Source organism: Neomonachus schauinslandi, chromosome 1, assembly GCF_002201575.2.
Source record: "Neomonachus schauinslandi chromosome 1, ASM220157v2, whole genome shotgun sequence".
NCBI classification, from domain to species: Eukaryota; Metazoa; Chordata; class Mammalia; order Carnivora; family Phocidae; genus Neomonachus; species Neomonachus schauinslandi.
The window spans coordinates 90,993,890-91,053,016 of record NC_058403.1 but is presented as its reverse complement, the minus strand read 5'-3'; the positions used below and the strand labels follow the sequence as shown (position 1 = coordinate 91,053,016).

At 39.5% G+C, this 59,127-nt stretch overlaps 1 protein-coding gene across 2 annotated transcripts; it reads right to left on the bottom strand.

Moving 5' to 3' along the window:
- Positions 1 to 27,648: 27,648 nt before the first annotated feature.
- Positions 27,649 to 46,450, bottom strand: TNFSF10 (TNF superfamily member 10). Of its 2 annotated transcripts, none has more exons than XM_021702580.2 (5): positions 46,271 to 46,450; positions 39,932 to 40,069; positions 37,095 to 37,137; positions 31,505 to 31,609; positions 27,649 to 29,910 (listed from the first exon to the last, which is right to left on the bottom strand). In XM_021702580.2, the coding sequence occupies exons 1-5, from the start codon at positions 46,391 to 46,393 to the stop codon at positions 29,459 to 29,461; spliced, it is 861 nt and encodes a 286-aa protein (XP_021558255.1). In that variant the 5' UTR covers positions 46,394 to 46,450; the 3' UTR covers positions 27,649 to 29,458. The 2 variants fall into 2 exon arrangements, with proteins under 2 accessions (XP_021558255.1, XP_044770748.1); XM_044914813.1 differs by having other exon boundaries at positions 29,261 to 29,910; positions 37,092 to 37,137; positions 46,271 to 46,416.
- Positions 46,451 to 59,127: the final 12,677 nt, after the last annotated feature.

Genomic DNA, 59,127 nt, shown 5'->3' with positions numbered 1-59,127 from the left:
AAAGAAAGAAAGAAAGAAAGAAAGAAAGAAAGAAAGAAAGAAAGAAAATGTTTCAGACTAAAGGAGACCAAAGAGCTGTAACCTCTGACTGTAATTCCTGATTCTAGACTGGATCCTAAGCTGGAGGGAAAAAACTGCAATGAAGGACAATATTGGGTCAATTGACCAACTTAAGAGTATGGCACATAGATTAAATAGAAGTATTGAAACTGTGTTAAGTTTACTGAAGTTGGTAATTGTGTGAAAGCAAATATCCTTATTCTTAAAAATATACACTCAGCCATGATTTATGTACATGCTTCTGAAAAATAATTATATGTGTGTGTAGATAAATAGAGCAAATGATAAAGCAAATGGAGTGAAATATTAATAATAAATGAATTGAGGAAATGGGTTAAAAGATTTTCTTTGTACTATTCTTACAACTTTAATTTTGAAATTATTTCCATATAAAAATTAAGAAGTCATGTTTATATAGATACTTAAATTTCCAATTATTTACTCAATCTGTTTGATTTTATATTTACACTGACCATCGTGGTTTCTAACAACATAAGCATAATTATTTATTATAATATTCATTAAATGATTTCAAGCTGATAACATCAGCATTACCACTAACAGTTAACTTGACAAAGTTTGAGATTTTCTTGCAGTTCTCTTTTGTCCTTGGAATATATCCCACTAAGTGTATATAGCTACTATGTTCTAAAACTACTTGAAATAGTGCTTTTCTATGTGTGGTTATGTTATTAATTTGACATATGGTTAGATTTATTTGTTTCATTTACTCTCAAATTTAGTATTATTATGTTGTTTGAGGATTTTATTCATTTATTAGAGAGAGAGAGAGGGAGAGAGATAATGAGCAGGGGGAGGGACAGAGGGAGAGGGAGAAGCAGACTCTTGTGCTGAGCAGGGAGCCCGATGCAGGGCTGGATCCCAGGACCCCGGGATCATGACCTGAGCCGAAGGCAGACACTTAACCATCTGAGCCACCCAGGCATCCAATTTTAATATTATTTTAAAATTTAAATTTATTTTTTAAAAATAAATCCTACACCCAACGTGGGGCTCGGAACTCAGAGCCAGCCAGGTGCCCTAAATTTTATTTTTCAATATGTAAAACATTTATATGATTTGACAGTTAAAACGTTAAAACAAAGCATGGTCTTTTTTTTTTTTTTTTTTTTTTTTTTTAAAGATTTTTATTTATTTATTTGAGAGAGAGAGAATGAGAGAGAGCAAGCACATGAGAGGGGGGAGGGTCAGAGGGAGAAGCAGACTCCCCGCCGAGCAGGGAGCCCGATGCGGGACTCGATCCAGGGACTCCAGGATCACGACCTGAGCCGAAGGCAGTCGCCCAACCAACTGAGCCACCCAGGCGCCCACAAAGCATGGTCTTAAATTTAAAACTTCAAACCAAAGAATAGTCAGGAAAATGTTACTTATTTTTCATACTCCCCAATAGACACCATTTCAAAAATGTCTTGTGTGTATTTCTGTAAGAGAGAGAGAGAGTGTGTGTGTGTGTATAGCTTGCATAAAAGTTATTATACTATGTATACTGTTTACTATCTTGATTTTTAAAAATATTTTATTTATTCATTTGAGAGAGAGAGAGACAGGGACAGCACAAGCAGGGGGAGAGGCAGAGGGAGAAGCAGACTCCCCACTGAGCTGGGAGCCCAACATGGGGCTCGATCCCAGGACCTGGAGATCATGACCTAAGCTGAAGGCAGACGCTTAACCATCTGTGGCACCCAGGTGCCCCATACTATCTTGATTTTTTATCATAACATTACATCCTAGAGTTCTCTCATATCAATACTTTTAAAAATGGTTTTATAGTACTCCATCTTGAGAAAGTTACATAGTTTTTATTATGGAGATGTACTTTACTTTCATTCTTCCAGTGTTTTACTGTTTTTATTTGTTTGTATGTTTTAGTAATCTTTTTACTGTTATAAAGTAATGTTGCCTATGTCATTTTTATGTCTACAGGTATATTACAGAATAATATAAAATAAAATTACATTTTAATAAAAGAAGAAATGGCACATGTAACTCATTGAGTAGCACAAATAAAGAAAGCATGGAAAGGCAGTATGTATGTAGTGCCTGAGTGTTGATTCTGAGCTCTGAAAACACGTACGGAAATTTAGTATAAAATAACAAGTGTAACATGACATTTTTAGAAGTGGGATTGTTGAATCAAAGAATAAAAGCATCTGTAGTTTTGTTATACAGTAGTCCTCCAGTATACATTCCAAGACCCCCAGTGGATACCTGAAACTAGGGATAGTACTGAGCTCTCTATATATTATGTTTTATCTTATACATACATACCTATGATAAAGTTGAGTTCATAAATTAGGCACAGTAAGAGATTAACAATCACTACTAATAAAATGAGACAATTTTTACAATATACTATAATAAAAATTACACGAATGTGGTCTCTTTCAAAATATCTTAAATAATTTCAAATTATCTTATCTTACACTTTTCACTCTTCTTGCAATGATGTCAGATGATAAAATGCCTATGTGATAAGAAGAAGCAAGGTGGATGAGGTGGGCATTGTGACACAGCATTGTAACCTTCTGCCAACATCCAAAAGAAGAAGGATCACCTGCTATGGACTGCAGTTCATTATGAACTGAAGCCACAGGAAGTGACAATGTGGATAATGGGGGAATACTGTATATTGCCACATTTTTCTCCATGAGGTTGTACTAAATTGTATCTCCATTAACAATGAATAAGACTCCTTGGTTTCTCCCAGCCTCTACAGCAGTTTTAGCAACTCCTCAGATTTTTGCCAATTTGTTAGATAAGAAATGGTTTCTCAGTGTGTTTTTAATTTATATTCTTTTATAAGGAGCGAGGTAAAACATCTTTTAATATGTTTAAGGGCTATTTGCCTTTCTTTTTGTATGAGCTTCTAGGCTATGACTTTTGCTCACTTTTCTATTGGGTTGCTGTTTTATTTGGGGCCTCTGGGTGGCTCAGTCTGTTGAGTGTGGGACTCTGATTTCCGCTCAGGTCATGATCTCAGGGTTGTGAGACTGAGCCTCCAGTAGGACTCCTCACTGGGTGTGGAGCCACTTAAGATTCTCTCTCTCTCTCTCTCTCTCTCTCCCACTCTGCCCCTGCCCTGCCCCCTCCCTCTCTAAAAAAATTAAATTAAATTAAATTAAATTAAATTAAAATTGATTTTTAGGGGCTCTTTTTGTGTTAGGGAGACATCTCTTTGAAATAACAAAAATTGAAAATATTTTCTCCAGTCATTCATTTGTCTTTTAATATTGCTTATGGGGTTTTTATTTTGACATTCAAAAGTTTAAAATTTTGGTGTCATCAAGTGTGTCAGTCTTTTTTGTTATTGCTTCTGGATTTTGAATTGTATTTATAAAAGCTCTATTCGTTGCCAAGTTGTGAAGGAATTCATCCATGTTTTGTTCTATTATTTTGTGCTTTTGTTTTTTAACACTTGTATTTCTGATCCACTTGCACTTTATCCTGGTGCACAAAGCAATATACGGATCCAATTTTATCTTTTCCAAATGATTATCCAGTTGTTTCAACATCGTTTATTAAAAATTCTTCTTTTCTCTAGTAATTCGAGTGGCTCTTTTATCTCATATAAAATCTCTCTATGTATTTTCAGGGTCCAGATTCAACACTTGGATACTGTATACTGCCTCTCCATGCTTTATTTGTGCTTTTCAATAAATTGTGTATGGCCGTGTGTCATTTCTTCTTTTAGTAAACTGTAATTGTATATTATTCTTGAACATTTTGCTTGATTATATCTTATTTCCTGTACTAATTAGAACTAGAACTGGTTACGTCAGGAAATTAAAAAGAGAGAGACCGAACCATGATTCAAGTTCATGGATTTATTTTTTTCCTAAAAGAAATCAGAATATAGAATGTGCAGGGCTGGTATGATGTGATGAGGAATAGTGTTCCTTCTGTCTTTCTGCTCTATCATATTTTGTGAGTGGCTTTCAATATCAAAATTGCTTCATGGTCCAAGATTGCTGTTGGAACTATAGTCATTCAAATGATTTCTAGGCAATAAGAAGTGGAAGAGGAGAGGAAAAGGGCTTTCTTAGGAGCCCAACTCAAAAACTCCCACTTATATCACATGGGCCAAATCCTCTTCAGGGGAGCCTGGGAAATATACGTTTATAATAGGACACGTTATCACTCCCAAGATTCTAGATTTGGGTAAACAATCTGCATGTAATCTCTGCCATATTTCCCAGCCAGATTGTAATTTGAGAACAAAAATAGTTCTTTCCTTAAATGACTCATAAAACTTAGTATAGAGAACCTATAGGTAGAAGATCATTTAAAATAAACAGTTACTGATTTGATTAAATTTGTATTTCATTTGAAATCATATATATAAACACAAGACACATAAGAAGGCTCATATGGAAATTTAAGTGTTATATTGTATCTTTAATAAAATACATAATTTTTTCACATTTCATTCAAGCTTTGTATATAATGTTCTTATATATTTGGCTTCATCACTTTACTTGTTCTATCACATCATGTAGCCTCATTTAAAGAATATCATGCACATATTTCAAACTAAGAAATACACTCTTTTCAGATGGGCAAACTGTAAGAATCGAGATGTAATATCAAGTACATCAATAGAGGAGAAAAATTATATTTCTACAAAAAATTTAATCTTGGAATTCAGGCACATAAAAAGCATTTTCTAGCTAGTAAATGAGATATGTTATCATGAATGATCACTATGAATAATTAAATAATTGTGCATTTTAGAAATTCATTTAAAAATATTTATGCTTTTCTGATTATAGAAGTAACATATATTGCTTAATAAAGTTAGAGAAGCTTACCAAAATTTAAAAAGACAACTTAGAAAAGGAGTTGGATATACTAGTTTGGAGTTCAGGGCTAGAGTTGAAATCTGGGAATAGTCAGCAATAGGTAGCATTTAAAGTCAGGATGCCAGCTGAGATAAGCTAGGGAATGATTAGCTAGAAAAGAGAAGAGGTTTAAGGACCTTGAGATTTGGACCCTTCAACTTTTAGAGATAGGAGATCATGAGAAAAACATACTCATAAATAGTCAGTAGAATAGAATTACAAATTTGGAGGATGTGATGTTCTAGAAGACAAGTGAAGAAAGCATATCCAGGAAGAAGGCGTGATGAATTGTATCTGATACTTCCCTGGGTCAAGTAAGATGATAACTGATCATTGTATTTAGCAATATGGAGGTAATTGTTAATTGATAATCCTGGTGCCATGTTGAGGATGAACCTATTTGGTTCAAGTAAGCATAGGAGAAAATACTTTGGAGACAGTGAATATAGTTTCCAAAGAGTTTTATTATAAAGGGAAGGAAACCAGTGAAGTGGTAGGTAAAGGAGGGTGTGGGTCCAGGGAATTTCTTTTTAAAGCAGTGATAAATACCAGTAGTTTGTGTGCTGTTGTGAATAATATGCTCCAAAGGGGAAACTTGAAAGTGTGATAAAAAATGAAGGAAAAAAAGAAGAATGGCTGGAGTGGTATTTCTAAGAGGGGTTGGACCTAGTAAGGACCAAGCAAAAGGGATGGCTTTAGTGGCAGTGTGGCTAGTTCATTCCCAGGGACAGAAGAGAATGCAGAATATGTGAGCACAGATGTAGGAGGGTAGGTAGTATGCAAGGTGAGGCTCGTGGGAATTCTTTGACAACTTCCATTTCCTCAGCAATATAGAAAGCAAGGGAAACAGTGGACAGTGGGTCGGGAAGGAGGTAGTGGAGGATGGAGGAAAGAGACGCAAATATGAAATAGTGGTCTAGAGAAGTGGGAAAGTGAACACATGAGGGTAATATCATCTGATTGCTGGGCAGCAGGAAGGGCCCACTTGAGGTTAATGATGATGAATTTAAAATGACACCCATCAACATGACTGTTTGTTTTCCCATCTTTACGTTCAGTTGTGCTGGTGCAAAAATGGAGTGGATGGAAATTTTCTTTTAACCAGGGTTATGATTTTGTTCAGGACAGATGAGAAAGCATAAGAAGGACAAAGATGTGGAGGTTCTATCTAAGGAACTGATTATAATTATTGACCACTGAGCTTAAGCTAAAAGAAGAAAGTACAGGAGGAGAGTAAGAAACTGAGAAAAGATAATTAGATCAGTGAATTATCTCTTTGTTTCCAAGCTATCAAAATTTCCCAAGATGTGTCTTAGTGTAGGTCTTTCTCCATTCATTACGCTTCATGATCTTTTGGCTTTTCAGTTTATGTCCTTCAGTTCCGGAAAATGTTATTGAATTATTTTTTGTTATTTACCTCCCCCTCCACTTTCTTTAGCCGGTTATTCATATATTGGACCTCCGAAAGACTCTGTTGTTCTTTTTATTTCTCATTCTTTTTACATGAATGCAATATAATCTCATAGTGCCCTGGAAATACTAATTATATTTTTGAAAGTTTTCTTTTGCTCTGGTGCTTTGTTTTTTCAAAGTTCTTATATTCCAATATAATGAAATCCTGTGCACCCATCTTCCACCTTCAAATTTTGCCAATTTTGCTTCATTTCTTCCATCTACTTTTGCATATATATATCCTTTAATACAAAATGAAACAAAAGTCCCAAATCAAATAACAATATGGGAAGTATTAAATAAACTGTGGTTCAACCATACAAAGAAATATTAAGAGAGAGAGAGAGAACCAGTAGAGGAAGGGAGCCCTGGGAGAAGTGGATTATATGAGACCACTTCTGAGAGGTGTGAATAGAGATCTCTTGGACACAAAGTATATTTGTGAGTTTTTAGAAGTAATATTTTATTCTTTTAGATAATTGACTGTAATGCCCATTATTGTAGACAGTAGGGAATAATGACAAATCTACATTTAACATTATTTATGTATATATGTATGTATATATATACATATATGTATACATATAACACTATGTATATATATGTGTGTATATATATATATATATATATCATGACGATATGAAAGAGTGAGATCCTAATATTTTAAATTTGCTTCATGTTAATGATATGACATAGTACTCTACAATTATAATTCATTTAATGTTTGAGCTTCAAAATCCCCAACAATGTATCAAAAGCATGAAGGAAAACCCCCAACACCCCACAGTACCTCTGTGTGGTAGGATTACAGGTTATTTTTCCTTTGTTCTACTCCTCTGAATTTTCAAATTTCTACAGTGGAAAAGTATTACATTGATAATAACAGCATATGTAACACGTACTTAAATTCCTTTGTCTATTTTCTTTTTTTTTTTTAAAGATTTTATTTATTTATTTGAGAGAGAGAGAATGAGAGAGAGCACATGAGAGGGGGGAGGGTCAGAGGGAGAAGCAGACTCCCTGCCGAGCAGGGAGCCCGATGCGGGACTCGATCCCGGGACTCCAGGATCATGACCTGAGCCGAAGGCAGTCGCTTAACCAACTGAGCCACCCCGGTGCCCCTTTGTCTATTTTCTTAAAGAGGAAAAAGTTTAACCATGAAATATGTGTTCTAAGGATAAAATTGGGTTGATGGGGTTTCCCTCGGTGCAGTCGCCATTTTGAAGGCTCCCTTAGCTGCTTTTCCAGATGATTTTTTGGCCCTGTCTGGGAGAAAAATGAGGGATCATTCTTGGGAAGACATTCCTATAGCCCTGTTCCTCAAGGCTCCCCTGGATGATTCCCCCCTTCTTCCGTGCTTCCAGCCTTTTGCACCATGAGGCCCATCAGTAGTGACACTGCGGTGTGGTAAACACTGGAGGCCCAGTCTCTGAAGAAGTGGATGTGCAGAATGATGCATAATTCAACTGATTGACTCAACTTCAAGCCATTTCTTAGGTTAGTTCAGTCATTAGAATTCTCCTCTGGGTCCCTTTGTCTCTTATTGTGCTAAAATACACTCTATGTGTGTGTGTGTATTTTTCTAACCATTTTTGAGTGTCCAGTTCAGTGGCATTAAGTATATTGTCATTGTCGTGCAACTGTCACCACCATCCATCTCTGGAACTTTTTTCATCTTCCTGAACTGAAACTCTATGCCCATTAAATAACCCCCCATTCCCTCCTCTCCCCAGCTCCTGATGGCCTCCATTTACATTCTATCTCGATGGATTTGACTACCCTAGCAACTCATATCATTGTAATCAAACAGTCTTTGTTCTTTTAGGATTAAGTTATCTCATTTAGCATAGTGTCCTTGAATTCATTTATGTTGTAGCATGTGCCAGAATTTCCTTCCTTTTCAAGGCTGAGTAATACTCTATTGTATGTATATACCACATTTTGTTTATTTGATCATCTGTCAATGGACATTTGAGTTGCTTCCACCTTTAAACTATTGTAAATAATTCTGCTATGAGTACTGGTGTACAAATACCTGTTTGAGTCCTTGCTTTTAATTCTTTTAGGTATATACCCAGAAGTGGAATTCCTGGATCATATGGCTGTTGTTATTGGTTTGAGGAAATGCCATATGGTTTTCCGTAGCAGCCGCACCATTTTACTTTCCCACCAGCAGTGAATTTGGTTCCAACATCTTCATGGCCCTGCCAGCACTTAGTCTCTGTTTTTTGGTTTGTTTGTTTGTTTTCCCATTTTGTAATAGCCACCCTAATGGGTGTGAAGTGGTATTTCATTGTGGTTTTGATTTGCATTCCCCTAATGATTAGTGATCCTGAGCATCTTTTCATGTGCTTATTGGCCACTTATATGTCTTTGGAAAAATTTCTATTCAAGTCCTTTGTCCATTTTTTAATCAGGTTGTTTGTTCTTTTATTGTTGAGTTGCCCCTTTGACTCTTGAAATTGTGTTTTTTCTTACTAATTTATCTTCTAATGATTCTAATAGCATTGGAAAATAAAGGGAAAGATGAAAAGTTAGTAAAAAGCAGTATTCTATTTTAACGGCTATGATTGTTACATCCGGTTCTACAGAAGCAAGGCAATTTCCAAATGGCAACAGACGGTGCACAGCAATTTTACTTTACTGATGGAATTATAACAAATTCCATTAAATTAAAAATCCCACTTAGCAGATGTCTTCAACAGTTGTTATCCACTCTGAAGCTAATTTCTGTAGTAAAGACATTGTTCTTTTGGAGTTTCTAATTTGTAGTGTTTGGATCTTTGAAATTTGAGACTTTCCACAAAAGATTCTATTAGTATTTTGGTGCTAGTTCATTTCAGGACAGTTGAGGGACAGGAGGACAGAGGGATAAAGATTACTTTCATCTCTGACAAAAAGGCACAATGGAGGTGGGGTATTAATAAAGTAGAGAAGAGGGCGCCTGGGTGGCTCAGTCGTTAAGCGTCTGCCTTCGGCTCAGGTCATGATCCTGGGGTCCTGGGATCGAGTCCCGCATTGGGCTCCCTGCTCGGCAGGAAGCCTGCCTCTCCCTCTCCCACTCCCCCTGCTTGTGTTCCTGCTCTAGCTATCTCTCTCTCTGTCAAATAAATAAATAAAATCTTTAAAAAAATAAAAAAATTAAAAAATAAAGTAGAGAAGATTAGTAAATAAGATATGATTGTATGAGTATCTCAATAAAAATCAACAATACATCCTGAAGCTGTTTTGCTATACATTGTAATATACATTAATTTTAATGGAAGTCAATACTATAAGTTATTTTTTATCTCCCCAAGCTCACTAAAATAGGATTCTATTTATAGTTCAAATTTTCTAAAACTCAGTAATTACTTATCAAAACTGGTAAAGAATACAAACAAGTCTATGACAATTTGGGTAATTCAACTTTATTATGTCAAAATATTATTTAATATGAAATTAAAATGATATATTAAAATATTTTATTCTGTAAAGCCTTTCCAAGTGCTTTAGAAGGCAGAAATTTGAGCAAATTATGGAACATTCCTTTTGGGAACACTAATGAGGAAAGACAACATGGAAGGTAAACAGTGCAGAAGAATACAAAGAAAATCACCCAGTCTATATTGCCTACTGGACATTTATTACTGGAACACTCATCATCTTTTTTTTTTTAAGATTTTATTTATTTATTTGAGAGAGAGAGAGCCCAAGAAAGGAGGGAGGGGCAGAGGGGGAGGGGTAGAGGGAGAGGGATAAGCAGACTCCCCACTGAGGGGGGATTCCCCATGAGGGGGATTGATCCCAGGACCCTAGGATCATGAACTGAGCCAAAGGCAACCGCTTAACTGACTGAGCCACCCAGGTGCCCCCCACTTATCATCATTTCAAGCTCATTGTGTGTCTAAAGCAAATTCATCATCTCCAAACTGTTGGATGTCTCCAATATCCATCCCTCATCTCCATACCTAATTACCACCACCTAAGTCCAGTCCACCATTCAACAACCATATGGGCAGCAAGTTTTTCTCCATCTAATTAACCACAAGAGTTTGGTTAAACTAAACTTTTTTAAATGTTGGTTTCATCTTGTACTCTTCCTATGTAAACCATTTGTAATAGCTCATTCTTTAATCTCACGTTAAGTCTTTCAAACTCTGGCCTCTTCAAGTTCTCATAATTTGGCCTTTCCCTGCATATCCAACAAGATTTGTTCTTCTCCACAATGGGCCATAGGCCTCTCCCCTCCCTGTCCTACCTCTTGCTGCCTTTTGCCTCTGGGTTCTCTCTCTAAATCCTAACCATTGGAGTGCTGACCCATTTTTCACTCTCAGTTCCTATGTCCCTAAAAGCTTGAACTTCTCAGTTTACTTCCTAATTATACAGTGTTTCTGTGATTTCATACCTGTGAGTCATCTCTTCAGTTACATTATAAACTCCTTGAAGTGTTTCATGGGAACCCCAGTTAGTTCAGATAATTCTCACTATTTCCTCTGCTAATGCCCTGGTTTGAGCTTCCATAATCCCCCACCAGAATGGCTGCAACAGCCAAGGGACTTACCTCCTTCTGTTTATCCTCCCCATTGCACATTTCATTGTCATCTGCAGCCAGTGGTCTTTTGAAAATGCAAATCTAACCCTGATACTCCCTTGTTTAAAACCCTTCACATGGGTCCCTATTATTCTTAGGCTGGCATGTTTTTCCAGGATCTCTTGGAAAACAGATTTCCCTAAAATACAGATTTCAGATTGGAAGTCTCTCCCTCTTACTCTCTGCAATCCAGATACAGTGATTATCTGTCAGTTCCTCTCAGGGTCGGCTGGTTTTCCCATACTTGTAAAGATCTCTATTTCTTTCCTTCTGTTCCACTGTTAATTTTGTACTCATTTATGTGATTATTTAACTTCTATCTCCTCCACTAGAATATAAGTCTCAGGTGAGCAGGGCTCAGGTCTTTTGGAGTCATTATTGCCTGGGACTTAATAGATTCTTAATAAATATTTGTTTAAATGAATGAGTGCACTTTTTATACTAAGACTAGCCTCTCCAAACCCAGGGCTTTTCTTTGGATCTCAGTAAACACTATTGTCACCCCAGAACAAAGTGAGAGGTCAGAATTATTCAGACTCATTTATTTGACCAATTATTTCAGATTACATTCATTTTAAATTGATCATATATTGGCAATGTCCTGATTACACACAGATACTCTCTTTTATGCAGTTTTATAACAGAAATAGGTATGTAAAATGTTCTAGTAATTGCTGGAGCCATGGTGTGCTGGTAAATGTTTAACAACCAGATCTTCAGGGGAAAAAAAAATCCAACAAACTCTATTTGTAATGTTTGCCAATTTCTGTGGTGTAACTATTCCCACCATGCTCAATTTTATACTACCAAGGTCAATGAACAAAGTTTGAAAGTAATGCTAGCAATCAACCCTTATAAATCAGTAAAAACTGCATCTAGCCCACCACTATATACGCAGCATGACTGATTTGATTTTATGTGGGTATGTTATGTAGATGAGGTTTCTTCAATTTGGAAAAATCACATGGTAAATTGGTAAAATATACCTAATCATGTAACTATAGATGACATAAACTTAGGTTTCACTCTATAGTAATCAGGGTTCTCCAGAGAAACAGAACCTATGTGTGTGTGCATATATACATATATACATATATGCACACACATACATATATACCTATGTACATATGAAAATATATAGAGAGAGAGAGAAAGAGAGAGAGAGAGAGAGACAGATACTATGAGAAATTGGCTCATGTAATTACGGAGGCTAAATCCCACAGTCTGCCATCTGCAATCTGCAAGCTGGAAACCTAGGAAAGTCAGTGGTATAATTCAATCAGAATCTGAAGACCCAAGAACCAAGGGAGCTGACAGTATAAACCTCAGTCCAAGGGAAGGAGCTGATGAGATGGGTTGTTCTAGCTCAAAAGCAAGGCAAGGAGAAAAGTGTGAATTCTTCCTTCTCTGCCTTTTGTTCTATTCAGATCCTCATTGAACTGGAGGATGCCCACCAACAATGGGGAGGGCAATCTACGTTACTTAAAACTTGCCATTTTCAGAAGATAGTTTAAAGCAAAAGTAAAAAGAAGTACTGCAATTAACTCTAGATTAGATTTGGCAAACTTCTTTTATAAAAAGTCAAATAGAAAATATTTTAGGCTTTGCAGGCCATACGGTCTCTGTTACAAGTACTCTATCACTGTAGCATGAAAGCAGAGATCAACAATACATAAAGAAATCAGCAGGGCTGTGTTCAATAAAACTTTCTCTACAAAAACATGTAGTGGGCCAGATTAGTTTGCTGACCACTGATCTAGATTAACTAGAGTTGCAGAGGTAAGGAGATATTGATGATCCCAATCACAATGAAAACAAACTCGCACTTAGAATTCTCACACCCTAGATGTTCACCAAGCCCATCCTCCAGGCAGTGATGGAGTTAGAAGCTGACATATGACCTCTCTGGCTGGTGAAACAGGAGAGGAAGTATGCTGAGGGGCATCTGGGAAAAGTCGTGCCATTCCTAATAGGCAGCTGCTGTTCTGCCCCTTTTGAAACCTTGCCTCGACTCGCTGTCTCACCTGGAGTCACTAGAGCCACCAGCCTGAGGTTGAAGCCAGCACCAAAGAACACAGAACCAAGAGATGGAAAGAGCCAAATCAATCAACACTGGAGCTGGCCCTACCTCTGGATTTCCGGTGATGAAAGATGAATTTCCTATTCGGTAAGCCTGTCTTTCAAATGGGGTTTCAATACATTGAACTGAAAGTATTCTAGTTGATTCGATTATACTTCCTCCCGCATTTCTTTTAGTTACAGATTGAATACTGAACCACTGACTCCTCCATGTAGGGAATTTCTTGTCTCTTTTAAGAGACATAATCACACAGTGTTTTCTCTTTCCCTAAAAAATCATCAGGGGTTGAGAGTGCCATATCAAATCAGAAAAAAAGGAATAGTATTTCCCAGTTATTCTTTAACTCTTATTCTCCTCCCACAAGGCAAATAGCCTGAAAGCACCAGCCCTGCTTTTGAAGCAGATTGCTTTTAGGCTCTTCCTCTGACCCAACATGGTAGACACTGTGGACCACCCACTTTGCAGCCCTATTCCATCCACGAATCTTCCCTTTGATCAGAACCTTGATTTTGTTCAGCTATCAGGAGCCCACATAGTTTAGCCTCAGCTCTATGGAGGATGATAATTAATCTAATGCAATCATGGAAATTCCATTTTCCTTGCCAGTGAGTGATTTAGGAATTGGCACGTCTATAATTCTGAATAGTGAGTGTGGAAGAGTTTTTCTCAGTCTTAAAAAGAAGTACAAGGGAGCCTTTTGAAGTTGTAGAGTACAGTTGCATTGTGAGATACAGTTGACTCTTCTCTTTTTTTTTTTTTTTATTCATGAGAGACAGAGAGAGAGAGAGAGAGGCAGAGGGAGAAGCAGGCTCCCAAGAAGCAGGGAGCCCGATGCGGGACTCGATCCCAGGACCCTGAGACCATGACCTGAGCCGAAGGCAGACGCCCAACCATCTGAGCCACCCAGGCGCCCAGATACAGTTGACTCTTGAACAACGGGGCCGGGGGGAGAGGAGCTAGAGGCTCCAACACTCTACGTGTAACTTTTGACTCCCCCCAAACTTGACTACTAATAGCCTACTGTTGACCAGAAGCCTTATAGAGAACATAAACAGTCAATTAACACATTTTTTGTATGTTATATATATTCTACGCTGTATTCTTACAATAGGAAAGCTAGAGAAAAGAAAATGTTATTAAGAAAATCATAAAAGAAAATACATTTACAGTAATGTATTGTATTTATGTATTTTAAAAAATCCATGTGTAAGTGGACCTGTGCAGTTCAAACCTGTGTTTTTCAAGGGTCAACTGACTTGAATCTATTGCAGTCCTCCTGCAAACCTGTGGTCAAAAGCCAAACTGATGAGCAAAGTGCAGCAGAAAAATGAGAACCTGGATCCTTGGGGATGGCAATGAGCCACCAACTTAACCAAGACTGGAATCACCCTACCTCGGGCTTTATACATTATTGGTGCCAATTGAATTGATCTTCTGTTAAATGCTGCTGAACCACACCAACTGGAGCACTCACTAATAAGTTGCCTTAGGCAGATTGCACCTGGATTCCTGCACTTGTTTAGACAGGTTGCGAAGAAACAGCATGGTACTGGTACTGCATTGATCTCTTTCTGAGATAATATATACACTATACATTGGTAAATGATTTTATGGAAACTGTGAAGACAGTGGGCTACAGAATAAGTCAGGATGGTTTACCCTTCTAGGACAAATTCAAATTTGTATATAATTTAGATGATAAGCTATTAAGTCAATCACTTTAAAATGTGCATCAGGAATTATATTAAAATAGTCAGGTCTCCTAATATATTTAGAAAAGTTACTATGAGGGGCAACTGGGCGGCTCAGTTGGTTAAGTGTTCCACTCTTGATTTCTGCTCGGGCCATGATCTCAGGGTCATCAGATTGAGCCCCAGTTGGGCTCTGTGCTCAGTGGGGAGTCTGCTGGAAATCCTCTTTCTCCCTTAGCCTCTGCACCCCCCACCCCCGCTTGCACTCTCTCTCTCTCTGAAAATAAATAAATAAATAAATAAATAAATAAATAAAATCTTTTTTAAAAAGTTACTATGAGATAATTTGAGCTTTCGTCATTGTTTCACTCAGATTTTTCAGATAACTTGTTATGTTATTTAACTGTCAAAGCAAAATATGAGAACCAGCTTTAGGTAAAGCAGTTTTGCTTTTATTGCCCTATCTTTACCAGCAGAAAATATTTTATTTGTTTAAAAACCTCTTCTCTAATGCTGTATCTGTGAAATTCTTGTTTTATTCTTTTTGTTTGAACACATTTTAGAGTTCCCAAAATGTGGTGATTATGACTTTATATTGCATGTCACAAAGAATAATAAAAATAATTATTATCTCATTGGTATAAAGAATATAGAAAATCATCATTCTCTATAATACCCCAGGGAATGACAAACTGTCTACATTTCCCTTAGTGGTAGTTCATGGAAAATTAAAGAGAATGTGGTATGTTCTTACTATTTTGTTTAATTCTTTGGTGAAACATTCTGGAGAATGAAACAAAAGTAGTCATATACTTTTAATGCTAAATAGAATAATTCATTATGACCAAGATGATATAAATGTACCATCTCTCTTGCTCCATATTCTTAGCTTTAAGGAAAACTTTTTCTAGAAGGGATCAGCATAATAATGAGCGTAATAATGAAGATCAAGACCTGGAGCTTTCACTTACTGAGTTCTGTGCCGGGCTTCTTCATATGTAAATGAATGATTATCCCCATCCATCCATTTTAAGGCTTTTGCCGGGATTAAGTGAACGTGCAAACAAAAGTACCCACAGTAGAGAAAGTGTTCAATAAACGCTTTCTCCGCTTCTTCCACATTATTATCCCGCCAGAGCGAAGGATACCACCAACGAGAAGGCTGCCCAAGTGCAAACGCACCACATTCATGTCACTTTTCACTTCCTAGTCCTGTGATGAGCTTCCTGGGGGTGGGGTGGAAGGGAGGGGGGCCGTACCCCTCCTGGAGGGGATTGGACGACAAAGGAGGGCGGACTGCACACAGATAGCGTGGGGAGCATTATAGGGAAGGGGAAAATTTATAAAAAGAAGGAAGCAAAGGATGCAGAAGCCAAATTATCTGCTTCACAATTGATCCTGAGGAACCCTTCACCTCACTTCACACAGCAATTAGGAGCAAACTGAGTTTAATAAGTTGAATCAGGGTCGCCTGGGTGGCTCAGTCAGTTAAGCAACCATCTCTTGGTTTGGGCTCAGGTCATGATCTCAGGGTAGTGAGATGGAGCCTCACTTTGAGCTCAACGCTCAGTGTGGAGTCCTCCCCCTCTGCCCTTCCCCCTCTGTCCATGGCTCTGCTCCCTCGAAATTTCCTGCATGCACATGCACGTGCTCTCTCTCTCTCTGTCTCAAATAAATAAAATCTTAGAAAAAAATAAGTTGAATCAAATTCTTAAGGCAGAAAGTCAACTTTTTAAGGAAGTCCATGATGAATCTCTTTTTAAAATAAAGACTTAACAATCTCTTGAATGCACCTGCTTTATAAACTTGGGGGTTTTGTACATTGATTTTTCTCAAAACAGTATTTGGACTTGAACTGTTTTCTGCTATTTTAAACTAGGTCATTTTCTTTTTTTCCTTTTTTTTTTTTTTTTTTTTTTTTTGAGAGAGAGAGAGTGCCTGTGTGCTGTATGGGGCAGAGCAGAGGGAGATGAGAGAGAATCTCAAGTAGACTCCACGCCCAGCACTGAGCCTAAAGCGAAGCTCCATCTCACAGCATTGAGAACATGACCTGAGCCAAAATCAAGAGTCAGATGCTTAACCAACTGAGCCACCCATCCCATTTTCAATTTTGACAGAGATATGATTTTGTAGGGGATTTTGAGGACAAATAGGAATCTAGACAACAAACTGATGGTTGCCAGAGGGGAGCGAGGGGATGGGCCAAATAGGGAAGAAGAGTGGGAGGTCCAGGCTTCCAGTTATGGAATGAACAAGCCACGGGGATAAAAGGTACAACATACAGAATATAGTCAATATATAGCATTGTAGGGTGACAGGTGGGAGCTACACTTGTGAGCACTGCATAATGTGTAGATTTGTCGAATCACTCTGTTGTACACTTCAGTTTAAAACAAAAGAATAAGCAGAAATCTGAAATGGAACTCAACATGAAAGCAATCAAAATGAGGTTGTCATACCAGAGGCTTTCTTAATTTTAACTTTTCATTTTTCAAAAAGAAGCTTATTGAGTGCTTAGACCTTGCCAAGCAGGGTCTCAGCACTTCACACATATTAAGCATTTATTGTCTGAGACACAGGGAGGCTATGACATAACTCCTGAAGCCATGCATCCTTGTCCCCTTCACTTTTGTTTTATCCAAATAGAGAAATTGAAGTCATTTATTCTCTCCCACTTTGAAAGCACTTTGGGCTTTGAGGAAAATAAGGGAACCTCGCCATCTGGTGGCTGCTTATGGTATGTGACAATAAGGTGACCCCCTTTCTGCTCTCAAGTAGGTAGAAGGTGAGTGAGGCCTCCCCCTTGCTACTCAAACCTGTCAAGGCACCTCTCAAACAGCTGAGCTGGCCTCTCCTCAAGGGCCCTTGTCTTTAAAAAATCCCATCCTCTGCCCAGATCCATCCTAAGGAAAACTGAAATAGCAGTTTTTTTCTGTCTTCTTCATGGAAGGAGGTTTCATGGGCCAGAACACCTCCCCCACTCCTGATCTTATTTCATTTTCAAAAAGATCAAATATTCAGTGTTCATGTCTTCTAGGAAGGGATTCACAGTTGGCCAGAAAATTCTTATGCTAAAATATCGACTTCGTAGTTGCCTCCTGTATCTTGGGCTTTGTATCCACAGAAGAGAAAGGAACACACAGGCATCCTTTGTTTTAAACAAGTTCAGGGAATTCAAATGTCACATGGAAGTTGAATATTTGAATTTCTAACCATAATGATTCTCTGGGTACATTGTTTTCTTAAATACTTGATTCATAAAGCACAGCTTTTGAAATTTGGGTCTCTCAACCCTAGATAGGTTCTGTTCATGATTTTCAATTGCCTGTCAGATGTGTGCCCAGCTAGCTATATCAGAATAACTTGGGGAAATTAAAACACAAATACAAAAAGATCCCTGGGCTTTTCTCCAAAGATTCGGATTCACGGGATCTGTGGTGAAGCCCAGGCACCTGTGTTTTTAGATTTTCCCCAGGAGTTACTGAAGAACTGGGAGCTCAGGGAACTCCAGTTCCTACACCACTTTTGCTGACCATAATAAAGAATATTAGTGGAAAACACACAAATTAATACTGTTTTCACTCATCAGGTTGGCAAACAAGCCAAGTTGTTAAACTATCCCCTTCTAAGGATGCTATGGTGAGTAGGGTATTCTCATTCCCTGCTACTGAGAATGTGAGCTGTGGCCAGTTTAAGAAAGTAATCAGACATTATTTTTAACATCTAAAATGTTAAATTGGACTAGCAATCCCAGTTTAGGACCCAGATCATAAGGATCAAGGCCAAAAAAATTTCTTGTAGCATTATTTGTAGTGGCAAACTGGGAACAACCTAATGGTGGAATAAGGAATTAGGATTTAGTCATTCAGTGAGGTATTACGCAGTAATTTTTAAAAAATCAATTAGACCTGAATGTTGGAAAGGGGTCTAATTACTACTAAATCAAAGAGTTGCTGAGTTTTTTGTCGTTGTTGTTGTTGTTGTTTTTAAAGACTTTATTTCTTTATTATACAGAGACACAGTGAGAGAGGGAACGCAAGCAGGGAGAGTGGGAGAGGGAGAAGCAGGCTTCCCGCTGAGCAGGGAGCCTGATGTGGGACTCGATCCCAGGACCCCGGGATCATGACCTGAGCCGAAGGCAGACGCTTAACCGACTGAGCCACCCAGGCGCCCCAATTTGCTGAGTTTTATACACACACACACACACACATGTCTGTGTGTATATATATATGCACACACACACATAATTATATATATAGTCCCAATTATAAAAGAAAAATATTAATAAAGCTGGAATATTAGTTATATATGCTTGTGTGAGCAGGAAGAAAGATGTGAAAGGACACATCATTTTTTAAAAGATTGATTTATTTGTTTCAGAGAGCACGTGTGTGGATGCGAATTTGAACAGGGGAGGGGCAGAGGGAGAGAATCTCAGGGAGATTCCCCCACTCAGTGCAGATTCCAATGCGGGGCTCAATCCCAAGACCCTGAGATCATGACCTGAGCCGAATCCAAGAGTCGGACGCTTAACCGACTGAGCCACCCAGGTCCCCCATAAAGGTCACATCATTTTAACATTGGATTCTTCATGGTGGGAGAAGAGTGGGAGGATCATTGATTTTTAATTTTTTCTTCATACATTTCTACATTTCACTCATCATAAGCAGCATGAAGTTCTTTTGCAATTTAAAAGACCAAATGAAGTTTTCTTTTAAAACATGTTGGTGGACCAAAGAATACTGTATTGTTTTCCAAAATCTCTGCTTTGGAATGATGATCAATACCATTCAGATAAAATTTAATTTATAAAATGTTAGTAATATATGTTCAAGATGTAAAAAATGAAACCAAAGAGAACCACGACTGTGAACCTAGATTCAGAAACAGAGCATTATCATCCCCTTTGTTGCTTCCTTGAGACCCTCAATACTTCTATCCCTTCCCTTTGCCCTGGTATTTTGCCTTTTTCATACTGGTGATTTTCATTACAGATTCATAGACAGGTATCCTAAACAATATATACCTGGCTGAGTAATAGTCCATTGTGTGTATATACCACATTTTGTTTATTCATTCATCTGGATAAAAATAGATATTTGGGTTCTTTCTTCCTTGGTGAATAGCGCTGCTATGAACATGTATGTACAAGTATTTGCTTGAGTATCTGTTTTCATTTCTCCTAGAGTTACACTTAGGAAGGGGAAGTGCTGGGTCATATGGTAATTCTATGTTTAACTTTCTGAGGAACCACCACATTGGTTTCCATAGCAGCTGCACCATTTTACATTCCTACCAGCAGCAATGTACGATGGTGCCAATTTCTCCACATTCTCACCAGAGCTGTTACTGTCTGTTATGGTGGTGGTTTTTATACAGCAGCCATCTTAATGAGTAGAACGTGACATCTCATTGTGGTTTTGGCCTTTGTCCAGTTTTTGATTGTGTTGTTTTGTCTTTTTGTTGTGAAGTTGTAAGAGTTCTTTACATATTCTGGATGTAAGGCGCTTATCAGATACATGATTTGCAAATATCTTCTCACATTCTGTACATTGGCTTTTCACTTTCCTGATTTCTTGCCACTTTCTTGACAATATTCTTTGATGTACAAGAGTTTTTAATTTTAAGTCCACTGTCTCTGTTTTCTTCTGTTGCTCATACTGTTGGTGTCACAACTAAAATCTATTGCCAAATATAAAGTCATGAAGATTCACTCCTATGTTTTTTCCTAAGAGTTATATACTTTTTGCTTTTATGTATAGGCCTATGATCCATTTTGAGTTAGTTTTGTACATGTTATGAGGAACAAGTCCAGCTTCATCCTTTTACATGTGGATATCCAGTTCTAGCACCGTTTACTGAGAGACTATTCTTTCTTCTCTCGAAGGGCATTGGCACCCTTGTCAAAGATGTATGCACTTATCACTAGACTCTCAATTTTGTTCCACCGTTCTCTCAGTCTACCCACATGCCAGCGCTGTGCTGTTTTTGACTACTGTAGCTTTATAACATATTTTTGCAATTAGGAAGGGTGATGCCTCCAGCTTTGCTCTTCTCACTCAAGCTTACTTCAGCTATCCAGGGTCTTCTATGGTTCCATATGAAATTTTAGATTTTCTTTTATATTTCTGTAATGAAAGCCATCAAGATTTTGATAGAGATTACATTGAATCTGTAGCTCACTTAGCATAATAGAAACATTAAAACAATATTAATTTTTCCAATCTATGAACAGAGAATGTCTTTCTATTTATCTGTGTCTTCTTTGATTTCCTTCATCTTCATGCTTTATAATTTTCAGTATAGAAACCTTTCATCTTTTTGGTTAAGTTTATTCCCAAGTATTTTATTCTTTTCCTTACTATTATAAATGTAAATGTTCCCTTAATTTCCTCTTTGGATAGTTTGTTGATTGTGTATAGAAATGTGATTTAATTTTGTATGTTCATTTTGTATCCTGCAACTTTACTGAACTCATTTTATTAGTTCCAACAATTTTTTTGTTGCATATTTAGGGTTTCTACATGTATGATCATATCACCTACGGGGATAATTTTACTTCCTTCTTTCCAATTTGGACACCTTTTATTTATTTTTCTTCTCTAATTGCTGTGGCCAAGACTTTCTGTATTCTGTTGAATAGAAGTGGTGAGAATGGGCCTCCTTGCCTGGTACTCGATCTTAGAGGGAAAGCTTTCAGTTTGTTCCTATTAATTATGATGTTACCAGTGTGTTTTCACATATGGCCTTTCTGCTGTTGAGATAAGTTTCTTTTATTCCTATTTTGTTGAAAGTTTTAATCATGAATGGATATTGAACTTTGTCAAAGACTTTTCTGTGTCTATTGAGATAACCATGTTTTGTTTTTTTTCCCATTTTGTTAATATGGTGTATCACACAGATTGGTTTATGGATGTTAAACCATTCTTGCAATTTTTAAATTGTTGTTGAATTCAGTTTGCTAATATTTTGATGAGAATTTTTGCATCTATATTCACCAGGGATGTTGTCTTATAGTTTTCTCTCCTTATTGTATCTTTATTTGGTTTTGTCATTAGGGTGGTACTGGCCTCATAAGAGGAATTTGGAAGTGGTTCCTCTTTTCTGTTGTTGGAAGAGTTTAGGAAGGATTGGAATTAATTCTTCTTGAACATTTGGTAAAATTTACCTGTGAAGTCATCTGGTCCTAGGCTTTTCTTTGCTTTTGATTACTGATTTGCTCTCCTTATTTGTTACTGGTCTGTTTAGGCTTTTTATTTTTTCTTGATGCAGTTTCAGTAGGTTGAATGTTTTTAGAAATTTATTTATTCAAAGTTATCCAGTTCATTGGCATATAATTATTCACGATCGTTTCTAATGACCCTTTTTAGTTCAGAGACATTATTGTAGTGTCTTCTCTTTATTTTCTGAGTTTATTTGTTTGAGTCTTGTCTGTTTTCAGTGAGTCTAGGTAGGGGTTTGTTGATTTTGCTTATCTTAGGGGTTTTTTTCCATTATTTCTCTATACTGTATTTGATTTACTTCTGCTCTAATATTTATGATTTCCTCTCTTTTGCTAACTTTGGGCTTAGTTTGTTCTTTGTTCTATTTCCTTGAGGTATAAAGTTAGTTGTTTATTTGAGATCTTTTTTCTTTCTTGGTGTTTATTGACAAAAATTTCCCTCTTTGTACTGCTTTTGCCACAACCCATAAGTATTGGTATATTGTGTTTTCATTTTCACTTGTCTCAAGGTACTTTTTAAGTTTCCTTTTGATTTCCTCTTTGACTCAGTAGTTGTTCAAGAGTGTGTTGTTTAGTTTCTACATATTTGTAAATTTTCCCATTTTCTTAACATTTTCAACTGTTATTGATTTCTAGTTTCATTCCATTGTGATTGGAAAAGGTACTTGGAATGATTTAAATTTCAAAAAATTTGTTAAGACTTGTTTTGTAATCAAACATGTGATCCATCCTGGAAAATGTTAATGTGTATTCTTCTGTTGGCTGGAAAGTTCTGTATACATCAAGTAGGTCAATTTGGCATATCATGTTTTTCAAATCAATTGTTTCCTTATTGATATTCTAAGTGTTCTACCCATTATTATAAATGGGATACTGAAGTGCCTACTATTATTTTATCACTGTCAATTTCTCCCTTCAGATCAGCCAGTGTTTATATATAGGGGTTCTGATGTTGAATGTGTAATATTTATAATTGTTATAACTTCTTGTTGAATGGAACTTTTATCATTATATAGTGACCTTCTTTGTCTCTAGAGACAGTTTATGACTTAAAGTCTATTTTGCTTTATATAAGTATAGCCACTCCTACTTTTTTTGGGTTACTGTTTTCATGGAATATCTTCTTCCATCCCTCCATTTTCAGTCTGTGTGTGTCTTTCAATCTAAAGTTAGTCTCTTGTAGACAGCATATCACTGGATCTCATTTTTTGAATCTATCCATCCACTCTATGCCTTTTGATCGGAGAATGTCTTAGTTCATCTGGGCTGCTCTAACAAAATGCCACAGACTAGGTGACTTATAAACAACAGAAATTTATTTATCACAGTTCTGGAGGCTGTAAGTCAAGATGATGGTCTTGCCAGTGTGATCAGGTGAGGGCCCTCTTCTGGGTCTAAGGCTTCTTGTTGTGTCCTCACATGACAGAGGAGCAAGGAACCTCTCTCAGGCCTTTTTTTTTTTTTTTTTATGAGGACATTAACCTCATCCATGAAGGTGGAGCTCTCATGACCTAGCCCCCCAAATTCATGTCCTTCTTGCATGCAAAATTCATTCACTCCATCTCAATAGTCCTAAACGCCTAACTTGTTCTAGCATCAACTCAAAATTCTAAAGTTCAAAGTCTCATACAAATATCCTCTAAATCAGATATGGATTAGACTTAAGGTACAATTCATTCTGAGGCAAATTGCTCTCCAGCTGTGAATCTGTGAAATAAAGCAAATCATGTTCTTCCAAAATAAAATGGTAGGACAGACATAGGGTAAACTCCCCATTCTAAAAAGGAGAAATAGGAAAGAAAGAGGCAGCCTAACAAGTCCAAACCCAACAGAGCAAACATCAAATTTTAAGGCTTAAATAATCTTTAATTAGATGCTCTGCCTGCCAGGCCCAGTGGGGTGAAGACAGTATCTTCTGGGAATATTGGGTTATCCTTGACCCCAAGGCTTTTCTGGGGAAGCTCATACGGCAGCTTTTATGGGTTGGATTTGCCTACCTGCTGCTTTCCCTGTCTGAAATTACACACTAATGGCTCTGTTGGTCTGGGGTTCTGGGGGCATGATTCTATCAGGCATTTTGCTGGCAGGGGGCTCTCTGCATTGACTTCCTCCTCTCTGTGATCTTCTGATTGATTTGCATGCCCATAGTTCTGGGTGGGTCCGTTCTTTGAAATCGTGGAAGAAGCCACGTCCCATCACTCTGCTGGGCAAGGGTCTGCCCTCTATGGCTTTGGGTGGTCCTGACCCCACAGCTTTGGGTGGTACCACTCTTATAGTTATGAGCATGGGTTGTCTGATCTGCTGAAATTCAAGAAATAGATTTCCACATTTTAATACCAAGGAGGCAGACTTAATGATCTCTGAATCATTTCAGGGGGTCTTCTTCTCTTGACTTGGAGAACATTGTGTATTCACAGCTCAATAGCTCTACGGTCCCATCCTATAAAATCTAAGAAATCTCACAACTTTTCTTCATTCCTTCTTATGTCTTTCCCCTTCCGTCAAATTGGCTGTTTTCCTTCTGAGGTGACTGTTGTTTCTATTCACATGTTCACTCTTTGCCTTTGGATTGGGTAGTTTAATCTAGTATATTTAAAAGATGCCATTTGTTTGTTTTCTGTATGTCTTACAGCATTTGGTTCCTCACTTCCTCCATTACTGCCTTCCTTTGTATTTAGTTAAATTTTTACAGAGGCACGTTTTGATTCCCTTCTCATCTTGTTTTGTGTACATTCTATAGATAGTTTCTTTGTGGTTACCATGGGGATTACACTTAATATCCTAAAATTATAACAATCTTATTTGATTTGATACCAACTTAACTTCAACTGCATACAAAAATTATTCCTTTACAGCTTCATGTTATTGATGTCACAAATTACATCTTTATATATTTTGTACCCATTAACATAGATTTATGATTATCTTATGCATTTGACTTTAAATACAATAGAAAATAAAAATGAATTTTACAAACTAAAATTACAGCAGTAATGATTTTGATATTTTATCATGTATTTTCCTTTACTAGAGATATTTATATATTCATACAGCTTCAAATTGTTGTATAGTGTCCTTTTATTTCAACCTGAAGCATTCCCTTTAGCACTTCTGGGAGGGCAGATATAGTGCTAATGAGTTTGCTCAGCTTTTGTTTATCTAGGAATATCTTAATTTCTCCCTCATTTTTTGAAGAATAGTTTTACTGGATATAGAATTCTCAGTTGACATTGTTTTGCTTTCAGCATTTTAATACAACATCCCACCATCTTCTGGCCCCTACTGTTTCTGCTGGGAAATTGACTTGTTATCTTATTGAGAATCTTCTGTGTGATAAGTCATTTTTCTCTTACTGCTTTCAAGATTCTCTCTTTGTCTCTGACAGCTCGATTATAATGTGTCTTGGTATGGACCTCTTTACTTTATCTGATTGGAGTTCATTGAGCTTCTTGGATTTGTAGATTCACATCTTTCCTCAAATTTGGGAAGTTTATGGCCATTATTTCTTCATGTAATCTCTTTACCCCTTGTCTTAGTCTGTTTGGGCTGCCATAACAAGATACCATAGCTTATAAACAACAGAAATTCATTTCTCACAGTTCTGGGGGCTGGGAAGTCCAAGATTAAGGTGCCAGTAGATTTGATGTCTGGTGAGAGCCCCCTGCCTGGTTCATAGACAGAACCTTGTTAAACCAACCCTTTCCTTTCTGGTCACTTCTCCACCCAAAATAATAATAATAATAATGAGATCTTGCATATTTTCCTCTTGTTAATCTATCTTATGTGAGTTTAATGCTTAAGCTGAACACCCTAAGAGGGTCAAAGAGAAAATTTTCCTTCCCTACACTATCAAAATATCTAAAAGATTGTGTGTATGTGGCATGTATGTGTGTGTCTATACATACAAATTCCAAGCAGTTTCTAAATTCACAGGGAAAAGTAAGGGCTAAGACTAGACTGTTATTTTGAAATAGAGGGCTAAAGAAGGTGAATATACATACTGGATATCTAGATTTGCAGTAAAGCAAATTTGTAGTAAAGCAAAGTAACCATTAAAGCCAGATGATACGATTGACGGGTGAATGAATAAACAAATATATACAATGGAATATTATTCAGCTTTAAAAAAGAATAAAATTCTGACACATACTTCAACATGGATGAATCTTGAAGACATTATGCTAAGTGAAATAAGCCAGACACAAAGGACGAGTATTGTATAATTCTATTCACATGAGATACCTAAAATAGTCAAAATCATAGAGAAAGAACGCAGTACGGTGGTTACTAGGGGCTGAGGGGACGGAGAATGTTTAATGGGTACAAAGTTTTAGTTTGGGATGATGAAAATATTCTGGAGATGTGTAGTGTTGATGGTTGTGTAACAATGTGAATGTACTTAATATCACTGAATTGTACAGTCAAGAATGGTTAAAATGATAAATTTTATGTATATTTTACCACAATTTAAAAAACTCAAATGCCATAAAGATGGACAACTAGAACAATAGGGGGAAAAAAAGCGAGCACAGAAAGAGACCCATGAGAGCTTGGTATATGATAGAAGAAACATTAAAATCAGTAGGGAAGAAAACGGACTCTCCAATGAACAGTGTTGGACAACTGGCTACTACTGTGGTAAAAGATAAAATTACATCCCTATCTCACATCACACATAAGTTAGAGTTGGGTGTTGCTATCAAACTATGAAAGGCCAAACTTTAAAGCTTTTAGAAAAAAAATATATGGCAATGTCTGCCTAGTATCAGTAGAAATTTCTTGGACATGGTATGAAAATCTGTATTAGTTTTCTAGGGCTGTTGGACCAAGGTGCCACAAACTGAGTGGCTTTCAACAATAGAAATTTATTCTCTCACAGCTCTGGGGGCCAGGAGTTCAAAATTAAGGTGTCTGCAGAGTTCTGAGACTCTGGGTCTCAGATCCTTCCTCTGAGACTGGGTAGAATCTTTCTTTGTCTCTCCCTAGCTTCTGGTGACAGCCATCATTCTAATCTCTGCCTCTGTTGTAACATGGAGTTCTCTCTGTGTGCCTGTTTCTAAATAATTTCCTTTTTTTTAATAAGAATACCAGTCTTGGGGTACATGGGTGGCTCAGTCAGTTGAACGTCCACTCTTGATTTCGGCTCAGGTCATGATCTCAGGGTCATGAGATGGAGCCCTGCATCAGGCTCTGCGCTTAGCGCAGAGTCTGCTTGTCTCTCTCCCTCTGCTCTTCCTCCCACTCTCTCTCTAAAATAAATAAATAAAATCTTAAAGAAAAAAGAATACCAGTCTTATTGTTATAAAAACCCACACTACTCCACTATGACCTCATCTTAACTAATTATATCTGCAACAACCCTGTTTCCAAATAAGCTCACATTCTGAGGTAGTGGGAAGTGGGACTTCAACATACCCTTTTCGGGGGACACAATTCAACCCATAACAAAAGCATTAACTATAAAGGAAAAGACTGATATATTTTAACACATTAAATAAAAAGTGAGCAATTATTTCCTTTCTTCTGTAAGATACGTCAGATAAAAGATATCATGAAAAAGAGATTAGAAGAAGATTTGAATAATCTTGGTACCATAAAACAAATGCAAGTATTAAACAAAAACTACACATTTTAACATGTCATTTTTATTGAAAAAGTAACATATCTTACATATTTAGTATAAAAATATAGAGTAAAAATTAATTTTCTCTTTCATTTCAAGGTTTTATTTAACACATATTGTAGTCTTTTTCTTTGAGTTTTAAATCCTTGTTTAAAAGGTCTTTGGAGCTCCTGGCTGACTCAGTCAGTAGGGTGTACGGCTCTTGATCTTGGGGTTGTAAGTTGGCGCCCCACGTTGGATGTAGAGATTACTTAAAAATTAAATCTTTAAAAAAATAAGAAAATAAAAGGTTTTCTTCACTTTGAGATTACTTTTGAAATTCCTCAACGTTTTTTTTTCAGTATAAGGGATAAGGCAGTGGCTGGTTTTAAATTTTTTTCCCCATAGGATTAGGTATTCATTCACTCCATCATTCGTTTATTCACAAATATATTTTGTGTGGGTACTATGTTAAGGTACTGTCCCAGGTCCTGAGGTTACAGATGCAAGCAGGACTACATGTTCCCTGCGATCACAGTGCTTACATTCTGGTGAGAGGAGGCAGGCTTTAAAAAACAGAATAACAAATGAAGTCAATTTGTCAGTATGTAAAAACTTAACTAGTGTTATAGAAAGTAGAGTAAGAAGGGCCAGAAGTGCCAGGTATCTGGAGCATGTCGTAAATTTAAATTTAAATGAGCCTCTTTTGAAAAAACTTACTTGATCAGATACGTTTAAATGAACGTTTGAGCATACAAGCCCAAAGTATGAATTATACTGTGTTTAGGACAACAGTTAGAAGAGATTGGACAAATACTCCAACTAATTTTTTTTCTCCAACTGGTTAGATTAAATGGTGAAATAGAATGTTTTGTGTCACAATTTTGGCAGATAAAAGCAATTGCTCTTCTTCTGACAGAGGCAAGTAACTGAAACAACCTTAAGCATTTGTATACTAGACAATGACATTTGGCAGTGGAGGATGGGGTAGAAGGGTAGGGGGTGGGGATCAGATCTTTCCTAGGTTCTTTTCTGCTAATTTACCTGTGTTTGGCATTTCCACTTTCCTATTCTCCTTCTGCTCCCATGAGACCAAATTGCCTTGTTCTGACTAGCTGTTCACTCATTATGGAGTCCTTTATCAAAAATATTATCAGTGCTTTTGACCAGCCTGACTTTTGGGAGTGAAAATCACAAGTCATTCAGAAATACTTCTTTGTTCACTGAGCATAAATTTAGTTAGTTTTTTTTTTTAACAAAATGATATTATTTTGAGTAGAATGTTCTTATTTCCATCAAATCCAGGTGTATGAGATAACTCCTGTGAGGTCATGCACAGCACAAACACCCTTTGCACATCGCATATATTGACAGAGGCTACCTCCCAAGATCATGACCTTTTTGTGGTTCTCCTTTCAACTTTGGCAATGTTGTCCCTAATGGTAACCTGGAAGTGACCAAGGTGATATAATACTTATGAGATGGATCATTGGGTGCCTGGGTGGTTCAGTCAGTTAAGTGTCTGACTCTTGATCTCAGCTCAGGTCTTGATCTCAGGGTTGTGAGTTCAAGCCCGCTGTTGGGCTCTACATTGGCTGTGGAGCCTACATAAAAAATAGATGGATCATTAATCTTTCTTCTGGAATCTTCACAAGAGTAGATAATAAAGACAGCTGTTTATTGCTACACAAGTGTTTAGAAACAGAATCTTTTAGACTTCTGCTAGCAAACTGATATCTGCTAGATCCCTGAAAGTTCTTTCGGCAATTTCACTTTCTTAGAATGACTTGGTCATTTTCAGAGATATTAGAGAAGCACGTGTTGCTTTTTTGGTCTTTTGGTTGAAGTGGCTTTGCTCCGACTTCCTTGCTTTGCTGTGAATGGTCACTTTGAGAATAATGTTTTTCTTTGCAGATTATTTAGCCAATTAAAAAGGCTCCAAAAAAACTGGCTTCTTGGTCCATGTCAATCAATTGCTCATTATTTACAGAGACAAAAATTCTATCATTTTCCTTAAGTTCAAATATCCCACCTTGATAGATGGAATAGAGTCCATATTCAGAATCTTTAGACCAACAACTATTTCTAGCACTTTTCATCAGCAGTATAGGGTCAGGATAACTTGTGTATTTGTAAATATATTGTACCATTTGTTTGTTTTTCTTTCTGTTCTGTTCTGTTGAAATTGTTCCCGAAGTTTCCTCAGGTTCCTGAAATCGAAAGTATGTTTGGGAATAGATGTAATAAAACCCCCTGTGAAGGATAATAAGCTCTCCATTCCTCAAGTGCAAATTATTCAAGAATGAATGTCCTTTTCTTGATGACTCCCAGGAGTTTATTTTCTGGCCCAAAGCTTTTTCATTCTTGGAGCCTGGATGAAGTTTAGGGAGAAAGAAAATTAAAAGAAAGAAGTTTGTAGCAAAGGTAAGAATTATCTCAGTAGCTGTGGCTAGCCAGTTTTTTGGTGGGGATTTTAAAGAATTTCAATCTAGTATAAAACTTCTTGCTCCTTCGATCTTACAAGGATTCTAAATTTCAGTCTTATAGGAATCTGGAGGCTACTGTATCATTGTGATCTGCTGGAAGTCCCTTACTTTTCTGTACCTCATCCACCACTTAGGCCACAGGTCTAAACTGTAGCATGAGGGATGATTAACTCAGATGGCAATCTTTGCTCCTGGACAGAACTTCTGTCCCAAACCCCTGCCTCCCTTCCTATGCTGGTGAGTGCAAATGAGTAACAGATAAGGAAACTAAAAGAAACATTATCAATTTTTCAAGCCTGGAGCTCAGAACTTATTGATATTTCCTTGGGTCTCTTTGGTTTCCTTCTTGGTCTTTCTCAGCAATCCAGAGTCAAAGGCACCATTCAAGCAGAAAACATCTCTAGTCCACAATAAGACAGGGCACATGGTTTGGCAAAGAGAGCTCAGATTTAAAGATGTTCAGACCCCTGGGTCTTTAGCTCCCAAAGACTTTGAGTGAAAAAGGGCCCTACCAAAACATGATATTCCTTTAACTTTGGGCTCATCTCCAGGATTGGTGCAAAATTTAGTTTTTCAACAGTGTAAAACAACTATCGTGTTTCTTGATGAATAGTAAACAGTAACATTATAATAATGATCTCACTCATAGGCAGAACATGTCAATCATTCATAAAGCATGAGTGGAGGAATACCAGGAAGGCAACTGCCCCGAAAAAAAAAATCCCACAATCTTTTCATATTTTAACTGAAACCTGAAATTTCTTTAACTTGGGATAAAACCTCTCATCATAATAAAAGCAACTATTTATTGAGTACTTACAATACACAGGAATTTTGCCTGCGCTAATCTTCGGTATTTTATGACTTAAAGATTATCTTTACTTTGTATCTGAAGAAACTAAAGCTTGATTTGATTAGGTAATTTGCTCAAGACATATATCTAGGTAAGGAGGAGCTGGTATTCCAACATGGATATTTCGACCGTAAGACTCTTGCACTGTTACAGCACTGCGTGGACACTGGTTCTTTAGGTAGAAATAGGCTTACCTTAATTGGTTAAATTACATGAAACTGACATATCTGTGGCAACTTCCCGTAATTCAACCAAATACAAATGCCACAAGGAATACCTAGTGACTCATGGTGAAAGTAAATAATTGATTTAGAACCTTTAGAGAGGAGGAAGATTTGATGGGAGTGAGAAAGAGAAATTACTTTGAAGAAGAGAAGAAAAGCACAAATAGGGGCATGGGGAACTCAAAGACAAAGTTCTCCCACCACATAACTTTCCTGAGAGCAGTTATTGAACTATTTGTCTTGTAATCTTGCTTCTGAAAAGAGTCAATCTGAGCCCAGATTCCTACGAACATTTTGTAGACAGCCATATCGGCATTTCATGTACAAGTTAAAAGAATAAATTATTTGGGAAGAATTTTTCCATTGCCTTCCTTTAAGCCATTTATTTGTTGTTTCTCTTACTTGGAACTGGAAACATGCTTCTTCTCCAACTGCTTCCAGTTATGTGAGCTGCTACTCTCTGAAGACGTCTTTCACTTACTACGTAAGGAATATTTAGCTGCTTTTCTAAAAGAAAAATGACAAAAAATCTTCAGCACTTGTCAAACCACTTTTCAAATACATTGTTATTCAGAGCTGCTATCGGTCAGACATTGTAAGTACACTGGGCTTCCAAAGTGGATTGTAAAACAGCCTACATTTTAATATGGTGATCCATCTATTCCAGCTTATGTTTAATTTCGAAAGTATTTTAGATGAGAAGAATAAGCAGTAACTTGGGTCAGAATTTATCGGCATTTCAAAGGTAAGGTCCAACCAGAATATAACAAAATGAAGATTCTGGCCTTTTCCAAAGCAAACAAACAAATAAGTAAATAACTGTGGACATGTAATAATTCTACTGAGTCATTTAAAGTGCACAAATAACCAAGCACTGGTGAATTTCCACGAGTTATATATAGAAACAATCAGAGCGATCCTAATTCTAAAGGAGTAACAGCGATAAGGAGGGTCTATAGATGCTACAAACTGGTTCCCAATAGTTCATCCCCCGCCCCCGCCCCCCTAAAAGAAATATGAATTGGCATACTGGTCATGATAATCAGTATATAAACATAAGAATCATGAATTCATAGATCATAATAAACAAATAACACTTATTGATCACATTCTGAAGTACTTTGGAGCAGCCTTTTAATATACAAATTCAACAAACTACCCTTTAAAAAAAATCAGCTCAAATTTCCCCAGTGTGCTTACACTGGTTGTTAAGATAAATGATATTCTTTCATCAAGCAAATATTGCCAGGAATGAGGCACGGCACTATGCCGGACAGAGGTTGCAAAGAATAATCACTGATTACACTGACTGAGCCCTCAAAGGACTTACAGTCTTTTAGGAAAGATATGAACTAGACAGTGAAAATTTATCTGTGAGAAATATAAATAAAGGGGGATGTGTGTTCAGAAGAGGGAAAGATTCCTATTTATTGGAGGACTGAGGTCAGGGGAAGGTTTGTGCTAAGGCTTACTCCAACACACCAAAGTGCCCATCACATCTATGCCAGGCACTCTTTTAGGAGCAAGGAGAAAGAATTAGAGACAGATGAATGCAAGCAAATATTTGAGGTGCAAGGATAATGATCTGAACAGGATGAGGAGGGGCAGACTTGGGAAGGAAGGAACGGAAGAAGGGCATTCTAAGAGATCCAGGACAGGGGCTGGAGGCAGGATGCACAAAGCATTCCTGGGCCACAGCATCGGAGGAGTTCAGTTTCAGGCTTGAATGAGGAGCCAAATGATAGAGGATTTGAATGTGAAGCTAAGAGATGTGGATTGTAAGGACACGGAAAGACTCTGAAAGATTTTGGTAGGAGAAGTGAAGAGATAATGTGTTGTGCTTTAGGCTATCCTATCTCACAGTAAGGTTTGATGGGTAGAAGGTGGGAGGGCTGGGGACTGGCAAGTTACCAGACTATAATTGATCAGGACTGAGAACAGGAGGCCTTCATTGAGGCTAGTAGGAGGTGGAAATGAAAGGAAGTGGTACAATTTCATAGGAAAGGAATGAATAGGAAATAAGAATCTCTTCCATCTATCTGGTACAAGTTGTTACGTATTCAGGATGGGTGGGCATCTGTACAGTTCTGAAGACCAAACATATCATGGGGATGCATGATCAATTACATAATACTCTCAGAATGCTCAGCTTTCAAGGTTGATGTGTCCTTTCACCTTTAACTTTCACTGTTAAATAATTCATAATGCCTTGCCTGCCCTTAGACCTTAACACTTTGTTTTAAAATATTCAATAACCGAATTCAATTATAAATATCTTACATTTGAGGTCATTGCAATTTGGGAAAGCCTAAATATAAAAGCAAATTCTAAAGAGGAGATTTCAATAAATAAGTAAACAAACAAACAAACAAAGAGGAGATTTCCTACTGGCTACAGCAAACACTTCGTGGAAAAGGAACCCATGAACATGTCTATTTGGGTGTCATGAATAAATCTTGGTATACTGATGAGCACGTGATTTCTACATCTTATTGTGACGAATAGAGAAGAGTAGTCTTCTTACAACACTGAAAATAGTACATGCATCTACTGTATACCATGGATCTGTTGTGCCTCATCAGAAGAAGGGGAGTGTTCACCGGTCTGACTACCCCTTTCACTTTGGGGAAAATAATCAGAAAGAATGTGTAGACCTTGAGAACAGGTCTTATCCTTCATGTTTAATAAAGCCTATTTAATAAAGAAAAATGGGAGTTGTTAAGCAATGAGGAAGCTTGTTGTTTTGAAAAAAGAGAGTTGGAAAAGTAAAAAGACATCATCACAACACTTACATTAAAGAACTGTTTCTTCTCCGCCAGGCTGGTGTGCCCTAGGTTGGCAGTCTCTGGTATATGTATTCAGGCCTCTGTGGCCACTAATATGGGAAGATGGGGCTATGGTGAGCCAAACGTGAAAAAGTAGCAAATTTTATTCCATAGTTTTATTGACTTGTGTATTCATTAAAAAATATGTATTGAGAACCTTCTATGTGGAGGGATGGTGGTAGCACAATATTATGAACGCACGATCTGCCACTAAATCGGGCACTTCAAAACGGGTCATCGTAACATTTTCAAAGGTGGTGGAGTGGGAGGATCCTGAGCTCACATTCTCCCACGGACACACCAAGGCTACGACTGCATCTAGAACAGTTGTCTCTGAGAAGGACCTGAAGACTAGCAGAACAGATCTTCCACAGCTAAAGTTATAAAGGAAAACCACAAGGAGAAGAGTTGAAAGGGAGCAGAGACAAGGTCTGGTCAGGACCCACCCGCAAGGTGATGTGATCTACAAGAGGAGAGGGGATACATAGGTGTGGAGCTCCCCCTGGGGAGCAAGGGAGTCAAGACCCACATGGGGCACTGCCCCCCTGCCTGGGGACCTGCACTGGGACGACAAGCTCTCACAATGTCCGGCTTTGAAAATCAGTGCGGCTCACCTCCAGGAAAGCCAGAGGGCTACAGGAAACCAAGACTCTGCTTTTAAATGGCTTGCACACAAACTCACTCACTCCAAGACCCAGCACAGAGGCAGTGGGTTCACAAGTGCCTGGGCCATATGTGAAGGAGATTTATTGACTAATTTCAGGGCATGTGATAGAAAGGCAGGGATCTATAGGCACTTGCTTTGGGAACAGAGAGCTGGAGGCCTTTCCTCTTACCCTCCTTCTGCCTAGCTGGCCTGATGCACTGACCCGTGCCAGTTCTCACTCTCTCCGTCTACCTTGCTCGCACCGCTCGCCTCGCCCTGGCATTGCCCTGTGGACCTGCCCCACCCAATCTGCCCATCCTGGTAGAAGGTCCTCTACAACAGCCCGGCTGAGATCGGTGTCCCCTCAAAGCTGCTCCTGCCCTGCCATGGATAGATGCTCAGCATCCCTGATCATCAGGGAAATGCAAACCACAACCACGGTGAGACATCACCTCACACCTGTCAGAATGGCTAATAACAAGAAGACAAGCAACAACAAGTGCTGGCAAGGGTGTGGAGAAAAGGGAACCCTACTGCACTGCTGGTAGGAATATAATTTGGTGCACCTGCTCTGGAAAATAGTATGGAAATTCCTCAAAAAATTAAAAATAGGAAAACCATACAATCCAGCAATTCCACTTCTGGATATCTATCCCAAGAAAATGCAAATGAAATCACTATCTTGAAAAGATGTGTGCATCCTTATGTTCATTGCAGCATTATTTACAATAGCCAAGATATGGGAGCAGCCCAAGTGTCCATTGATAGATGAACGGATAAAGAAGCTGTGGTATATATACACAATGGAATATTACTCAGCTATAAAAGACAATGAAATCTAGCCATTTGAGACACCATGGATGGACCTGGAGGGTATTATGCTAAGTGGAATAAGTCAGACAGATAAAAACAAATAATGTAAGATTTCACTTATGTGTGGAACCTAAAAACAAACAAAACAAGACAAACAGACACATAAAAACAGAGAACAAACTGATGGTTGCCCGAAAGGGAGTGGGTTGGGGAGATGGGTGAAATAGGTGAAGGGGATTAAGAGGTACAAACTTCCAGTTATAAAACAAATAAGTCACGGTGATATAAAATACATTACAAGGAAGATAGTCAATAATATTGGAATAACTCTGTATGGTGACAGATAGTAACTATACTTATTGTAGTGAGTATTTTGTAATGTATGTAAATGTCAAATCACTATGATGTACCCCTAAAACTAATATATTGTTGTATGTCAACTCTACTTCAATGAAAAAATAAAATAAAATGAGAATGATACCTCAAAAAAAAGTTACTTTTATGTTATGTGAATTTCATCTCAATCAAAATACACACACACACACACAAACACACACACACACACATGCTCATGAAAGGTGTTACACCTCAGGGCCAAGGGGATAAAAGAATCTACTAGGTTTGGAGCATCAAGTTAGGGGCTAGGTATAGACAGATGAGAGAAACAGACATGTGTTCTATCTTTGTGGATCTTTAATCTAGTAGGGAATCAGACAGCACACAAATAAAAAATACATATACAAATAAAAGGAAATGCACAAGATAAGTGCTATAGAAATAGCAGGGTGGGGGCGCCTGGGTGGCTCAGTCATTAGGCGTCTGCCTTCGGCTCAGGTCATGATCCCAGGGTCCTGGGATCGAGCCCTGCGTCGGGCTCCCCGCTCTGCGGGAAGCCTGCTTCTCCCTCTCCTGCTTCTCCCTCTCCCACTCCCCCTGCTTGTGTTCCCTCTCTCACTGTGTCTCTCTCTGTCAAATAAATAAATAAAAATCTTTAAAAAAAAAAAAAGAAAAGAAATAGCAGGGTGTGGGAGGAACTTACTTAGAAAGGTAGGCAGGGAATTTTTCTCTGAAGAGGTAACAATGAGGTGATAGGTTGAGAATGAGAAGGAGTCAGTTATATGAGAAGCCAGGAACGGAAGAAGCCAGCCTGGGCAACAGCCCTCAAAGGGAATGTGGGTCGAAACAGGCTGCTGACCATGAACAGGAAAGTGGTCATGGCTGAGGGACCACAAGATGAGAAGTGTGATGGGTAAAGGATTGCTCGGAAAGATGACGAAGCAAAGGGCTCTTGCGTAAAGAAAGGCATAGAGCCTCGTGGCGGCCAGAAGCAGAGAAGATGGGTTACGTTGGGGCCCTCATTTATCTTACCTCCAGCCATATTCCGGTAAGGATTCAGATGACTTATGTACAACACATTTGAAAGTAAAAAGTAAATAACTGAAGAAATCAAGGTGAAGGGGAAATCCATGGTGGAAAAACAAGATTCAAATGAAATAGTTTTGACCACAGGTCGGGTCCCAGAATTGGCTCCAAGCTTTCTAACTGCCAAACGCAAATAGGAAAATAGAATCAAGTGGCTTGAGAAACTGACTCGCAGTCCGAGGGGGGACGTGTGGATGGGAGCAGAGAAAAAGGGCTGGAGAGCTATTCCCCCTGTCATGAAGTCGACAGTAGAGAATTAAAATAACAAACAAACAAAAAATACTACCTGGAACTGTAGGAATGGTTTCCTCATAGGTTTTCAAAATCATCTGCAAACAGTATTAAATAAATCTTGTTAATTTCCCTAAAAATTTCAACTGACTACAGAATGTCTACGACCCTTCTTGCTGATGTCTAAGATGTCATTTCTACGTCAGATAGGAACCTCTGAAGCTTTAGCTGTTCGAGCACAGGGTTTGCACGGGTTTGGGTGGGAGCTGGGGCAATACTGAGGCAGAGGCTGCTGTGGAAAGTTCTGTAACAAAGGCCACACCTGGAGCAGCCCAGGAGGAAGGTGCCATCTGGCAAGTTAGATGAAGCTAATGTTCCCCAGACCTCCTTGTGGCTACTGGATGTGGTGCCCAGGCCTCCTCAGTTTCTCCGTGTGGGGTGTGGGTCTGCAGGCAAGTGTGTGTGTAAATGCACTGTGTAATAGTGCTTTCAGGGGCTTTGAATGGCTGGGCAGACCCAAGCCTCAAGGGGTAAGGCATGCTTCGCTCTCTCTCATGAGACCCACAGACATACAGAGCCCATCAAGGCAGGACCTGGCCACACTGTGTCATTCTCTCACTTCTGACACATGGCCAGGGCATCCTTCACATAAACATGTTTTACCAAGTGCCAATACCTTTACTAAACAACTAGTATCACCTTCTTTGTACTAACCCGTTGGGAAAACCAGTAAGAAAGAGGGAAACCTTAGTCTTTCTGTTAGATGAGCTAGTAGTGCTGAGCGCATCCGTGGCTTCTAAAGTCCCCTCCACTTAGTTCTATCACCTGGGCTTTTGTCCATCACTGCCCTCCTTTTCCGCCATGTTGTTCCTTTTGAAACTGCCAGAAACTCCCCTCCTCTGTACTCCCACCCCAAACCAGAAGCTCTCTGCTTTCCCCTTGGTCTCAAACGCTGATCCGATTAGGGCAGGTCGGACCTTAGCCCAATGGGCATGGGGTGGTGGCCTCAGCATAGTCTCTCTGTCTCTCTCATTCTGGGATAGAAGTTAGGAAGGAAGGAAGGAAGGAGCAGGAAAGAGAGAGGGGTAATTCCCATAGTGTGGGAGGCAGAATAAAAAATGATGACAGTCTGGTTAGATGGACCAGATTCAAATGTGTCAATCACTAGCTCTTGGAGACTTTGTTCAAGTTACTTAACTGATGTGAACTTTAATTTCTTCATCTATTTAAAAAAAAAAAAAAGGAGGAAGAAGGGGCCTAGTTGGTTGAGCATCCAACTCTTGATTCCAGGGTCAGGGTCAGGGTCATGGGATCCAGCCCCAAGTCGGGCTCCACACTCAATGGGGAGTCTGCTGGAGATTCTACCCTCGTCCCCCTTAGGTTCTCTCTCTCTAAAATAAATAAATAAATCTTAAAAAAAAAAGAAAGAGGAAGATAATAATTTTGATTCCTTCCTCATAGAGCTGTTCTGAGGATTAAATGAGATACCGTATGGAATAGGGATAAGATGTTTACTGGAAAATAATCTGTTCCATTAATGGTGCCGGAGAAAAATGGGAAATCCTTCCCCGCTACCCTGCCACCACCTGTCTGTGTCCTCTCCCAGCCTCTCCCTATTCTAGTGAGTGGCAACGTGTGCGAATGGGAGGGAGCGAGAGAACAAGAGAGAGGTATGTGGAGTCTATCCCCACTACTTCTCTAACCCCCCACTCCCAGCCCCAGCATCCAGCCCCCTTCTTAGGCTCCAGATTTATGCCCTAGTTCTGAGTTTCTCTCTCCTGCCACCTGTGGGTTGCCCCCACCAACCCAGGGACTGCCGAGTCCCATTCCTCAGTCTCCTCAGGAGGCCCCCCCTTCCCCCACCGCAGGCTTCCTGGTCCTCACCACCTGGGGCAATGGAGTCACAGCTGCTTTGGTATAGCTTGTGTACAGTGGGCACCCTGCCCTGGCCTCCAGATGAGGTCGGATTTCATTTCTCATAGAAATGGCATCCTAGGGGACATCTGGGCTCTACTGTGAAGACTGCTTGGGTTATCAACTGGAGCCCTAACCACAAGCATAACATTGTTTCTATGCAAAGACAGACTGAGCACCAAACAATGGACTTGCAATCATATCTTTAAAACACACCTCCTTCCTGCCCTGGGAATGTCCCCAGTATTTTTTTTTTTTTTTTTAATAAGGATGTTCTTTCACGGTTTACAGAGTATTTTCAGACCCATGTTCTCATCTGACCTTTCCGGACAGGCAGAAGGTAAAACTATGAAAGTAAAATTACGTGATTTAGTGAAACAGTTTGCTGACATAGTGTTTCTGCTAGAAATCCTGTTTAAGCAACTTCCATAAACAGGTATTTTGTAATTGGTTATTTATTAACTATAAATTGAGATGTCATCACCTTCAATTTCTCAAAGTATCTCTTTCTTCCCTCTTCTTTTCCTCTTTCTTCATCTCTACATGCATACAAAAATAAATATATGTTTAATTCCAGAGATCAACAAGGCTGGAAGAGTATAAAACACCAGTATTTGGCTTCTTCTGTCTTCTGAGCAACAATACCAAAATCACACACATCTTTTATCGTCGTGTGACCTGGAACACATTGCCCTGTCTGTGTCTCAATTTCCACAATGGGAGATAAAAAAGGTTAGACTCAATGGGGAGGCTCTCTGGAGTAGAAGAGTGAACTCTAGACCAGGAGTCAGCCAGGACCCACTGTTTGGTGCTGTTCCACTTTCTCCTAGTTCTATGAATTCAGGGAAAATCACTTAAACATTCTGGGCCTCAGTTTCCTCCTTTGCAAAATGAGCCATCTCCACTTGATGATCTTAAGTGTTCCCTCTCCTGCGACCTTCCATGCCTGCTGGTGGCGTGACCCCGTGGTCCACCTACCTTTCTAACAACCTGACGGAGTTGCCACTTCACTTGCCAGCAAGGGTTGTTCATACTCTCCTCATCATCGGGGTCCCAAGGGATATCATCTTCCTTTAAGAAACAAGCGATGCCACTTTGGGAGTACTTGTCCTGCATCTGGGTTAAGATGGAATAGAACACAATATTACACACAAGAGCTTTTTATTTTTGTTCATTTACGAGTTAAAGCAAGAGAACTGATGGATGACAGATTCAGAGACATCTTGGCACCCTAGATAAGCTCATGGCTTGAAATAAAAGCAAGCATGCTGTCCTTTGTCTAGTGAATACAAGGAAGCAGCCGGATATTGTGGAAAGGTTACAGGTGTGGGCCAGACATCCTGGGTCACAATGCCCTTCACTGGCCCGGTGTGTCTCTCAACAAATTGCTTTTTCTCTTCTGTGTCTGTTTTTTATTTGATTTTTGAGCTGGTTCAATGTGGTGATCTTTGAGGTCCTTTCCAGCTCTGGGATGGTGAGGATCCCATTCTAAAGATGGGAAACCACCTAGGTACAAAGTAGGCAATAGAAGGGCGCCTGGGTGGCTCAGTCTGTTAAGTGTCCGACTTTTGATTTCAGCTCAGCTCATGATCTCAGGGTCATGAGATCAAGTCCTGAATTGGGCTCTGGGCTCAGCGTGGAGCCTGCTTAAGATTCTCTCTCCCTCTCCCTCTACCCCTCCCCGCTCAAGCATTCTCTCTCTCAAAAATAAATAAATAAATAAAAAGGTAGGCAATAGAGTCCATTTAAATTCCAGAATCCTAAATAAAAATTAAACAAGTCCTTTGTGGCCTTTGGGGTGCAGGTAATGTTCTGTTTCTTGATCTGAGCTTTTGGTGTTGGGTAAATTCTAGTTACTGTTGTGATTTCTACTCCTCTGGATGGCAGAATCTTAAACATATTGCCACTGGAAATTTTAACATTGTTTTATTAAATGTCCACACTAGCCAGGGATTTACCTCCAGACACTTGAAACACCATTTGAAGGTTTGTCCCCTCCTTCTGATTGAGAGCAAACATTTATAATGACCAGGTAATTGTCAACAAAGTCCTAGCTTCATATTAAACACACACACACACACGTATACACACACACACACACATGCACTCACAAACACAAATGCATGCACGCATACATCCCAAACCATCCAGCACATTCCAGGCTGATAACTGGTTAATTTTACAAAGAAAAACGGGAAGTCCATTCAAGGTTGGACATTAGGTTTTTTCTTTTTTCCGGTTTTTGTTTTTAACAACTGGGATTGAGGAGATATTATTTCCCTGTACAAATCTGAATCGCCCTTCTCTGGAGAAATAAATGGGGAAATGGCCATTTTTATCTGTCGTTTGAACTCAGGGGACTCCAAAGCTTGAAGGAAAGATCAAACTTAATGATGCTCCTTCCTATAAAAAGACAACCTCATTCCAAATCAAAATAACTTGTTTATGAGACGTCCCAGCCAGAGTCACATTGTTCTGTGCCCAGCCATGTACCCCTCGGACATTTGATCAACCTCCCTCAAGGGCAAAAGTACAAACCTGAGTTGATGAATTCCTTCCACGTACTCTGGCATAGAACATTCATTTACTTTTTTTTTTTTTAATAATAAGTATTATTTCTTTTTTTTTTTATTCTTATGTTAATCCCCATACATTACATCATTAGTTTTAGATGTAGTGTTCCATGATTCATTGTTTGTGCATAACACCCAGTGAACATTCATTTACTTTTAAATAAATGTTTACTTTCTTTCTTCCTGTTTTTAATTACAAGAGCCAAACATTCAACTTAGTAGATGTATTAGGGGTGACAGCTGGGGCCACCTGAGTGGAGATATGACCAGAGGTGGAGTTAGACAACATTGCTTTGCCCCTTCACTCCCCATGCTCTTCTCCTGTAGACATCTATTTGCATCTCCAATATCTGTGGGAGCTAAAAAGCATTTCCCAGGAAGGAACTCAATTGGGTATGCTTTAGAAATACAAGAACATTTCCAGCAACTGGGGGTGGGGAGGCTCAGAGAGGAGGAGCTGGATTCAGTACAAGGCTAGAGGGTGGTTCCAGGAAGAGCAAGTTAGCTACATTGGACACCGTCCCAGTACAACCAGTATGGGTGTTTTCTGGCCAGACATTGGTTTGATGAAACTGAATAAACAGGCTCACAGACTTCTCTAACTTGTTGAAATGAAAAGATGTGCATGACACAGAGAGGAGGGCAATTTATTTTCTTCCTTCATAGCAGTTGGAAAGTCTCTCAGCCTGAAAGGATGAAGAACAGGGGAAGCTAAGGCCAGGGGCAGGAGAAGGCAGAGCTGAGAGCTGCCTGGGGACCATGAAGTAAGGGAGCTGGCAGCTTCCTGGGAACTGAAGAGGAGTGTGAGAGGGTGGGAATGCAGCAGGGCCCAGCCCAGGCCAGACCCAGCTGCGGCCTAGTGGTTCTGAACACCGGCTGGGGATTTTCCGGAAACACCTCTAGGAGGTGGGAGGGAGAACCCTGAAAATTGAATAAGATCCTAGGTCTACCTGGGAGGGAGGTTGACAAGCTAATGTGACTCCATTGTTACCCCCAATTTAATGAAGCCTAGAAACATTGATGGTATACAGGCAACCTGCAAAATATAGAAAAGTAAAAAACCCTTTTCTAAGTGAAAAATAAACAAACAAAGAACCCACTAAAATCACCCTAATCCTACTTCTTAATTAACCTCTAGACGATCTCTCTTGTTTGTTGGATTGTATGTGGGCAATTGTGTGTATGGTTGTTTTCTCTTAAAACTATATAAAAGTGTCATGTTCTTTGAGCCTACAAAACATCATATATAGATAGCATAGATATTTTTTATGGCATTCTCTGTAGAAAATTTATAAAATATAGAAAAATAAAGAGGAAAAAAGACATTCATAATCATACCATCTAGAGATCACAATGATCAACATTGTGGTATTTCACCTTCTAGACATTCTATGAATAAAGACTGATTTCCAAACAATCGAAACCCAAAGGGAAAGCCGCAACCCTCCTCCCCATCCCCACATGTTTCTTGCATATTTGGTGGTTTCTCCTACAGATTTTGACCAGTGCTGGTGACTAGCTGCCTAAGGAAGGGGGTGCCCTGGTTGTTTCAAGAATGATTCATGATGATTAATGTGATGAATCCCTCCCTGTCCTTTTTTTTCCCATACCCTTCCCACTTCAAAGCATGAATTTCTTGAAGCATATTTCAGACTAGAGCTATTCTCTCTTTAACCACGTCTGGGTGTTGGGGGCCGGGGGACATGCGTGCTATTTTCATTTGCACGCCACTCAGACAGCTTTTGCACCAAGTGCCTGCTCTTCTGCTCCAGATGCCCCAACAGGTGGATTTCCACCATGACTGCTGTGGGTGCCATCACAAACATGGTGGTTGTCTACGCCAAGGCCAACCAGTCCTTGGCAGGGCTTGTGGTCTCCAGGGTGGACTCCTTTGCCAGCTGGCTCAGAGGCTTTGAGGCAGTGGCACTGACTTTCTCTGCTGCCCTGACATGCATTTCTGGAAATCATTTTCTGCAAACCACAAGTAGCATAAAGAACCATTTATGGAGATTGGTGGCTAAGGGTTCCCTTCTCCTTTGTCCTTCCCATCTATGATGCCGCAGTGATAGGCAGTCCCCTTGTCATAAAATATTCCTAGAGAGACATAAAACTTTAGAGGCTAAGCCCATATTTAGTGTTTGGGCTTGCTAGTTTCTACAGTCTTCTTTGTGCTTATTTGTGAAGGTCCGATCAGATGTTACGCAGCCCTCCTTAGGCCACACTCCCTATAATCCTTGCTCAGTCTATCTTCTGGAAATTTTCATCAGCCAAAGTGGAATCTGTGATCTGTTTTAGGAAATTAATTTTCTTAAACTTTATTTTAAAGATTTTATTTATTGATTTATTTGAGAGAGCGAGAGTGCATGAGCTGAGGGAGAGGCAGAAGCAGATTCCCCACCGAGCGGGGAGCCTGATGTGGGGCTCAATCCCAGGACCCTGGGATCATGACCTGAGCCAGAGGCAGACACTTAAGCAACTGAGCCACCCAGGTGCCCCTAGGAAATTAATTCTTATGTTAAATATGCTTTTCCAAGTTCTACACAGGCAACCAAAGAGACTCAGATTCATTTTTCCTTGCAAGCATTCCTGATGAAGTGGGTGATGACTTCAAGAAACTTCTCAATACTAATTACAATGGCTATAGTTTACTGAGCACCCATCTAATGCCATGGCTCAAAACTGGGCTTTCCCTTTAACCTGTTTTATAATTTTGGGCAAATCACCTAACTTCCTGAGCCTTATTTATCTGTAAAATGGGGTAATTCTATTTATAAGATTGTGATGAGGATCAAATAGAGCAATATTTTGCCAAGTTTCTGGAACACAGTATTTGCTCAACATTGGTTAATTTTCTTCCCTTTCAGGCACTCTCAATGAAGTCTTCCGTATGTCTATACATATATGTATCCATATGTAACTATGCAATCAAGAAAAATGTATGCATGTGCAGAGACGTTAAGCTTTATTCGAGATTCCCATTTTTATAGTCGACTTTAAAAAAACACTTGATCATATACACAGAGAAGTGCATGAGTCTGCTCAGTCAAGAACTAGTTAATTCAGTCTTAAAATTAGGCCAACTTGGGGTGCCTGGGTGGCTCAGTTGGTTAAGCGACTGCCTTTGGCTCAGGTCATGATCCTGGAGTCCCGGATCGAGTCCCGCATTGGGCTCCCTGCTCAGCGGGGGGTCTGCTTCTCCCTCTGACCCTCCCCCTTCTCATGCTCTCTCTCATTCTCTCTCTCAAATAAATAAATAAAATCTTTAAAAAAAAAATTAGGCCAACTTGTAATGTCAGCAAACTGAGGGAATGACTTGCGTAATAAAGAGACAGACTCGTTCTGTGTATCCTGCAAAGTTAACAAAGGTTAGGACAGGCTAGCTCCGATTTCATAAACACAGCAGTATTCCAGCTTCTAAGGTAGACTTAGAACTAGAGGCATGTTTATAGTTACACTGATGTTTTAGTTACAAATATCCAGACTCTTCTGAGTCTGCCCTAGAGCAAAGCTGACCTCACAGGTCATCTAAGGGTAGCCCCTAATTTTCATAATTACTTGCAAATCAAACAAGAGTCTACGTCATCCAACTCCAAAGGAAAAATTTGCAACCATTTGAGATAAGCAAATATGAAACTGCATTTCCTTAACAGATACTCACTCTATGGCATTTGGATAATTTATATTTTTCTGAGACCCTTCTACTTGCATTTCCTAGCCAGCTGGTAGATGCAATGTTGCTTTATCATAATGTAGCAGGATGCAGTGTGCATCCAAGGGTGCAAACATGTCAGCCCTGTGGACACCCTGTTGTGGAGGAAGGAGTGTTATTTAGGTGCCCAAAGAACTGACTTCAGCTCCGCTTCCAAAGCCCTGTCTGAGCTATGTCATTTTGTCTGGGGGTCTCTAGGCTCCTCATCTATAAAATGGAGGGAGGGGGATATCCAAAGTTCCTTCCAGCTCACAGTTCTCTACTATATAATACACAATTAGTCAAAACATACGTTAGAAGCCCAAAGCTAACTTGGTTTATTTTCGGCCATTTTGCATTCATAGTTCCAAAAGTTTTATATAGTTGAGAAATGCAGGAACTAAAATGGCACAAAGTTTTTTTCCCCCCTCTGTCAAATGTACCTGCATTCATACTTGGACCACCCACAGATATAGAACCATCGTTTTACTTTCCATTATTTTATCACGAACATAAAATGTGGAGTCCATCTGGTAACAGACTTTATTACAGACTTTATGCATGACACGTCTGCGGCTAGGGAATAGACGAATGCCAGTCCTTCATATCCTTCCTATTGTCAACACAGAAATGCCACAGATCTCAAACCAAAACATGTTTCAAAGATCGGACTTACACCCCACCCCGTATCCTGGAGGAAAAAGATAAACCTGATGACATTCTAAGACTTGGTGCCTGCTTTGGTTCAATTGCTAGTATTATAAAATGCTCATGCTGTTGAAGAGAAAAAACAAACCAGGTTAGGAGTTTTGTTCCTGCGTCTGCTAGTAGCCGGTCAAGCCAGCTCTGTAACTGCACGCTGATCACACAATCCTTTCAACTCACACGTCTGCAAGGTCCTCAGTATTCACATGCATTAGCAGTTAGGGTCCACAGGCAGAGAGAGGGAACTTTTTTTTTTTCCCTACTGTAAATTCTTCACAGAAGAGGACACAGAGGCAGTTAACCCCGGGGTGGCTGAGAGCCTCTGTCAGGGACCGTGTGCATGGTACTGACCTGCTTCAGCTCCCTGGTGAAGTACATGTAAGTCACGGCCACGCAGAGGGACTGCAGAAGCACTGTAAAGATCAGGATCAGCACGCACGTCTGCCCGTGACTGGGGCCCCCCATGGCCTGCATCTTGCCGTGGTCCTGTCCAAGTCTCACTGCTACAAAGGCAGCCGGGCAGCAGGTTATTGTTGTCAAACCAACGAGGAGGGGTGGAGCTCTTCTTAGGTTTCACTTATTTAAAACTAGAATCAAAACAAAACTGAAAATAACAGGCTAGGAAGAGGAGAATTCCAGGAAGCTCTCTCCATTTTATAGGAATGTCAGGGACCAAGGAGGGAAACAGACATTAAAAATTTTTTAAACTGGAAGGGCTGTGTGTTGGGTCAAAGAGCTGCTTCCCCAGTGCTGGGGGCCTTTTGGGTCCCGTGGCTGTGCCTTTGCCCAGCGACTGTGCTAATTCCTAGGCTCCCATGCTGCATCTCATGCCAGCAACCTATCCCTGGGAGCAAGACCACAGATCTGACCATCAGCTGGGGCCACTCTAGTATGGGGATGCAGGCTGCTTCGGGAGAAGCTTCCTTTGTCATCTCTCCAACGTCACTCCGTGGCCCCATGCAGCAGTTCAGCGACCTGGCTGGTGTCTTTGGTTGGGAGGCTGTGTGGTGTGGGGGTTAGCAAACAACCTCAGGGGCTCAGACTGCCTGGAGGCAGTTGTTGGCCCTGCTGCTTCCTGATGTGAAACCCTACCTGGGTTTTTAAGGGCTTTGTCCTTAAGCTTCAGCATCCTTGAAGTGGGGATGATAGTAACACCTACCCCAAAGTGTAGCTGGTGTATGAAATGAATTACTCATGCCTGGCTTCCTGGGGGTGCTTGGCAAATATAGCCTATAACCTTTCTAGCTACAGACATGGAGACTGGAGTGGACAAGAGGATGGAGCAGGGCCTGCTCATCAACTTAAAAATTAATTCCCTATTTAGTCCTAAGTGAGATTTTATTGACAGTGCGATATGGAATTCCAGAAAATGTCAGAAAGACCAAGGAAATGTACCTGAGTGGTTTAGACAAGATATATTCATGCCCAAGGATTAATGAGGTAAGAAATGTAAAGCATTCATCGTGGTCCCTGGTTCCGCAAACCCAACTGTGTATATACATTTGTTTTGCCATCTTTATCTAGGTTATTATTTACGTACGTTAAAATTCATCAATTTCAAAGGTATGGTATACCTTGATAATTGTATACAAGGTGTAACCACCACCACGATCAAGTTATAGAATGCTTACTTTGCTTTAAAAACTTTCTTCAGGGGCACCTGTGTGGCTCAGTTGGTTAAGCGTCTGCTTTCAGATCAAGTCATGTTCCCAGGTGTCTGGGATCAAGCACCGCGTCAGGCTCCCTGCTCAGCCAGGAGTCTGCTTCTCCCTCTCCATGTGCTCTCTCTCTCAAATAAATAAATAAATAAAAACGTTTTCATCCCCCTTTGCCTGAGTTCAGTTTTGAGACACTTCTTTGAGTCCTGTGGCTATCTCTAATATTGACTTTCTAGGTTGTTTTAAGAAGGTAGGTTACCTCTCTGGATGTGCTTCTGCTCTTATAAAATGAAGAATGTTGAAACAGACTTGTTCCTAGGGGCTCTCCCAGTACATTCAGAAAACAAGGAGGTGGGGAGCATACGGGCAGGATCTCAACTTTGCCTCTCAGTCCTTGAGAGCCCACGGATGTGGCAGATACTAGTGGGTAGAATCCTGTGGTCCCTTGAGACAGACTAAGTTTCCATTCCCTCTCTTGGTACTATGTAAACTTTTCTAAGTCCACCTGTTTCTTCATCTACCATATCAGACTCTTTTTTTTTTAAGATTTTCTTTATTTATTTCAGAGAGAGAGAGAGAGCACAAGAGGGGGGAGGGTCAGAGGGAGAAGCAGACTCCCTGCTGAGCAGGGAGCCCGACGTGGGGCTCGATCCCAGGACCTTGGGATCATGACCTGAGCCCAAGGCAGTTGATTAACTGACTGAGGCACCCAGGGGCCCTCAGACTCTTTTTTTTTTAAATTGAGATATAACTGACATGTAATTTTGTATTAGTTTCAGGTTTACAGCATAATTTGATATATTTGCATATATTCATATTATTTGTGTATTTTATAAAATAACCACCATAAGAAGTCTAGTTACAGTTTATCACCACACATAGGTACAGAATTTTTTTGTGTGTGATGAGAACTTTTATGAGTGACTCTCTTAGCAACTTTCAGATATCTAGTACAGTATGACTAACTATAGTCACCATGCGATACATTGTATCCCCACGACTTATTTATCTTATAACTGAAAGTTTTTATCTTTTGACCACCTTCACCCATTTTACCCACCCCTCCCTCTGGCAACCACAACCACCAATCTGTAACCTTTGTCCGTGAGTTCAGGTTTTTCTTGTTTTTTGTTTGTTTTGCCTTGTTTTTTAAGATTGCACGTATGAGTGAGATCATATAGTATTTGTCTTCCTCTGACTTATTTCTCTTAGCATAATACCTTCCAGGTCCATCTGTGTTGTCACAAATGGCAGGTTTTCCTTCTTTTTTATAGGTGAATAATATTCCATTGTGTATATATACCATGTTTTCTTTATCCATTTATCCATTAATGGACACTTAGGTTGTTTCAGTATCTTGGCTATTATAAATAATGCTGCAGTGAACATGGGGGTACGTGTTTCTTTCAAGATAGTGATTTTATTTCCTTTAGATAAATGCCCAGAAGTGAGATTGATGGGTCATATAGTAGTTCTATTTTTAATTTTTTGAGGAACCTCCACACTGTTTCCACAGTGGCTCTACCAGTTTACATTCCCACCAACAGTGCACAGATGTTCCCTTTTCTCCTCAGCCTTGGTGACACTTGCTATCTCTTGTCTTTTTGATACCGGCCATTCAGACAGATGTGAGGTGATATCTCATTGTACTTTTGATTTGCATTTCCCTGATGATGAGTGATTAGCACATTTTCAGGTACCTGTTGATCATCTGTATGTCTTCTTTGGAAAAATGTCCATTCAGGTCCTCTGCTCAGTTTTTGATTGGACTGTTTTTTTTCTATTGTGTTGTATGAGTTCTTTATATATCTGGGATATTAACCCCTTATCAGGTCTATGATTTGCAAATATTTTCTCTCATTCCATATGTTGCCTTTTCATTTTGTTGATGGTTTCCTATGCTGTACATGAGTTGCGTGCAGGTTAGCTACTCTCCCAGAAACCTCACATCACATTATAATGAAAGTAAGGCTCAGACTAATTTCTCCCACACATGGAGCTATCACTAAACAAACACTTATTAGCAAACTGAAACAACCAGATCACCTGCCCTGCAACTTTATGAAGTCCCAGTTGTTTATTGTCTTGAGATGAGCAGTTCTCAGCTTTTTCTGCCCATTGAAATCACCTGAGGAGATTTAGAAAATACTGATTCCTGGGCCCCACCCCAGAGATTCTGAAGTAAGTGGTCTGGGGTGTACCCTGGGCATGAGAGGGTTTTTAATCTCCCCAGATGATTCCAATGTGCAGCCAGAGCTGAGAACAACTGACCTCTAAAAAATTTTAGATGCTCAGACTATCACCTTACACAAAATGTTCATTGAAGGCAGGAGTGACTGTATTTCATTGACTCTTCTCTTAGCACCAGGCAATCGGAATCCTCTTAATTCACAGCTGGACATCGAACAGGTTAGGAAACCTTAAATATCAATAATTTCAACAGACACCATGTCTAATATTCATTATTAACAAATCACTACTTCTACCAATGAAAACCAATTTCTGACTTTCATTGTGCCAATTAGCAGAGTTTATGGTGTGGGTGTGGAATGAACAATAAGAAGTATGGTAGCTCAGAGGGCCAGCTCTGTAATGAGAATGACAGAGACCACCTGTGGGTGTCAATTCATAGAACTCAGGACCTAGGGGATAATTTAAAGTAGTACGTTTTATTTTTTGTTTTTTTCTAAAAGTTGTATTTATTTATTTTAGAAAGTGAGAGAGGGCATACATGCAAGTAGGGGGAGGGGCAGAGGGAGAGACTCTCAAGCAGACTCCCTGCCTAGCGCAGAGCCGGGCGTGGGGTGGGGGTGCAGGGCTCCATCCCTCCATCCATGAGATCACAACCTGAGCTGAAATCATGAGTCTGACGCTCAAGTTACTGAGCCACCCAGGCGCCCCTTAACTAGTACATTTAAAAAATCACACTGTGTTCATGGTTCTCAATGCTGGTTGCATATTGGAATCATCTGGAAGCTTTTAAAAACATCAAAGACTGAGTCCCACCCCATAACTTTTAAATCAGAAGTTCTGGTGGTAGGACCCAAATATTGGTATGTTTTTAAAGTTTCCTCAGGTGACTCTTATGTGCAAGCATTCATTTGTGATGAAGCCCTTTGAAGTAAATTGTTGGCATCATAAAAGGTGGTTAAGCTAATACATTAGACATGACAACAAAGACTAATAAAATCAAGTAGACAGTATCATCAATATTTACCTTTTATAGAATTTTTTATTAAAATTTCAGTGCCAGCTCGTAACTACTCACTCTAAGAATGTGTAAGTTTACAAAAAGAACAAGAGCAAGATTTGAAGAAACACAACACTGGAAACACATGTTCCTGATTGAACCCCACCCTTTATCAAGCCCTGAATTACTTAATCTAACGGAGGGTGTGTTCCAAGGCTAAGATGGCACCCCAAAGTACCTGAACTCTTACTCTGGAACAAAGGCTGGTAAATATTTTCTGGAAAGGACTGGGTAGTAAATACTCTAATCTTTGCGACCTCGGTTACAACGACTCGACGTCGCCAATGCAGGGCAAAAGCAACTGCAGATGCTACATACGTAGTGGGACTGTGCTCTAATGAAACTGCCTTCACCAAGACAAGTGGGCCAGATTTGTGCTGACGGCCTAGGTGGCTGGCCTCCACCCTGGGGCAGTTCTGGAAGCCTGGTCACCAGCAGGATCAGCACCCCCTGGGAGCTTGTTAGAAGTGCACATTCCCAGGCCCCCACCCTGGACCTCCGGAATTGCAAACTCTGGGGCTAGGCCCCTGCAAGCCCTCCAGGTGATGCTGATATGCATTAAAATCTGAGAACTGGTACTCTGGAATAATCCTTCCATGTGCACAGGGACATCCTGTGTAGCTGTTTAAAGTCTACCTCTGGGCGTTCTTATTCAGTAGGGCTACCAGAGGACCTAGTCTCTCTTAAGAATTTCAACAGAGGGGCGCCTGGGTGGCTCAGTCAGTTAAGTATCCACCTTCGGCTCAGGTCATGATCCCGGGGTCCTGGAATCGAGCCCCCCATCAGGCTCCCTACTCTGCGGGGAGCCTGCTTCTCCCTCTCCCCCACCTGTGCTCTCTCTCTCTCTCTCTCAAATAAATAAATAAATAAAATCTTAAAAAAAATTTCAACAGAATTCTTAGATAAAGGGACTCATAACAGCTCTGCAGAAGTAGAAGCATGTACTTTGGATTGTCTTCCCTCACACCACCCTATGACAGGAGACCGTACAATCAGGCCCATTTTACTCATGAGAACACAGCCTGCAAGGAATTTTGCGAATTTTCCAAAGTCACACAGTTAGTAGGGGCAGATCCAGCGTTCTGACCTCACTCATTCTGACTCCAGAGCCCTGGCCGCAACCACGACCATTCCACCTGCCCCCTCCAACTCTAGGAGTAAAACCCTCCGGAATTTGCAACTAGTGATCAACTGCTTAAGAAAGTACTTTTGTTTGGGTCATCTCACTTTGATTTAGGGAAAAGAAATTACTTAATTTGATTCGAGGAAGAACATTCACCTGTGCTGTGGGCATTTAGCTAAAACCTGAATCTATTTTCATTTCCCAGGTTCCTGGAGTCCTAACCAGAGAACTCCTTTTCTACTCTGGGCAGCAACTTGGCTACAGGAATGCAAATTTCCAGAGGAGAGCTCTTTACAATTTATAGAGTACTTTCACTCACGTGTTATGTGTGACAAATGAACCCACACACCCCAAATGTTCTGAGCAATATTAACTTCTTTATTTTGTCCATAATTAACCTCTTTATTCTCATGAGGGCTTCAAGCTGAGAAGCAGGGTGGGGGAATCCGCATGTTCATCTCACTTTGATCTCAGTGGTTTTCAAGCCAATACATATTAAAATCACCAGGAAGCCTGTTGAAAGTGTGACCTCCTGGGTCCCCACTCAGATTAACTGAGTCTGAAGCTTTCTCCCTGCACCCCTGCCCCACGGCCCAAACAGCCTGAAATAAGGCTGCATGAAGGAAAGCAAGGGGACATGATGCACGACCTTCTTCTGCCTCTGGGGTCTGTGCACCCCTCTTCGATCCTCACCTCTGCCCCACTTGCTCTCTTTCTCGTTCTCCTTCTTTCTACAATCCCCTCAAGCTAAAGGGGGGTGAGATTTTCTTTAATTCATCCTAACATATCCTCATTGTCCCATAGACCTCTAAGCCTGCCATAGGCAGAAGAGCTGTTTTCTAAACTGTAAGAGAATTTATGTGACTCGAAATTTTCATAGTTGATTTTTCTATCATCTATCATCTATCTATCTATCTATCTATCTATCTATCTATCTATCTATCTATCTATTATCTATCTATCTATCTACCTATCTGACAGAGCATGTGAGAGAGCACAGGCAGGGGGAGCGGCAGAGGGATAAGGAGAAGCAGACTCCCCACTGAGCAGGGAGCCTGTCGTGGGGCTCGATCCCAGAACCCTGAGATCACCACCCGAGTCGAAGACAGACGCTTAACCGACTGAGCCACCCAGGCGCCCCTTTACTTGATTTTTTTTATGCTACTGTGAAGGGCCAGAAAGGAGTGAGGTTGGAGCAGATAAAGGAAAGTAGAAGTACTCTCTCTCTCATAGCTATTGTCTTGCTACGTAATCTATTTTGAATGTCAGAATCCGAATATAAATTCTTTTGTTCTCTTTGCAAACCTTCTGAAACAAATTATACTCTCCCTCCTCATCTTCACCCCCACCCCACCCTTACTCTCACCCCTATCCCTCTTCACAATTACCTTGTGTATGCACACACACACACACACACACACACACACTTGGGTCAGTCCAGGGAAGTAGGGAGCATTAACATACTCAGGCAAAGAAGAAAAGCACGTTGATGTTTCTCCAAAATATTAACCCCATCACGTTCAGTGTGCGTTCCAGTCATTCTCTTGCCATTTTCTAGCTGTACACCATGACCAAGTCACTCACATTTTGGTGCTTTAGTTTTCTTATCAATCAAGCAATGAGATTTACTAAGGGGTCTTTAAGATCTTTAACAACCCTATCGTTTATGATTCATCATCATCACAATCATACAAAGATGACAGAGGTTCATTTCTTCCTCTGAAGGTAGTGTGTCCAAGACCTTTTCTGACAAGTCTTCAACACTTACCCAACAGAAACTATGACACCATTGCCAGGTGTCACCTAACACTTTGGTTTTTGGCGGGGATAGGAATGGGCTGTAGGTTGATATAGTAGATTTCATTATTGTTCGAATTCTTTACCCCTTGCTCTATACATGCTCTTGGCCATGTGCTGTGCAGCTCATGTCACTAGAGGATATATTTCCTACATCACTGATGTTGGACTTAGCCATGGGACTTGGCCATTGGAATACTAGTATACCTCACATGAGAGGGCTTGAATTATAATTGCCCAGTTGGTCTTGCCCTCTTGACTACTGTCATTTCCATAAGAAGACAAGCCTTGGGAGGTCCAAGGAGAATGAGAGACGCAAGGTGCTGGCTAGACCCTGTCCACATTTTGGAGCCAAAGTCAGATAAACTCAGCCTACAGGCAACCCACAGACAAGTGAACAAGAATAAATAATTGTTGTTTTTGTTTTTGTTTTTTAATTTTATTATGTTATGTTAGTCACCATACAATACATCATTAGTTCTTGATGTGGTGATCCACGATCCATTGTTTTTGTATAACACCCAGTGCTCCATGCAGTATGTGCCCTCCTTAATACCCATCACCGGGCTAACCAATCCCCCCTCCCCCCTCCCCTCTAAAACCCTGTTTGTTTCTCAGGTCCATAGTCTCTCATGGTTCATCTCTCCCTCCAGTTTCCCTCCCTTCATTTTTCCCTTCCTTCTCCTAATGTCCTCCATGCTATTCCTTATGTTCCACAAATAAGTGAAACCATATGATAATTGACTTTCTCTGCTTGACTTATTTCACTTAGCATAATCTCCTCCAGTCCCATCCATGTTGATGTAAAAGTTGGATATTCATCCTTTCTGATGGCTGAGTAATATTCCATTGTATATATGGACCACATCTTCTTTATCCATTCATCTGTTGAAGGGCATCTCGGCTCTTTCCACAGTTTGGCTATTACAGACATTGCTGCTATGAACATTGGGGTGCATATGGCCCTTCTTTTCACTACATCTGTGTCTTTGGGGTAAATACCCAGGAGTGCAATTGCTGGGTCATAGGGTAGCTCTATTTTTAAATTTTTGAGGAACCTCCACACTGTTTTCCAAAGTGGCTGTACCAACTTGCATTCCCACCAACAGTGTAAGAGGGTTCCCCTTTCTCCACAACCTCTCCAACATTTGTTGTTTCTTTCTCTGTCCATTTTTGCCATTCTAACTGGTGTAAGGTGGTATCTCAATGTGGTTTTGATTTGAATTTCCCTGATGGCTAATGATGATGAACACTTTTTCATGTGTCTGTTAGCCATTTGTATGTCTTCTTCAGAGAAGTGTCTTTTCATATCTTCTGCCCATTTTTTGACTTGATTATTTGTTTTTTGGGTGTTGAGTTTGATAAGTTCTTTATAGATCTTGGATACCAGCCCTTTATCTGTAGTGTCATTTGCAAATATCTTCTCCCATTCTGTGGGTTGCCTCTTTGTTTTGTTGACTGTTTCCTTTGCTGTGCAGAAGCTTTTTATCTTGATGAAGTCCCAAAAGTTCATTTTTACTCATGAAAGAAATTGAAGAAGACACAAAAAGATGGAAAAATATTCCATGCTCATGGATCGGAAGAATAAACATTGTTAAAATGTCTATGCTACCCAGAGCAATCTATACCTTCAATGCCATCCCGATCAAAATTCCAATGACATTTTTCAAAGCGTTGGAACAAACAATCCTAAAATTTGTATGGAATCAGAAAAGACCCCAAATCACCAAGGAAATGTTGAAAAAGAAAAACAAAGCTGGGGGCATCACGTTGCCCAATTTCAAGCTATATTACAAAGCTGTGATCACCAAGACAGTATGGTACTGGCAGAAAAACAGACATATAGACCAATGGAACAGAATGGAGAACCCAGATATGGACCCCCAACTCTATGGTCAAATAATCTTTGACAAAGCAGGAAAAAACATGCAATGGAAGAAAGACAGTCTATTCAATAAATGGTGCTGGGAAAATTGGACAGCCACATGCAGAAGAAGGAAACTCGACCATTCTCTAACACCATTCACAAAGATAAACTCAAAATGGATGAAAGACCTCAATGTGAGACAGGAATCCATCAAAATCCTAGAGCAGAACATAGGCAGTAACCTCTTGGACATCGGCCACAGCAACTTCTTTCAAGATACATCTCCAAAAGCTAGTTAAACAAAATAATTGCTGTTTTAATCTACTGTGTCATTTACTGCAGAACGTTATGTGGTAATAGATAACTGACAGAGCCCAGGACTAGGATTACTTAGGATACTTTCAGCTGTAATTAACAGAGAACGCTACTTATGAGAACTTCAAGAAAATTTCAATTGGGTTTTTAGTGTCAAGCAACTGAAGCAAATTCAGACTAACTGAATAAGAAAAAAGCAATTTATTAAAAGGATTTTGGGTAGTTAGAATTGTGATGGGGGCCTGGAAACCTAGACTTGGAGCTTTCAAATTCAGGAACTTCAAAATCTAACTGCACATTCTGGTGGCAATATAACACTGCCCGCACAGGTGCCCCCTACCCTAGAAATCCGATTCTACTACTAGAACCAGGGACACTGCTCTTTCTGGAAACCACACAGCAATGTTCAGCCTCTGCTTCTGCTTCATGAAACTTCATGAATGACCATTAGATTCTGATTCAGGTGTGGGTTTATGCATCTGTTTGGTGGAACCTTACTCATATTACACCCTAACCTCAAGGATGAAGTGAGTATCTGACATTTTTAGCTTCTGTGGTGAGAAGTGGGCTGTTCGTCAAGTGGGGAACTCCTAATATATAGAAGAGGTTGCATGCTGGCCAGCCAAAGTGAAAGATAAATGCCCATTTCTAACAATCGGGGAAGTGATCAGCTCACATTATCAGTATGTTTAGACAGGGCAGGCTTCCTTTGTGCTTGCCTCTGGCACATGTATATGGCATATATGTCTCTGCCCTTGGTTCCTGGAATGGAGCTCCTAAAACTCTTTTAATTATCTAAATGATAAAAGCACCAGGATTACTTTTTGTTCTATTGAGATAATTCTAGGTAGACTCCTGGATGGTTCCTGAATGGGGGCTGGCCTCCAAACGAACAAACCATGATTAGAAGCTTAGGATTTTCAGCCCCACACCCTATCCTCTAGAGAGGGGAGAAGGCTGGAAATGGAATTAATATTTGATCATGTCTACGTTCTATTTTGATCCCAATAAAACAGGGTTCAGTGAATCTTCAGGCTGGTAAACACATTCATACTGGTGCACCCCAACTCTATGGGGGACAGAAGCTCCTAAGCTCGGGACCCTCCCAGACTTTGCCCTATGTGTATCTTCATCTAGCTGTTCATATGTATTCTTTATCACATCCCTTAATAAACTGGTAAATGTAAGTAATTGTTTCTCAGAGTTCTGTGAGCTGCTCTAGCAAATTAATCAAAGCTGAGGCGGTCTTAGGAACCTCTGATCAACAGAAGTTGTGGGTAACCTGGGAACCTACTACTTGTGATTGGCATCTAAAGTGGGGTGGGAGCAATCTTAAACTGTAGGATCTGATGCTATCCCTGGGTAGGTAGTGTCAGAATTGACTTGACTTGCAGGGCACTCAGCTGATGTCATGGAGAACTGGTTGGGATGGTTCCCCCCACATTTGGTGACTAGAAGTGTCAGAAGTGAAGTGTTGTGAGTGTTCTGTGTAAAAGAAAGCAAGACACCCACTAGAGAAGAACTGGGTTTTTATCCGCAAAGAAGGGAGAATCATGGGTTTTTCAAATTTGGTAATGTCCTCTGACTTTCTCTTGTAATTTCTTCTTTGAGAATCATTTAGAGGATGTAGTGAATTTCTAAATATTTATGGAATTTTCTAGACATGTCATTGATATTGGCTTTCTAATTACGTTCTATTGTGGGCAGAGAATGTACTCTATATGATTTTAATCCTTTTAAATGAATTAATATTTGTTTTATGAATCAACATATAATCTGTCTTGGAAATTCCATGTGCACTTGCAAAGAATTCAGTAATTGGTGTTGTGTTCTATAATATCAACTAGAGCAAGTTGGTGTAGCTCAAAATATCTATAACTACTTGAATTAATTCCTGAGAGAAGCACATTAAAATCTCAATTATAATTGTGGATTTGCCTCTTTTTTCATTTGATTTCTGTTACTTTTTTTTCTTGTATTCTGAATTTCTTTTATTAGATGTTATGTATTCTTTATGAATTATTGAATTAAAATTATACTATTTCATACATAAGAATTTGTAGCAGTATACTATTTTTCCTTTTTCCTGGTTTTTTTGTGCTATTGTTGACATGTTTTCTTTCTACTTGTTATATACCCCATAATACATTATTATTATTATTTGGCTTTTTATAAAGCCTATGGTCTTTATAAAAATCTAAGGGAAAATATTGTTTACATTTACCCACATATTTACTATTTCTGGCCCTCTACATTATTTCCTATGGGTCTGAATTCCATCAGGTTCCTTTCCTTTACAGCCTGCAGAATTTCCTTTAGTAATTCTTTTTTTTTTTTTAAGACTTTATTTATTTGACAGAGAGAGACAGTGAGAGAGGGAACACAAGCAGGAGGAGTGGAAGAGGGAGAAGCAGGCTTCCCATGAGCAGGGAGCCTGATGTGGGGCTTGATTCCAGGACCCCAGGATCATGACCTGAGCCGAAGGCAGATGATTAATGACTGAGCCACCCAGGCACCCCTCCTTTAGTAATTCTTATAGTGGGATTCTGCTGGTAATGAGTTCTCTAGACTTCAGTTTTTCTGTAAGTTTCTTAATTTTGCATTCATCTTTGAAGGATAGCTTTGCAGTATATGGAATCCTAAATTGGACATTGTCTTTCATTCATCACTTGAACTACATCTTTTCATTATTCTGAGACTTCTATTATTTCTGGTAAGAAGTTGGCAGTCATTCTTATCATCATTCCTCTATGTAATGTCTTTGTCTCTTTAAAAATGGTCTCTTCCATTTTCAGAAGTTTTATTATGATGTGCCTTGGTATAGTTTTCTTTGCATCCATCCTTTTTGGAGTTTTTTTTTTTTTTTTAAAGATTTTATTTATTTATTTGAAAGATAGAGACATAGCAAGAGAGGGAACACAAGCAGGGGGAGTGGGAGAGGGAGAAGCAGGCTTCCGGCCGAGCAGGGAGCCCGATGCGGGGCTCGATCCCAGGACCCTGAGATCATGACCTGAGCCGAAGGTAGACACATAACCAACTGAGCCACCCAGGCGCCCCCTTTTTGGAGTTTTTTGAGTTTCTTAGATCTCTGGAATGTTGTTTTAAAGCAAAGTAAAATTTCAACCAATCTATCTTCATTTTTTAAAGGATTTTATTTATTTATTTATTTATTTATTTATTTATTTATTTATTTATTTA

Bases quoted from the DNA above. Each gene is read 5' to 3' on its own strand.
- TNFSF10 (XM_044914813.1), bottom strand. From the start codon at position 46,393: ATGCAGGCCATGGGGGGCCCCAGTCACGGGCAGACGTGCGTGCTGATC. The intron at 31,610-37,091 runs GTATTTTTTGTT...TTTTTCTTTTAG, and splicing joins CATTCCTACAGTTCCAGGTA to AAAAGCAGCTAAATATTCCT. The intron at 29,911-31,504 runs GTAAGAGAAACA...AACTTCATCCAG, and splicing joins AAGCATGTTTCCAGTTCCAA to GCTCCAAGAATGAAAAAGCT.